The sequence below is a fragment of the Mus caroli genome, unplaced genomic scaffold (genome assembly GCF_978045245.1).
Source record: "Mus caroli unplaced genomic scaffold, Mus_caroli_1 scaffold_2, whole genome shotgun sequence".
NCBI classification, from domain to species: Eukaryota; Metazoa; Chordata; class Mammalia; order Rodentia; family Muridae; genus Mus; species Mus caroli.
This window is the reverse complement of record NW_028227257.1, coordinates 92392411-92461472: the sequence shown is the minus strand read 5'-3', so window position 1 is coordinate 92461472 and position 69062 is coordinate 92392411. Positions and strand designations below refer to the sequence as shown.

At 35.0% G+C, this 69062-nt stretch overlaps 6 protein-coding genes and 1 pseudogene across 6 annotated transcripts in view; 2 read left to right on the top strand and 5 right to left on the bottom strand.

Moving 5' to 3' along the window:
- LOC110290223 (olfactory receptor 5L1-like) overlaps window positions 1-3094 on the bottom strand; it is a 9302-nt gene extending 6208 nt beyond the window's left edge. The window contains exon 1 of the mRNA XM_085830068.1: window positions 3059-3094. Within this exon, the coding sequence (XP_085686194.1) occupies window positions 3059-3094 (36 nt within the window). The remainder of the gene's footprint in view (window positions 1-3058) is intronic.
- Window positions 3095-9911: 6817 nt separating this feature from the next.
- Window positions 9912-10853, top strand: LOC110290484 (olfactory receptor 5I1-like). The gene has a single exon (XM_021157039.2). The coding sequence runs from the start codon at window positions 9912-9914 to the stop codon at window positions 10851-10853; it is 942 nt and encodes a 313-aa protein (XP_021012698.1).
- Window positions 10854-17517: 6664 nt separating this feature from the next.
- On the bottom strand, window positions 17518-20960 carry LOC110306517 (olfactory receptor 5W2-like; annotated as a pseudogene).
- A 4104-nt stretch (window positions 20961-25064) lies between these two features.
- On the bottom strand, window positions 25065-26024 carry LOC110290488 (olfactory receptor 5I1-like). Its single transcript, XM_021157042.1, has one exon. It carries the CDS (start codon window positions 26022-26024, stop codon window positions 25065-25067), a length of 960 nt encoding a protein of 319 aa, XP_021012701.1.
- A 14055-nt stretch (window positions 26025-40079) lies between these two features.
- On the top strand, window positions 40080-51851 carry LOC110290267 (olfactory receptor 5D18-like). Its single transcript, XM_021156773.2, has 3 exons — window positions 40080-40994; window positions 42783-42820; window positions 51794-51851. Exons 1-3 carry the CDS (start codon window positions 40080-40082, stop codon window positions 51849-51851), a joined length of 1011 nt encoding a protein of 336 aa, XP_021012432.2.
- Window positions 51852-53313: 1462 nt separating this feature from the next.
- Window positions 53314-54255, bottom strand: LOC110289915 (olfactory receptor 5D18-like). Its single transcript, XM_021156317.1, has one exon. It carries the CDS (start codon window positions 54253-54255, stop codon window positions 53314-53316), a length of 942 nt encoding a protein of 313 aa, XP_021011976.1.
- An 11794-nt stretch (window positions 54256-66049) lies between these two features.
- On the bottom strand, window positions 66050-67000 carry LOC110290134 (olfactory receptor 5D14-like). Its single transcript, XM_021156618.1, has one exon. It carries the CDS (start codon window positions 66998-67000, stop codon window positions 66050-66052), a length of 951 nt encoding a protein of 316 aa, XP_021012277.1.
- Between the last annotated feature and the right edge of the window lie 2062 nt (window positions 67001-69062).

Genomic DNA, 69062 nt, shown 5'->3' with positions numbered 1-69062 from the left:
AATGCCATAGTCTTTATGTTTCACTGTGTATCCCTAAAGCTTATAATCCTGAATTTCTGAAAACAAGCAGCAGTCTCTGTAGGATATCAATATGACAGCAAGAATATACTCTCTTGAGATTCAATTATTAATAGAATGAGATATAAAATGGGAATATTCATTAGTATGATTCATTGTATCTTAATGTAACATAATTAAGTTGAAGTTTCTTGGTAAACAATGTATGCAACGACTAAGTTTTACCTCTGTGTAATATGTGAATAGATCGCATAGGATATGTTGTCTTATTTCAATAGTATACCACCGACACAGTGAAGAGTCAAGTCACCGTAGAGTTTTCCCCAAATCGGAGAGAAGTGAGAGTGAATATAGTGAGTCCTTTTTTAAAAAAATATTTTTAATATATATTTTCTTTATTTACATTTCAAATGCTATCCCCTTTCCTAGCTTCCCTCCCAAAAATCTCATATCCCCTCCACCTCCTCTTCTTATACCCTACTAATAAGCTAAAAATAGGAATTGTCATAGTGCAACTTTATCGAACTGAATGAGGTCAGCATTTATACCTATCTTAGGCTAAAAATATGTGAACTTTGTTGTAATAGCAGTTGGTTAATAAATCTGTATGGCAATGGAAAGATGATAGCTACTAAAGATTTAGCAGAGTAGACACCATGTGTATTGAGGGAGAGCATGATATTGGCATACCTCCTGACCTTTTCCCACGTTTGGTCTTTTCCTATATATACAATGTTAATTTTAAATATGTGTGCTCAAAGCAGCCTGTGTTATTTTCAGATATATCAAAGTGTTCAAAAATGTATTAGTGTAATTCGGCTCAGATAATGTTTCTAGTTCTCAATAGTCTATATATAGTTGCCTAAAATTAACACGAGGCTCTTATAATTCTGAAGAAATTATCAAAATGGCCTTTTATACATTGTATCTTGACATTTTTTTCCCTCTTGTTCCTTAAGGTCACAAGATTTTCATTATTTATATCTCCTATGTAAACCACTACAATGATCAAAACATGAGCAAAATGCCCAAAGACTAAAACCATGAGGACCCCTTGTGTATTTACAATGATCACTGACTTTTTTGTTTTTCCTCAAGACAATTCAAATTATATGTTCATTTTATATAAAATACTCATATATTATGTTTAACTTAGTTTATCAAATAAGTTTTGCTAAATTCAGGTGTAATTGGGCATAGAACATGCTCCAGTTTATTTTTAGTTGACATTAGAGACACTATTACACTATGTATGCCTCTTGAAAGACAGAGTTTCTCAACAGCAAAATGGAAGAGCATCCATATAGAGTAGTCCTGGTAGCAATGAAGTACAGCATCCTATCAGATGTCATAAAAAAAGGTTTTGGTGAATCTTAACTTGTCTTAGACCTAGAGACATGAATGGGAAATATTTCAGTACTTGTCTTATTCTTTTAAAAATGCTTGGTATTTCTTTTATAACCATTACCATTATAAGCTCACTATAAATGTACAACTTTATTATATTTTTATTATGGGTTTTCTTTTTTTGATATTATTTATTTTTTTGAAGAAATGTGGTTTTAATGAATAGTGAGAAGTAAATATATCAGACCTGTTCTACCAAACTCTTTCTGCATTACCAAATTCTTAGAAAGGTGTATTTATAAATTTGTTACAAGTAATGAACCAGTTTTGATTAATTGTTAACTATATTCCAGAGTTAATTTGTACATATATGTATATTGGAAATTTAATCTTTCCTTTTTTATAACACTTAGATTTATTTTAAAATGTACACTAAATTTCCTTTCTTCTTAGTGTCTCTTCATTGTCTGGGGCAATATTATTAGTTATGTTTATATTTTATATTTGTGTGTGTAGTGATCATACAAAGAAGTAAGTTTTGTTATATTATTTATTAATAAATGTTTTCTTCACTGATATCATTCCTTAAACTTTCTTTTGTGTACAATTATCTACACATGCTTGTTCCCTTCTCTGTAATAATCCTCCTTCCACATTTATGTAGTATGTATTCTATTACCCTAATTTGATTCTGGTCCTGCCTACTTAAGATTGATCATATATTACTCCTTTATACATTCATGAAAAAAAAACAAATACATGTTCAAATTATAAATCCTTGAATCCATGATTTATATATGAGAGAAAATATTTAATGTTTGTATTTCAGACCTATTAATATAAACATCAATTTTATTCACCTTTTTTTTGATTTTTAAAAATTAGGTATTTTCTTATTTTACATTTCCAATGCTATCCCAAAAGTCCCCCATTCCCAACCCTCCACATTCCCCTACCCACCCTCTCCCACTTCTTGGCCCTGGCATTCCCCTGTACTGAGGCATATAAACTTTGCAAGACCAAGGGGCCTCTCTTACAAATAATGGCCAACTAGGCCATCTTCTGCTACATATGCAGCTAGACACACGAGCTCCGGGGGTACTGGTTAGTTCATATTGTTGTTCTACCTATAGGGTTGCAGATCCCTTTAGCTCCTTGGGTACTTTCTCTAGCTCCTTCACTGGGGGCCCTGTGTTTCATCCAATAGCTGACTGTGAGCACTTCTGTGTTTGGCAGGCCCTGGCATAGCCTCACAAGAGACAGCTATATCAGGGTCCTTTCAGCAAAGTCTTGCTGGTGTATGCAATGGTGTCAGCATTTGGAGGCTGATTATGGGATGGATCCCGGGTGTGACAATCTGTAGATGGTCCATCCTTTCATCTCAGCTCCAAACTTTGTCTCTATAACTCCTTCCATGGGTGTTTTCTTCCCAATTCTAAGAAGGGGCAAAGTGTACACACTTTGGTCTTTGTTCTTCTTCAGTTTCATGTGTTTTGCAAATTGTATCTTGTATCTTGGATATTCTAAGTTTCTGGGCTAATATCCACTTATCAGTGAGTATATATCATGTGAGTTCTTTTGTGATTGGGTTACCTCACTCAGGACGATACCCTCCAGATCCATCCATTTGCCTAGGAATTTCATAAATTCATTCTTTTTAATAGCTGAGTAGTATTCCATTGTGTAAATATACCACATTTTCTGTATCCATTCCTCTGTTGAGGGACATCTGGGTTGTTTCCAGCTTCTGACTATTATAAATAAGGCTGCTATGAACATAGTGGAGCATGTGTCCTTCATACCAATTCTTCGGAATATATGCCCAGTTATTCACCTTCTTACAAAGAATATAATTATATTCTTTACATTGAATACAATTTTATTTTCTAAAATATATGACATATATGTACTCATCTGTCAGTTGGACTTTATGCTCATTCTTATCCTTGCTTTTAAGAGTAGTGTCAATAAACATGAATATGCAATAAACATGAATATGTCTGTTGTAGGATAGAGTTGGTTGGGTATATACCAAGATATGGAGGGAAATTGGGAGCCATAGAAGTAGTAGAAACTTTATTCAGAATGTATTATACAGGAGAAGGATCTATTTGAAATTTTAAAAAACATGAGTTGAAGTTTGTTTACTTGAATCCAAGACTTACATATGACAGAAAATATTTAATGTTTGTATTTCAACAACATTAAGAATTATTAAGTATAAGAATATTAAGAGATATTTTCTATTTTCACTATTTATTATGTTCTGTTATGATTGGATTATTGTTTGTTTACATTTTTCTTACTACTACTTTTTTAAGTTTCTGGATTATTAATTTTGTTGTTGAGAGTTGAAATAACATATTGATGCCTCATGCTTGCAGTGAATTCACTATGGAGAGAAGGCTAGCCACAAACATATTCTGATTATCCAAACATTTTCATAGCAAATAAGTACATAAAACAATTATATTTAGTAAGAACATAAAACAATAATATATTGGTAAGAAAATGACATTGTGAAACTCATCTCTTTGAATATTCATTTAATTATCAGGAATTGTAAAGGAAGAAGACACATTGTTAGACTTTTATTTAATTTTTTTTATAAAATGTGACCATCTCTACCCCCAAGCAAGTATGATAAAATACATTTGAACTGTTTTATTTCACTTTCTAAAAAAGGAAAGTAAACATGTGTTTATTCATCAGAAGGCACTAGTACCAGACAAAAAATAATAACTGCATTCAAGTCCAGCTTACCGAGTTTCTTGACATTATTTAGAGGACCATGTCTGAGGAATAAACTCGAAGCCAGCCATGTCACTGAAAAGCTTTGTTCATGAAGGCGCATCTCCAGATATATGGGATTCAGCTAGGAGATCTCCACTGTGTCTAACACAGACCTCACCTTGACTGTGAACCTGAAATTTCTATGGCTATACACACAGAAGAGGAATAAAACATAACCATTGGAAGATAGAATTTGTGATACCTGCATGGATTGAAGTGGCCATGAACTGGCCAGTCAGGAAGTCCTTTCTCCCAACCAATCATTGCTGCTTGTACAACCTTTGGGAGATGTTGTTTGCTTGCATTTTCAAATGTTTTCCTGTATTTTTATTCTCCCTTCAAAATAGTTAATATCTGTCTTTCAATTATCTGAGAATGAGAAAAATTAAAAACAAACAACAAATTAATATAGAATTATACAGGGAACTTTTGGAAAATAGGCTAGTAAGTAACAAAAATAACCCAAAATTTTTCATCATATTATTTCTTTGATGGTCAATCATCAGATTCAGCCTTATCCAGAACATGTACCTCTTTGATTTCTGGTAATATCTCTAGGATTACATAGACCATGATATAGTTTCAGAAAAAGCTATTAACAAAGAAGTCACAATATATAAAAAAGTAAGTCACACATTTGTCCTTTCTCCTATTATACTCATGAATTTGACTTAACACAGCCTATTATTAAGGTAAGGGTTCTAGTTGTAATATGCATTTATTCACAGTGTGATTCATTTTACTAAGCATTTCAACTCATGTCATCCTACTTTGAAGAGAACGCAGTAGCTTCAGCAGCATAGTGCAGTTATTATATTGCTATTAAATAATGTTAATCTTTCTTATAATCTTTCCTCATGTAGATTGCTTGTTTCTTTGCTTCCAGAACTCGTAATTCTAATGGAAATTTATAATTATGTCATAATTCTAACAGAAATTTAGTTTTCTCTAGAAAAGTCTTTCCCAACTCTATTTGTTTGTTTAATTAACATAAGCAAACAGCTTTTTCTTATGAAAATTTCCACCACACTTTATTTCCGTGACCCTCCTGTCTTCATCTTATCACCTTGTCTGTTCTAATCTATCCCCAGTGTAGTCACTCCACTTTCAAACCACAAGCGTTTTTTTTACCCTCACACATTTTCTAAAATCTTCTTTTCTTCTTTCATGATTTCTCATAAAGAATTACATGTTTTATCTTCTCTGTGATTCTACCCACTTGCAGAAGTTAGACACACATTTTTCAGGTTTTCCCTTCTGTTCTATCCTCATATCCCATTTGACCCTCTTTACATGAGTGTTGCGAAGCATGGCTGAGATACTCACAAAAGCTCAGCAGAAAGACAGAAATCCTCTTCTTTATTATTCAGAAAAAAAAAAAAAAAGCTACACCAAACATTGGCAGCAACAATGGCTGGGCTCTTCCCTTCAAAAATGTCTTGCTGATTGAATGAGAGAGAGAGAGAGAGAGAGAGAGAGAGAGAGAGAGAGAGAGAGAGAGAGGGAGAGGGAGAGGGAGAGGGAGAGGGAGAGGGAGAGGGAGAGGGAGAGGGAGAGAGGGAGAGGGAGAGGGAGAGGGAGAGGGAGAGGGAGAGGGAGAGGGAGAGGGAGAGGGAGAGGGAGAGGGAGAGGGAGAGGGAGAGGGAGAGAGAGAGAGAGAGAGAGAGAGAGAAAGAAAACACAAATCTTTCTTTTGGATCTTGAACCTTATTGTAAAAATTGTAGGATGTCTTTTGTCTGCAAGAGACACCTTATATGAATAGTTACAGCCTTGGTGATGCACAATCTTTTGGGACAATTTAGTCCCATTCTCTTGAGATCATTAAATAGGCAGTGGGAATTAATTACCTCATTCGATGTAATTTTTGTAAATCAGTGATTGTGACATTTTTTGTTTAACTTTTTAAAGAAAATGAACATTATAAAACTTTAATCTTGTGTTTTAAAAATTATATCACTCTTTTTACTGTGATTTTTAAAATTTCTCTCATTTTTACTTGAATTGAATTTCTCTTTATTATTACCTATATTTGTGTTATATTCATATGTGTTTTGCCTTCATTTTGTCTATGCATTACATGACCACAGTACCAAAGGAACCAGAAAAGGGGGTCATGTAATCTGGTGAAATAGTATCCTAAGGTTGTTAGCCACTACGTGTGTTCTAGGAAGTGCTCTTAATCACAAAGCCATCTGTGTATCTTCAGGTGTATGTCGAGTCTTAATTACAATTCCTAAAACTTTAGTTAAATAGCCACTTATCTTATATCTTTCTGTCACTGATATTGGCTTTATTGTGACAAATTCCCATCTTAGGACTATCATAGTACAGCAAACTCAATGCTTAACAAAATTGCTTTTCAGGTGCTTCAGACTCTCTTTTGTTTCATTCAATCCTTAATTGCTCATGATTAAGTTATTCATCTAGCCTATGTTTGTGTAATTTTACTTACCCAAAAACAATTTTCAGTATCAACTAAATTCTAAAAAAAACTCAACACAATTCTTCACAGGTACTGAAAGAACAATTCTTCATGTGGAAAACAAAAACAAACAAACAAACAAACAAACAAAACCCAACCAACCAACCAAACAAACAAACAAAACCAGCATGTCCTAAACTATTATAAACAATGAGCTGTTGGAGGTATCATCCATTGGGATCTAAGTGATGAAAGCCAGAAAGTCATCACATGGCAGATCTCACATGACCAGTTTATTAGGGAGGGGCCGTATACAGAGCCTGCCTCTTAGGGAAGGTAGAGCAAAAAAGACAGTCCAGAGAGGAGGCACTGGCTTTTGATAAGGGCATATAGAGCTTGTGTATAAAGAGAGTATGTGACTTTGTCTGTGGAAAGGTGCTAGAGCTCGGCAGTTAGAAATCATGTTCCCTGCTGTCCCTAGGTTCCTGGGGCAGGCAAAGGAGATGTCTGGTTGCTAAAATCATTATCCCTAATTTCCAATTAACTATAAAGTGTTGAAGTCTGGCCACCAACCCTATCAAGCATATCTGAAATCATTTTGTTCCATGCTTGCCATCTATTTCATATTGTTGCTATAATATCCCTGCCAGTCATTCTCTCTCTCTCTCTCTCTCTCTCTCTCTCTCTCTCTCTCTCTCTCTCTCTCTCTCTCTCTCTCACACACACACACACACACACACACACACACTAACTTGACTCAGAGCAATGTCAGTCTGATCACATATCCTGTTATTTTATGTATGAGGGTTGTTAAGATTAAGAAATTCCAGAATGCTTATATATGACTCATCAAATTAAAGGTAAATATGAATTGTTATGTCTAAAATGTCATGAATCAGTGCCAACCAATCACTGGTAGCATTTCCTGCACCTGTATCTGAGCTCATTGTGGTTTTTGAGAACTTAGCGTTTATAAGCTGACAGAGAAAGATGTTCTGTGCCATACACTCAGCCACCAAATATTGAGCAACAGTACTGGTCTATCAGTCAGAGGCTTTGTGTTCAAAAACCATTTCTGTCTGAGATCTATGTTTGTCTGGTTTGTTGGTGACTCTTGGACTGCACATAGAGCAATAGTAATAAAGCTGCATAATATTGACATAGAAACAGACACATCAATTAGTGGATTCTAACTGAAATCCCAGACATAAATTCAAACATATATGAACATGTGATTTTTTATGATGAAACAAGAAATACATAATTGTTAAAAGACAGCATCTATAACAAAAGATTCTGCTTCAATTTTGTATGTACAACAAGAAGACTCCAAACACATGCTATAACCTAGCACCAAATTCAAATCTAAGAGCATCAAAGATATCAACTCAAAACCAGATACACTGAACATGATAGAATAAAAACTAGAGACTAACTTTGAACAATTTTGACACAGAAAACAGCTTTCTCAACAGAACACCTATATCCCAGGCAATGACATCAAAGATTAATGCATGAGAACTTCATGAGACTTCATGAAACTGAGAAGGGTCTAATAGAGACTGTCAATCTCAGAGAGCTGGAGCCAACAGAATGGGAAAAAGATTTTACCAACTCCATTTTCCACAAAGGACTAATATACAAAGAACTCAAGAACTAGACAGCAAAATAACCAAAATAACTAAATTTCAAATGAGATACAGATCTAAGCAGAGTATTCTCAAAAAGAGCAGTCTCTTATGGCTAAGAAATACTTCAATATTCAACACCTGTAACTATCAGAGAAATGAAAATCAAAACTACTTTGAGATTCTATCTTACTTGGCTAAAATCAATAGCACACATATTAGGTCATGATGATGAATATGTGAAGCAAGGAGAAAACTCATCTATTGTTGGTGGTAGTGCAAACATTATATCCATAATGAAAATCAGTGTTCTAGTTGCTCAGGAAGATAAAAATCCATCTAACTCAAGATAGAGCTATACCACCTATAGTATACACTACCTACTAAAAGTACTTGTGATCAAACCTGTTCATTGCTGCTCTATTTGTTAGATCTTGAAGCCAGAAACAGCCTAGGTATTCATAAACAGAAGAATGGACAAAGAAAAGGTGATACATTTACACAATGAAGTAGTATTACTAAGCTGTTTAAAACATGGCATCACGAAATTTGTAGGGAAATGGCAGTAGAAAAAAATCATTCTGAGATAGGTAACCACATATTGAGAATACATCTGAATATGAATCTTTTTAAGTAAAGTATTAGCTATTAACTAAATAAATTAAACAACCAGGCATGATGAAACACACATTTGACCTAGTACTTGGGAGGCTGATGCAGGTGGAAATATGTGATTTAAAGGTGAGGTCAGCATAGTCTTTTAATGAGCTCCAAGCCAAACACATCTACATAATGAGACACAGCCTCAAAACAACAACACCAATAAACACATGAAAAAAAACAAAACAAAACAAAACAAAGAAAGTGGTGATTCAGATAGCAATGGTGTAAATTTTTATTTTTATTTTTGTAAAACAAAGATTTTTTTATTTTAACTTAATGAGATCATTACGTGTAAGCAAAATCATGTAATAAACCTGCAGGAGAGATCATAACATTCACAGAAAATTAGTGAAAGAAGTGTGACATTTAGTGTTTGGAACTCTGAATGATTAGGTAGTGACATATTGGTCCCATTCAATCATTCTCAGATTATAGCTGATCCTTAGACATGGTCGATGCTTGTATTCTTGAACATTCCTTAGCTTCTGAGGAACAGAACTGATACTCACGGAATAATCATTCCTACTCTTTATTTTGTTTTATTTTTATTTTGTGTTATTAATGATTGTTGGGATAGCCTTGTTCCTCACCTGGAAACCACATCTTAAAGTGAAAAGTAGTCCTTTTACCCCTTTGTCGATGAAAATTTTTCTGGAACTGAGATAATTTTATCTATTATAGCACTTGATGAGGCAAAGTACAGGGAACTGACAAACTTATTCATAGATATAAAAATATACATTGAGTAACTTTTTGACAACATTTATAGGGAGCTAATACACTTTAAAATAAACTTTCATCTATATTCAGAGAGCACAACAATATGATGATGAATATGGAGCATGAAATCTTTAAGAAGACATTATAAATTCCAGTTTAGTATAAATATTGAAAATTTATTAATTTATTATGCTATAATTCTTACTCTTTAAGAATGATCTAGATTATAAATCACTTTTCTATTTAATTTTACATTTATTTATGTGTTTATTCGATTTTTATTCTACATGGGCTACAGAAACCAAAATTTCTACAAATAATGAGTCTGGAGAACAGCACTGTGAAGACTGAATTCTATCTCCTGGGATTCAGTGATCATCCAGAGCTCCAGAGTCTCCTATTTGCTGTGTTTTTCTCCATCTACTTCATTACTCTGATGGGGAATATTGGCATGATCTTATTGATCACAGTCAGTCCTAATTTACACATTCCCATGTACTTTTTCCTCTGTATGCTGTCCTTCATAGATACATGTTCCTCCTCTGCCATTGCCCCCAAATTACTTGTGGATCTGATTTCTGACAAGAAGGTGATTTCTTACAATGGCTGTGCTACACAGTTTTATTTTTTCTGCTCTCTGGTTGATACAGAATCTTTCCTTTTGGCTGCCATGGCTTATGACAGGTACATTGCAATCTGTAACCCCCTGCTCTATACTGTAATTATGTCTAAGAGGGTCTGTACTCAGCTGGCATTTGGAGCATTCTTGGGTGGAACTATGAGTTCAATAATCCATACTACTAACACTTTCCAGTTGTCATTCTGCTCCAAAGAAATTAACCATTTTTTTTGTGATATGACTCCACTCTTCTCTCTGTCCTGCTTTGATACTTACACACATGACATAATATTGGTGGTTTTCGCAAGTTTGGTAGAAGCTGTCTGTCTTTTTGCTGTCCTCCTCTCCTATATGTATATTATAGTGGCCATTCTTAAAACAGGTTCTGCAGAAGGAAGAAAGAAAGGGTTCTCTACTTGTGCGTCTCACCTGGCCGTAATCACCATTTATCATGGCACCCTGATTTTTATTTATTTGCGTCCTAGTACAGGACATTCCATGGATATTGATAAAGTGACTTCTGTGTTCTATACATTGATTATACCCATGCTTAACCCCTTGATATATAGTCTCAGGAACAAAGATGTCAAATTTGCCTTTAGAAAAATTATTAGCAAAAAAATTGTTTTTTTAGTTATTTAAAGATGGACTTCACATTAGGAAACTTCTTTAGTTTTTCCATGTAAAAAATTTAAAAGTCAGTTGAATATTTTGATTCCCCAATTGTATGTATAATGAGAATCCATTAAGAAAGTACTGTGTCTAACATTGAAACTGGTATCTTCTCTTTTATTTCTGCTGATCACTTTTTTTTTTTTAAATTTGCTCTATTTAGTATATGTCATGTAAGATTGCATTCTACTTAATGAAATCATCTTTTGTGCTAACATTTCTCCACGATTCTCACTTGCAGATAAATCTCCTTTTATTATTCCTATGAGAATATAGTATAATGCTGTTGTATCAGATTTACTCACACTGCCAACTCTTTCCAGATCCACCACACTTTACAATATAGTAATCTTTGTGCTTTTCTTATTTTTCAATCAAAGTCTGTGACCATGCAGTGTTGCAGGTGTGGTTTGTTGCATCATAATATTCTTAGTATAAAAAAGGTGATTCATATATTTTTCTAATTTCTTTTTGAATTACAAATAAAATAAATTCATTATAGCTTATTTGTTCAGTTAGAACATGTTTAATTACCATAGACAATTTGTGTTTTAAGTTACAACTGGATGATAGATGTAAGAAGTTTATTTATTTATTTATTTATTTATTTATTTATTTATTATCTATCTTGTCTATCCTTTCTATCTTGTTAGTTATGTGCTGTATTGTCTTCTACTTCCAAGTTATTCATTCCTATTCATCAATTGATCCCATGATATTGATAACAGTTTCTGCCTTTGTATACAAACTGAGTGTTTTTAAAAAATAAATATCAGTTTGCTATTGGTTGCTTTTAGTTTATTTTGTATAATTTTGATATTCAAAACTGTAAATTTTCTTCTTGTAGTATTTTGATTTAAATCCTACAAATTGGCCTATCTATACAGGTATACTTAGAAAGATATAACCCAACATGTTTCTTTTTTAAATAATATGTACAGATTGTATGAATATAGTTTTTATTTTTTAGATATTTTCTTTATTTACATTTCAAAGGTTATCCCTTTCCTAGTTTCCCTTCTGAAAATTACCTATCCTCTCCCCCCTACACCTGCTCCCCATCCTTCCCACTCCTGCTTCCTGGCCCTGGCATTCCCCTATTTTGTGGCATAGAGACTTCACAGGACCAAGGGCCTCTCTTCCCATTGATGACCAACTTGGCCAACCTAGCTACATGTGTAGCTAGAGCCAGGAGTCCCTCCATGTGTGTTTTCTTTGATTGGTGGTTTAGTACCAGGGAGCTCTGGGAGGTACTGGTTAGTTCATATTGTTGTTCCTCCGATGGGGCTGCAAACCCCTACAGCTCCTTGGGTCCTGTCTCTCAATCCTCCACTGGGAAACCTGTGCTCAGTCCCATGGTTGGTTGAGGTCATCCACGTCTCTATTTGTCAGGTACTGCCAGTGCCTCTGAGGAGACAGCTATATCAGGCTCCTGTCAGCAAGCACTTGTTGGCATCCACAATACTGTCTGGGTTTGGTGACTGTATATGGGATGGATACCCAGGTGGGCAGTCTCTGGATGGCCTTTCCTTCAGTCTCTTCTCCAAAATTTATGTATCTCCTCCCATAGGTACTTTGTTCCCCCTTGTAAGAAAGACCAAAGTATCCACATTTTGGTCTTCCTTATTCTTGAGCTTCAAGTGGTCTGAATTGTGTCTTGAGTATTCTGACCTTCTGTGCTAATATCCACATATCAGTGAGTGCATATCTTGTGTGTTCTTTTATGAATGGGTTACCTCACTTAGGATGATATCCTCCAGATCCATCCATTTGTCTAAAAATTTCATGAATTCATTGTTTTTTAATAGCTGAGTAGTACTCCATTGTGTAAATGTACCACATTTTCTGTATCAACTCTTTCTTTTGTTGAGGTATATCTGGGTTAATTTCAGCTCCTTGCTATTATAAATAAGGCTGCTATGAACATAGTGAAGCATGTATCCTTATAACGATTTGGGGCATCTTCTGGGTATATGCTCAGGAGTGATATTACTGGATCTTCTGGTAGTACTATGTCAAATTTTCTGAGGAACCACCAAACTGATTTCCAGAGTGGTTGTACCAGCTTGCAATCCCACCAACAATGGAGGAGTGTTCCTCTTTCTCCACATCCTTGCCAGCATCTGCTGTCATATGAATTTTTGATCTTAGCCATTCTGACTGGTGTGAGGTAGATTCTCAGGCTTGATTTGACTTGCATTTCCCTTACAGTTAAGGATGTTGTGTGTGTATATATATATATATATATATATATATATATATATATATATAAACATGAACATAGGAAATACTAGTGTATTTTAGTAACATGAATATATTATGAGAGTTGTTTCACTACATGGAATATTTTAAGTTTTTAAATCACAGACATTAATACATTCCATCTTTGTCACATCCCTCCACCTTTCATCCTCTCTTTCCCTCTCTCTCCCCCTCCCCCCTCTCTCTTTTCTACAACTTCCCTCAGCACTAGATATGGAGCATTAGGAATCCCCTCCCCAGTCTCCACACAGGATAGAATATATACTTTAAAATTCATTTCTTTGTGTGTGTGTGTGTGTGTGTGTGTGTGTGTGTGTGTGAGAGAGAGAGAGAGAGAGATACTGTGTACTGGAAACCATCCACAGAGATCTCTGGCCAGGCTAGGTAGGACAGTTCAAGCAAAGAGAAAAGGTCAGGAGCAAGGAGGGTAGATTGACTCTACCATTTCAGCTACTGCCTATTCTGCTGCTGCTTCTGCTGACACTGGTCAAACTGCACTGAGCCCTTTGGGCTGAGCCTGCAGGAGGCTGACTAGTCAGTGAGGGGGTGCAGGGGAGTCTTGGGTGGCTTTTCTGGAGAGCAGTTCACTTCCCTGGTGGTAGTGTTATTGTTCTTATGACAGAAGCTCTCAGACAATGAAGTAATTCTCACACATTTATTCCTTCTGGATAGGATCATTATACACAGTTTTTGGGTGGTTTGAGTTCTGACAGTAGGTGCTTCCAATTGGCTTAGGGAGGCCTAGTATATTTGGAAGGGCTTTGGTTGTTGCCCTTACTTGACTGATGACAACAAACCTCTCTACGAGAGGGTGTGAGGGTGCTGCAGCTATGTGACAGGGGCCTGGTGCCAGGAGCAGGAAAAGTTTCTACCATCCCTTCATGATCTCCAGAGCTCCATTCTAGCCTCAGCTCAACTACCAGGCTTCCTCTCAAGTTCCACCACCCCGCACCTTTTGTATGTACTTGTATATGCTATGGTATGCTGGTGAAGGTTAAAGGATGTCTTGTTGGTTTTTCTCTTCTATTATACAGCTCCAGTGATCCAATTCAGGTTATCAGGTTGGGAGCAGCTGCCTTTAACCACAGAGTCATTTTCTAAACTAATGATAGTTATGAATGGCAGTTTTGCATTGTTGAACTTTACACACATAACGTAAATACTGATTTTTGTCAAGAAACTTAAGAAGATTAAATGTCCAAGTGAGACGCTACAACCTAATAAGGAGTATTTGTGTTTAAAAATTACAAATGTATATGAAAAATTTTAAATTTTACATGTTAATAAGTATTTGTATGTTTATATGTATAAATCAATTAACAATATATTTCTGAAATAACACTACTTCTGCACCAAAATTTCAATTGAAAAACAAACTGAACAACCACTTCAATGCAGTGATTTATAACAGATTATTCTGTGTGCTTTAAAAAATAATATTGGGTAAGATTGTTCAATTGAGATCCTCTATGACAAATATCTGCCCTTTTGTTCTATGAGATTTCTGAAATCTAAATCTTTATATTTAATGACACATTTATTTTTATTAGTGAGCAGTGTCATGATAAAATATGTATACAATGTTATTTATGTAACACCAAGTAATGGTAATGTGACCAATTTTCTGTACATCTCCGCATACATATATATGTAGTTCTAGATCATATAAAATATGAAATGTGGTTATTTTGAGTGTGGTTCACAAAATAAATATGTGTTCAATTTAATGCATTTTCTCAAACAATATCCCATTCAAATAGATTTATTCCCAAGTGACAATATAGAGACTTACAGATAATGGAACTATCCATTCAAATAAACTCCAGAATTTCATGTTGTCATTACATTTCATTTTAGTCCCTGTTTTGAAAAGTCACAGAACTTTTGTGAAATATTAAAATGTTGACCTAAATATTATTGTTATCTAGCTTTTGCATTGTAAATGGTAAAGGCTGAGTGTTATTGGAAGGACAGCTGGTGAGTTTCTCTCACAAGAAGACTACCACAAAAGTCATTCTCAGTGCCACTGTGGCCAAACTGGACTTACATATATTTATTGCTCAAAGAGAAAGTTCCTTGTCATTATTTTAGCTCCATTTTAAAATCTTTTCCATGATTAGTAAGGGATTACAGATTAGTATGGGATTACATGATAGTAGGTATCATGGACATACTGAGGACAAATATTGAGCTTGAAAGGGCCACAGAAATAATTTGCTACATACTGCTTTTTAATAGAGGGGAGTAAGGTTCAAGTAAAAAGAATGGCAGAATACTATAGTGTCTTAGGGCACATTGAATGCCTAGTTCAGAGAATAATTAGAAAGAAAAATAATTCACCAGATAAAAAAGCAATTGCCTCTAATGTGAAAACAGGAATTCCACTTACACATTTAGCACTATAGAACATAAAACACCCAACAATTATATACATTTGTTGTAAGGAAGTGTCCAAACTTAACCTCCAAATACATAATGCTCATGTTTTCAATGACAAAGCAGAAGAAAAGATATTGAGAATAGAAAAAGGCACATGGTGTGGACCTACTGTGAAGTTCTTGTCACATTTACATAGCTCTACATTCTCTTGCTTGCTCTCTTTCCTGTGTGTGAAAGATGAGAATTACAGAACACAAGAGTTGATTGGTTTTGTACATGAACATTGCACATGGATCAAAGCCTGGAAACATCCCTTCCCAATCCAATTTTTACAACATTGAAATGAAAAAAATGAAATGTTCAATCAGGGTCTCTATTAGAGTTCTGTTTAGGCCATGAATCTTCTAAGTCACATTACCACGTGATTATTTTTAAACTTTAGCTATTAAAATGTAGAGATATCGAGATCTTTTTACTTCATATTCTACATTTAGACATAAATATTTCAGTGTAATTTTCGCATATGTTCTTATTTAAATCCTCTTGTTTCAGTGCACACTTCTTAGATGTGTTACAAGGTCAAGCAAAAACATTAAAATCATGTATATTCCTATGGCTTGTCCAAAGTGGCCCAAGATGAATTTTTTTTTAATTAAGATTGATTCTCTATATACTTACTGTCTTACAAACTATAACCACTCCATAATATGTTGTTAAAACATAAAGTACATACTCAAAGTACAAGGTATCACTGAAGTTTTAATTTGAAACCATATCTTCTTAATTAGAGTCACAGTGAAAATTCATGTTTTTATTTTTTTTGTATTTTGTGGATTATCCATAATGTAGGTAGTGAAGTGGTATTTATATTATTATCACTTCTATTTTTCAGTCAGGAATATTCTAAGTCTACACTGAGAGGACAGATTTAAATATACATTGAACTATGTACTCAATGTCATTCAGAGTGAAATATTACAGAATTATGTGTTAAGTTAGAACTGGGAAAGGCAAAAGAGATTGTCTAGCTGAGTAAAGATACAAAGTAGAAATATTTGGGGCTGGGGAGTAGAGTAGGTTTGACAACACTGGTACTCCTAGCTTTTCATTTCTTTATTTTCTCTTGTTTTGTTTGTAGTTGATCCTATATTATACAAATTCTTGAAGTATAATATAATATCAATATCTGGGTTTATATTATATAATTATCAAATCAGCACAGTTGTCACATTCATTCTATACATTGATTATCATTCCTGTATGGTGTGATGGCCAACACGAGCTTTACTTCTTTTCAGTTACTTAGTGTACTATAATTGACCCTGGTCAGACAAAGCTTTATTAAAAAACCTCAAAATTATTCTGCTTTATTTGTACCCAAAACAAGAAAAATAATTAAAAGTGGCTAAAGAGTACATAGACATTTAAGTAGACCATTTGAATAGAAGATATAAAATTGCTAAAATTACAGTATAAATACTAACCATACTCCCAGGAAATGAAATTTAGAGGCTTTTTGGTGTTTGCTCATCACATCTCTGACTCTTTTCTATATCTTCATTTATATGACATATATGGCCATGCCAGCGTGCATGGTTCCAGATTCTGCCTCTGAAATTAATCATTTTATCTGTAGTTCTCCAATATTTCCTTTTTAGTATATAAGTGTGAAGGTGAAGGTGCATATGTCTTAGTCTTTTTTTTTAGTGTATAGATACAAACATCTTTTCTTTCCTTTCTGTGCCTCTCAAGTTCATAGTATTAAAAAAATGAAAATAAACACACACACACACTTACACACATATAATATAATGAAATGCAGAATAGTTTTTAAAACTACAAATGATTTCTACAGCAAAACTACTAAAATATGCATTATAATAACAGTTACTTGAGGCTTATATTTACATAATACATGATTTTAAGAAGCAAGAATATCTGAAGATATATCTATATTGAAATATGTGTGCATAAATCATATATATCTATTGACTTAATCTGAAATTCTACTTTTCAGGGACATTTTACACTTGCTTTAACATCATCATTCCTGAGGCTATAAATCACTGGGTTGAGCATGGGGATCACAAGAGTGTAGAATAATGGGGTCATTTTATCTTGATACAGGGAATAAGCAGAACTTGGCTGGAAATACATGATGGGCATCATTCCCTGGAAAATTGCAACAGCAGTTGTTCGATCGGAGGTACAGGTGGAGACTGCTTTGAACCTGCCTTCAGCAGAGCAGATCTTCAAGACTAATGAGATGATGTAACAGTAAAAGACCAGGACTCATGAGATGGTGCTCATCTTAGTAAACTCACATAGGGTGAATATGTATAGTCCATTGACCTCTGTATCTGAGCAAAATAGTGATAGGAGAGGAGGGATATCACAGAAGAAACGGTTGATTTCTTTGAACCCACAGAAACGCAGATGAAATGTCAATATTGTATGTGTCAAAGCATCTACCATTCCAAACAGATAAAACCACAGCCAGGAGCTGAGAGCACACCACTTTGGACATATCTGCTGCGTACATCAAGGGGTTGCTGATGGCCTTATACCTGTCAAAATCCATCACTGCTAGCATTATACACTCAGCTTCTGTAAAAATGTCAGAGATAAAGACCTGCACAGAACATCCAATAAATGTAACTGAAGGCCGGCCATTCATCATCTTGGGACCAAATGCAGTAGAGTAACAGATATCAGAGAAAGGGAGGTGGCTGAGGAAAAAGTACATCAATGTGTGAAGCTGGGTATTCATTCTTATCAAAATGATCATTCCAAGATTTTCAAAAAGCATAATGAGATAAACAGAAAAGTGTTAAATAAAATCACCTTGATCTTGGGCTTATTGGTAATTCCCAAGAGAAGGAACTCAGTGGTTGAACAGTTGCCAACCTCGATTTTTCTTTGTTTTATAAACTATTTCAAAAAATCAAGAGTAGGATAGGTAGAAATTGTTTTTTTATATGTCCAAAATATTGTCATGATATGTAATTATATATACTTTCCCTGTAACCTGTTTGTCTTTTAGAAACAGCACAGACAAATATTCCTTTGAAAGAGACATTATTATAAAATGTTTAATGTAATTTGTTAATATCTGTCTCTAAATTGTACATAATTAATTATGTAAATGATTTATCTTGACAAATCTTACCCATTCTTAGGGAATATATTTTAATGAATTAAATACTGACTTAGATTCAAAGTGATAGAAAAATTAAACAGCAGAAAATCAGAAGATATATGACAACAAAAATCCATCTGTTTGATCAAAAGAACTCATTCATTGCCTTTAGAAATATAATAGAATTCAAACATTATTAATATTGCTGAATTTAAATTCATAAATGGAAAATATTCTGATGATATTTTGTCAAGGCACTTTAAAAATAATAAAACATATTTTGAAGAAATTTTCTAACAGTTTTCTACACTGCTTTGCCAGAATTTTTATAAGCTGTTTGCTAAATTTACCAGATTCCCAATGACAACTGAGAGAAGATTTGGAAAGTGAGGAGATATGTCTTCAAACAATATAGGACAACAATTCTGCTAAGTACAGTGACTTTCCATTTGTACTTATCTTCCAAGTGTTGTTAAATATAAATGTAAAGGTGCAATGGCCCTTTCTATTTTAGTACTCAAATGTGCTTATATGAATGTCATGGAGCTTTATCTGTATGTCTGCTTTTGATATGCAAATTTTGGAATGTGAATGAAAATCATATTAATTATTCTAGACTTAAATACAGTATTTATTCCATACATATATAATTATTACACATATGAATGTTTGAATAGTTAACTTTATTATCACTTACTAAAATGCAAATTTATATGCACATCATTACTATAGAATAATCAGGAATATAATGATTTACTAATGGCTTCTGATTAAAATATTCTCTTTAAAGTGTTTCTACAATTAACAAATGAAATAGTTCAATCACATAGTTTTAGCAAGAAAATGCCATTGCTCATTATATTATAATTTATGTTTAGCTTCATGAGTTGTTCACTTACATATTAAACAATAACAATTCTTCTATTTCTCAAAGAAAGATGCATTATTAAAACATAAATAAATGGTTACTAAATAAATAATACAGATAAAAAGGAACACAGAAAGGAACTAACATAACTGTGATGAACCTTTCTATTCTCGTCAGTGCCACAGGAAGTATGTACATGACGTTTTATTTTCACTCTGAGACTACTGGAACTGATGTATGATACATTTCTGCCTTGGATTCGCTCTTTTATTCACTAATGGTTAATTAAATTACTTGATGATCATTTTCCCATGAGATAATACAGCAACTTCAACAAAAGTTGAAATCATAAGTTTTTATATGTACTGCATGGCTTAATTAGATTAGTGGCATTATTATTCATACTTCAAGTCAAATAAAAGTTACAAGGCACCACAATTCTTTTGAACAAACACAGAAATGTATATGTTTTCAAAATTATCAATATTGTAATTTTTTGAGAATCACAATAATACATAGAAAATACAATACATAAACTTCATTAAATACAACTTTTTATTAGATGTTTTCTTTATTTACATTGCAAATTTTTTCCCTTTCATCATTTCCACGTGGAAACCCCCCATCCCACCCCCCCACCCCTGCTTACTAACTCACCCACTTCAACTTCCCTGTCCTGGCATTCCCCTACACTGGGGCATCTAGCTTTTACAAGACCAAGGGCCTCTCCTCTCATAAATTATATTAAGATATTGAAGTAGACATGTATTATTTGTAGCCAAACAATATGCTTATTCTTTATTGTTCTTTTATTTAGATACTCCAGTAATATGGACAGGTATTCAGTTTAAGGTATTGATAGATAATTATATCTCAATGTTATGAACAAAGTCATCAGTGCTACAATATTCAGATAGTGGTTGTCACTGGACACTGTTAAACACAATATTGTGTAATTTAGAGATAAAAATAGAGAACTAATTAGAATTTCATTTAAAGGTTCAGGTTTAAACAAGAATTTTGATGTATACCCAAGTCTACTCATTTTCCCATGCTTCTATTTCAGTCATAAATATTTTCAAATAAATCCACAGAATGCAGTATCCAATCCCTACACTCATGAAGTTAATGCTTACAATCAAATCAGATTATAGTAATTTTGCTCATCATCATATACAACATTGATTTCTTTCTACTTAGTTCATACCCACTTCACCTATAAATACAAATTCATATAATGCTCAAAATAGTCTTTAACTGCTATAAGAGAAAAAAGAAACAATTGAATACATAGAAATAGCATATTTAATTATACACAGTTCAGTGCTATCCTAGTTTGCTTATGTTATAAAAACTTCCACATGGAGCCACGCACCATCTTGGGCACAAACTCGGTGGATGGTCCCGAGATCCCTAGAGGACTCTCCATGCTGCAGGTGCCCTAGCACACCCGGAATCTTAAGATCACTAGTGATTGGAACACAACATCTGTTCCAAAACAACCTGGAGGGTCTTGTGCCAGCAGGAACACGGGACAAATGAAACCCAACCGACCAGCAAATGGGGTTCTTTCTTTGTACCAGCTCCATGCCATCTTGGGTGTGAACTCCATGGATGGTCCCAAGGTCCCCAGAGGACTCTCCACACTGCAGGTGCCCTAGCACACTCAGGATCTTAGGATCACTGAGGAGAGTCAGCCTCCAGAGAGGGTTCTGACCCCAGGATTCAGGTGAGGGTATAATCATGTATCCCAAGTCGCTAAGAGACCAGTCTGTGCAGGAGAGCATGTCGGCTGCAGAAGCAACAGAGCTTCTTGTACAGGGTCCCTTCAGGCCTTCATCTTCACCCAGGAGGTAGATCTGAGCTCCAGACTTCTGTGTACTTCTCTGCAAGAGGAGAGCTGGATGCAGGGAGTGCTCTAACCACTAGGACTCAGGAGGGAGTTGGACTCCCAGGAGTGCTGACAGAGGCTAAAGAATCACAGAATCAAGCTTCAGCCAGAGACAGCTAGAACATCTAACACGAGAGATTACCAGATGGCAAAATGCAAACATAAGAATCTTACTAACAGAAACCAAGACCACTGGGCATCATCAGATGTACATCCACCACAGTACATCCACCACAGTGAGTCCTGGATACTCCAACACACCAGAAAAACAAGATTCAGATTTAAAATCATATCTCATGATGCTGGTAGAGGATTTTAAGAAGGGCATTAATAACTTACTTAAAGAAACACAGGAGAACACTGCTAAACAGGTAGTAGTCCTTAAAGAGGACGCACAAAAATCCCTCAAAGAATTACAGGAAAACACAATCAAGCAGGTGATGGAATTAAAGAAAACCATCCAAGATCTAAAAATGGAAGTAGAAACAATAAAGAAAACCCAAAGCGAGACAACTCTGGAGATACAAATCCTAGGAAAGAAATCAGGAACTATAGATGTGAGCATCAGCAACAGAATACAAGAAATGGAAGAGAGAATCTCAGGTGCAGAAGATTCCATAGAAAACATGGACATGACAATCAAATAAAATGTAAAATGCAAAAAGATCCTAACCAAAAACATCCAGGAAATCCAGGACACGATGAGAAGATCAAATTTAAGGATACTAGGTATAGATGAGAATGAAGATTTCGAAAAAATTATAGAAGAAAACTTCCCTAAACATAACCTAAAGAAAGAGTTGACAAGGAACTTTCTCTTTTAAATATATGTAAGTCTGGCTTGGCCACAATGGCACAGAGAATGACTTTTGTGGTAGTCTTCTTGTGAAAGAAACTCACTAGCTGTCCTTCCAATAACACTCAGCCTTTACAATTCACAACAAAAAAGTTAAATAACAATATAATTTAGGTCAAAATTTTAATATCTCCCATTAGTTCTGTGACTCTTCAAAACAGGACTAAAATGAAAAGTAATGACAATGTGAATTCCAGTGTTTATTTGGATGGAGAGTTCTATAATTTGTAAGTCTCTTTATTGTCACTTGAAAATCACCCTACCAGTATGAAATTCCACATGCTGAACCATACGGCTATAATTTCTGAATGATTAATTTGTAAGAATCTGTGATCAGGCATGGCTTTGGTCAAAATCATGGTGATTCAGTAAAGTTCTGAACCCTTAAGAAACCAGAGATACTTCCATGAAGACATCAATAGTCTATATATATTTCCAGGCCTCCAGTATTTATACTTTTAGTTTTATATGTATTTCAAATAAATTACATATGGTAAAAGAACTTGTTCCTTAAGGCAGATATGGGTTCATATCTGTATCTTATTTACAAAACAGCTTGTAGCTATATTCAATTCACATGGATATCAACTGTTAGTTAATATAAACATTATAGACTATCATATGTAATATTATTCAAGAGTGTCTACTGCTATATCAAACCACAAATGAAGGATGAAGTTCTTAGTGTTTAAAGAAAAGATGGTAATATTCACATCATCATGGTCATGAAGCACAGGTTTGTCTCAAACCCTGTTCTCTCAAAATCCATCAATCTAGTTTGTCATAACAAACCTAAAACTGCTAGCTTCAGGCCCCAAATGAAAATCTGTACAGCATCTATGAAGCCAGGTTTATTTTGCTACCTTTAGTCCTGGGTAAAGTTATGCATATGATTTCATTGGTGATCCATGCAATCCATCTAATTTCCCTGCTAAGGCTTTAACTATAATGTTATCTAAATCCCAGACTATATTCCAAAGCATGCTTGAGTAATGAAGACTAAAGCACTATATTTTATATTAGTCTATATAGTCCTTGCGTAAGGGGCAGGTTGGAATGCCACATTGACCTATAAAAAATCATGATCTATCATGTAGTTCAAAGAATATTTACTCTTGTCTTTTCAAGCTGAAATATTTAATGCATTTGATATCAACGTGCCAACATTTCTTCACTTTTTAAAGTCCGTGTTTCCCAGGTCTCTATTATATTAAGGATGTATTGGAAAAGTGTTCCTTATAAAATATTACCTACTTCAGTGAATAGAAACCTTATGGTATAGAATCAAAACTTACCAAACATTTTTAGTATTATATTCTTCCATTTAATTTATCCTCTCTATTTAATCTCATATTTGGCTTATTTCTTTTTAGCTATTCCTGCAAAACACTTAGTATTTGTCCCTAAAAACAGCCAAATAAGATATCCCTACTCTTTTTTTTCCAGTTCTTCTCTGTACCTTAATTAGCACAAATGCTTCTGATAATTTAACCACCATATTTAGAGATAAAGTGATTTAAAGACCCCCCTGATCATTAAAAACATATATTTTAACAAAAAAGAAGTTATACAACATACATAAATATTCATACAATCTGTACATTATTATTTAAAAAAGAAACATGTTGGGTTATATCTTACTAAGTATACCTGTATTGATAGGCCCATTCGTAGGAATTAAGTCAAAATACTACAAGAGGAAAATTTACAGTTTTGAATATAAAAATTATACAAAGTAAACTTAATAACAACCAATAGCAAACTAATATTTATTTTAAAAAAACACTCAGTTTGTATACTAAGGCAGACACTGTGATCAATATCATGGGATTGGTTGATGAATAGGAATGAATAACTTTGGAAGTAGAAGACAACACAGCACATAACTAGCAAGATAAAAAGGATGGACAAGATGGATAATCAAAAAAATAAGTAAATACAATTTCTTACATCCACCATCCAGTTGAAATTTAAAAGGGAATCTGTCTATTTTAATTAAATGTGTGCTTACAAAAAAGGTTAATATTTGAAGAATTAAAAGTATGTTCTAAAAGCCTGGCATGGTGGCACACACTTTTAATCCCAGCACTCGGGATACAGAGGCAGGCAGATTTCTAAGTTTGAGGCCAGCCTTCTCAACAAAGTGAGTTCCAGGACAGCCAGGGCTATACAGAGAAACCCTGTCTCAAAAAAACAATAAACCAAAAAAAAAAAAAAGTTTGTTCAATATGAACAAATAAGCTACAAAGAGTTTATTTTAATTGTAATTCAAAAGAAAAGGAGAAATTATATGAATCAACTTTTTTTTAACTAAGAATATTATAATGCAACAACCACCCCGCTCCACTTCATGGTCACATACTTTGAGTGAAAAATATGAAAAACACAAAGATTAATATATTGTAAAGTGTGGTGGATCTGGGAAGAGTTGGCAGTGTGAGTTAATCTGATATAACCACATTTTAATATATTTTCATAGGAATAAAAAAAGAGATTTATCTGCTAGTGAGAATAGTAGAGAAAAGATATCATGAAAGATGATTTAATTAAGTGAAAAGATAATCTCACATGAAATACATACTAAATAGAGCAAATTTTAAAATAAAGTGATAGCCAGAAATAACAGGGAAGATACCAGTTTCAATATTAGACACTGTAATTTCTTTCATAAGGGATCCTCGTTATACATACAATTGGGGAAATAAAATATTCAACTGATTCTTAAAAATTTTACACGGAAAAACTAAAGAAATTTGCTAATGCTGTAAAAACCCATCTTTAAATAGCTAAATAAACAATTTTTTGCTAATAATTTTTCTAAAGGCAAATTTGACATCTTTGTTTCTGAGACTATATATCAAGGGGTTAAGCATGGGTATAATCAATGTATAGAACACAGAGGTCATTTTGTCAATATTCATTGAATGTCCCGTACTAGGACGCAAATAAATGAAAATCAGAGTGCCATGATAGATGGTGATTACGGCCAGGTGAGATGCACAAGTAGAGAACCCTTTCTTTCTTCCTTCTGCAGAACCTATTTTACAAATGGCCACTATAATATACATATAGGAGAGGAGAACAGTAAGAAGAGAGAGAGCTTCCACCAAACTTGCGAATACCACCAATATTATGTCATGTGTTAAGGTATCAAAGCAGGACAGAGAGAAGAGTGGAGAGACATCACAAAAGAAATGGTTAATTTCTTTGGAGCAGAATGACAACTGGAAAGTGTTAGTAGTATGGATTATTGAACTCATAGTTCCACCCAAGAATGCTCCAAATGCCAACTGAATACAGACTCTCTTGGACATAATTACAGTATAAAGCAGGGGGTTACAGATTGCAATGTACCTGTCATAAGCCATGGCAGCCAAAAGGAAAGATTCTGTATCAACCAGAGAGCAGAAAAAATACAACTGTGTAGCACAGCCATTGTAAGAAATCACCTTCTTGTCAGAACTCAGATCCACAAGTAATTTGGGGGCAATGACAGACGAGTAACATGCATCTATGAAGGATAACATACAGAGGAAAAAGTACATGGGAATGTGTAAATTAGGACTGACTGTGATCAATACGATCATGCCAATATTCCCCATCAGAGTAATGGAGTAGATGAAGAAAAACACAGCAAATAGGAGACTCTGGAGCTCTGGATGATCACTAAATCCCAGGAGATAGAATTCAGTCTTCACAGTGCCATTCTCCAGACTCATTATTTGTAGAAATTTTGGTTTCTGCATCCCAGGTATAATAATAATAGAATAAATACATAGATAAATTAAAAATTCAACAGAAAAGTGATTTATAATCTACCTCATTCTAATAGAATAAGAAAAATAGCATATTAAATTAATAAATTTTCAATATTGGTGTCAAATTGTAATGTATAATGTCTTCTTAATGTTTCATGCTTCATATTCACCATCACATTGTTGTGCTGTCTGAATATAGATGCCAGTTTATTTTAAATTTCATTGGCTCTCTATAAATGTCGTCAAATGTTACCCAATGTATATTTTTATATCCGTAAATAAGTTTGTCAGTTTCCTGTATTTTGCCTCATCAAGTGCTATAATAGATAAAATTATCTCAGTTCCAGAAAAATTTGCATCAACAAATGGATAGGACTACTTTTCACTTTAAGATGTGGTTTCCAGGTGAGTAACAAGGGTTGTCTTCACAGTCATTCAACAATCATTAATAACACAAAATAAAAATAAAACAAAATAAAGAGTAGGAATGATTATTCTGTGAGTATCAGTTCTGTTCCTCAGAAGCTAAGGAATGTTCAAGAATACAAGCATCGACCATGTCTAAAGTTCAGCTATAATCTGAGAATGATTGAATGGGACCAATACGTCACTACCTAATTATTCAGAGTTCCAAACACTAAATGTCACACTTCTTTCACTAATTTTCTGTGAATGTTATGATCTCTCCTGCAGGTTTATTACATGATTTTGCTTACAGGTAATGATCTCATTAAGTTAAAGAGAAATCAGTGTATTTTACAAACAAAATTTATACAAATTGCTATCTAAATCCCCCCTTCTTTGTTTCTTCATGCTTTATTGGTGTTTTGAGGCTATGTCTCATTATGTAGACTTGGTTGGCCTGGAGCTCCCTAAAAATTCAAGCTGACCTCACCTCTAACTCACAGAGTTCAACCTCCATCACCCTCCTTAGTACTATGTCAAAGGTACATTCCATCATACCTGGCTCTGTTTATTTTTAGTTAATAGTTAATACCTTACTAAGAAAGATTCATTAATGTCTTAAAAGTAGCACACTTTGAGGGTACTTGGATTTAGTTTTTTTTTTTTTTAATTTATTTATGTTTTTGACTCACCAAGAGGATGAAATACATGGTTCCTGTAGACATGGTCAAAATCAATTAACAGCTTTCTAGATGGTGATTGTTAGAACTGAACCACTAAAGTCCCACCCAGGGTCAACACCTGAGGATTGTGATAAGAATACTTACCAGATGACTACCCTTCTCTCATTCACCTCCTTCTTCACTGTTGTGAGCCACAGTTTATTTTTGAACAGAAAGTATGTTTAACACTTATAAGAAAAATATAAATTCATGATAGCATTTCTCATTTTCCATTTTGACACAACTTCTGTATTCTTCAAGGAAAGTACACCTCCCTTAAAAAGTTTCCGTTCAAAGGAAAAGCAGGACATTTTATGGTTTGCTTTTAGGACTTTAATCTCACATGAGCTTCTAGGAACCCAAGCACTAATATTCAAATTCCCATGGCGAAATAAGTGAGCAATTAAACAGTTTCACGAAGGAATTCATTAAGCAAAATATGGAATGATGCAACAAATAGAAAGTCTTAGAAATGCCTCAAAGATAATCACTTTGACTTTCCAAATTTTAGACTATATAAAATTTACTAGAATTTATTACCCCCTGATTTAAGTAACCAGAACAGTTTTTCAAATGGCACTGAGAATGTTATGTGCAAAATGAATAGTAGGATGAATTTAAGTAGCATATTTATTGATATATAAAAATATAACAATAAATACAATTGCAATAATTAAAATGAGTATAGTTCAATTCTTTATAATTAGAATTTTAAGATAAAACTGTTGAAAGAAAACAAATTATGATTGGAATATATTTATATCCACACTGAACTGAAAACATTATTTTCCAAGGACTTCATTGAGTAAACATTCATAATTTATGAATATTTTGTTTCAGTTCCTTTTCTTGTTAGAAAACAAAGAATAGGAGAATAATTTTATCTGGAATGTAGGAAGGGCATCAAGTATGGAACAGTGAAAGATAAAAAAGCAGCATCAGGTCTTTAGAAAGTATATTGACAGAGAAAGTAAAGTACTATGGTTCATGATGTGTATATCATGGTACTTTAGTTTACCAATGTGTCCTTCTAATCACATTTAGTAAATGTGAACTAAAAGGAAGGAATATTTTACAAAAGTAATATAGATATTCAAGTTCACTTCTATGGGTCTAAAAATGAAAGAAGACTTCTTGGTCTTCATAATGTCTGTGAGTTGTATCTTGTGTATTCTGAGATTTTGTCTAATATTCATTCATTAGTGAGTATATACCATGCGTGTTCTTTTGTGATTTTGTTTACTCATTCAGGGTTATATTTTCTAGTCCCATCCACTTTCCTGTAAATTTCATGAAGTCACTGGTTTTAATAGCTAAGTAGTACTCCGTTGTGAAAATGTACCACATTTTCTGTATAGATTCCTCTGTTGAGGAACATCTGGGATATTTCCAGCTTCTGGGTATTATAAATAAGACTTCTATGAACATAGTGGAGCATGTGTCCTTGTTATATGTTGAAGCATCTTTTGGGTAGATGCCCAGGAGTGGTAAGCTGAGTCCTCAGGTAGAACTGCTTCCAATTTTCTGAGGAACTGTTATTCAGATGTGAATGCTTGCAGCCAACTATCAGAATGAGCACAGAAACCCCAATGGAGGAGTTAAGGGGAGAACTGGAGGAGATGAAGAGGTTTTCAACCCCATAAGAAGAACAACAATATCAACCAACCAGACCCCTCAGAGCTCTGAGGGACTAAGCCACCAACAAAAAGGGGTACACATGGAGGGAAAAATGTCTCCAACCGCATATGTAACAGTGGATTGACTAATCTGTCATCAATGTTAGGGGTGCCCCTTTTTTCCTGTGGATGCTTGACCCAGAGTAGTGGAATGCTAGGGTTCTGAATTAGGAGGGAGTGGGTGGGTTTGTGAGCACCATCATAGAAACAGAGGGGGTGGTTGAAGGGATAGGGGATTTAACTTGGAAGGAGGAAAATAGACATGCAAAGAAATAAAATAACCAATAAAAAGGATATATTACACTTCAAATAGAGAGCAAAAATAAAACAAAGTAAAATATAATAAACAAGAACCCTCATACCAAATCTCAGTAAGCAAGTCAGCAATAGAAGTTTCAAGAAAAGGAACAAGTACCCTAGACACATTCAGGAGTCCAGTAAACGTGCTGAGATCAAAGTTATTATGCATATCCTGGCAACCTAGTGAGAACCTATGTAGGCCCTGTGCATTATACTTAAATCGTGGTGATTCATGTATATTTTGATCACTTGTTTAATAGGGTCTTGTTCTTCTGCTCTCCTCCATAGTCTCTGTTCCCTCTACCCCTTCTGCCTCATTTCCAAGAGATTCTCTGAGCTCTGAGTCAATGGATTAAATGGAGACATCTCTAAGTTTTGTATGTTCCATGATCTCTCTCTTTGTAATGTCTTACTGGGAGTCCGTAAAATAAACTACTATCCTCATGTACTGGTTTTCTTAGAGGCTTACTGCGTGTTTGCTAACCTAGGCTTAGTCCTGAAAATTTCTGGCCTCTATACATCATAATGAAGGCCTACAATGTTTTAATCCTGTGAGAGTTCGTACTGAATAAGCTCACACTTATTTTTTCTTTCTGAACTCTGGCTGGCTAGTCCAATTCATCTGTTCTGGCTCAAACTCATCACCAAGGTGTCTGATTTAATCTGTCTTCTCACTGAATTGCTATGCTTAGCCTAACGCTCATGTTGGCCATCTGTTCTAATCCCCTGGATCCTTCTCATTCTCTAGCTCCTTATCTTTCCTGTGTCTAGCTAATTCTTTCTGCAACTTGTCTCTATAAAACTGTTCTGGTAAAACCTGCCTCTGAATTCCATGAACCAAACAAATATAAACTCCACTGCATTTCATAGCCTCTCATTTCTCTGAATCAACTGAAGTGATTGACTAGGACTAGGAGATATACATGCCTCTGTCTCTTGAGGGTGGGATTAAAGTCATGTGCCACCACTCCTGGCCCTAAAGATTTTTTTTTTTACCTGAAATTTGTTCTGGCAAAGAACTTTGAAATCATATATCTGCACCTATGCCTGTTAGATTAAAGGTGTGTGTGTGTGTGTGTGTGTGTGTGTGTGTGTGTGTGTTCCAGCTTGAAGCTGGATCACACAGACCTAGAATGTCTTTGGATTAATAAACCATGTTAACAAACATGTTTCTAGATTAAATTTCATCTACAAGAATCTCTTTATTTGAACACATCTGTTGGAGAAGGATGCCTCTCCTATAATGGCTGAATAAGGCACCAATCCATATTGTATAGGAGAATGTCTTTAGGAGATATTTTAATCACTACTTTAAGTATCTGTTCTGACAGTATATTCAGAACAAAAATTTATCTCAATATCCAAAAATGGGATGTTTATAGCCCAGAATGTGCTGCTTCAAAGACTGGTGGACTTGTACTCTCTGGTTTGTAGGAATTATAATTTTTACATATTATACTGAGAAAGAACAAATTACTGGTGATTCTTTGCTATGAAACAACTATTTATCAATGATGCCATCTTATACTATCAGATTTTTGTGGGTTAGGGTCTCAAGGTATGAAGATAATAATTGCAATTCATGCATTAACAGGCTTGTCAATCATGCTGCAAAAGAATAGGGGTGGACTAAAAAACATTACATATGTTAAAACTCATGCAGAATCTTGTCTACAGCAAAATTCCTTTAGAATTAATTTGAATTTAAAGTACACTACTGTACTGTAGTTCCACCATACCAGAGCATTTTACACTGACTTCTAGAAATCTTAAGGAACTAGTGTTTTTTCTTATCTTTCCTATCCTTCCTTCCTTCCTACCCTCTCTTTCTCCTCCCCTACCACCTACAATCCCTCCTTTATTACTTCCTTCTCTTCTTCTTTCCTTCTTCCTTCCTTCTGCCCTTTCTTTCTCCTTTCTCTCTCTCCCTCTCTCTCTCTCTCTCTCTCTCTCTCTCTTTTAAAACAGGGTTTGCATTAACCTTAGAAATCCACCTAACTCAGCCTCCCAATTGTTGGGATTAAAGGTATGTGCTATCACCACCCAGCTGATAAGCTGTGTTTTAAAGATTCCTTTCTTTTCTTCTTTTGGAGAGGCATGAATAATTTTACTCTCTTAGGTGGAAATTAAGATTTAGTTTTAGAGTTACAATGTATTTTAACAACCTGAATAGATGAATTTAGGTGAAACTTGTCTAGAAGCACATATAACCTAAGTCATTTCAGATTAATTAAGCCAAAATTGCTCTTAGTTTGAGGTAGCAAAAATTATTACATATAATGGACAATATTCTAATGGACATGTTTTATTCCTGGCCCCACCTTGCTTACATGTCAACAAGTATATGGAAGCATAAAAGGCAGTAGAATGGATTTTATCTCTGTCAGGGAATTCAATTTCAACTCTGTTTTACAGACAGATGTAGGAGAATTTGAGGAAGTGGAGTTTAGTTTAGCCAACCAAGCTCTGGTTTGATTTTGGTGTGTTAATAACATTCATTGACCCGATTTTACTTATTTATGTAGCCATTTCAAGATAGATCCCTGCATTTCAATGTTACTAAGGATAAATGTTGATGAATTTTAATTATTCATTTAAAATTAATTACTTCACACAGGTATACCATGATTACATAGTATATACTGTAAAATATAATGTTTTATATATATAAAATTATGAGGAGACTAATTAAAGGTAACATATGCATGCATCTCTCTACTTACTCGTTATTTGTTGTGAGAATTCTTAAAATCTACCTCTTATCTATTTCAAGAATACACCATTATAGTACTGACTATAATTCCCTATATCTCGGGCACTAAGACCAATAATTAATAAATGGTACCTCTTGAAACTAAAAACCTTCTGCTATGCTATAAACACCACCAATAGAGCATAACAATAACATACAGAATAGGAAAAGATCTTCCCCAACTCTGCACTTTATGTAGGACTAATATCCAATATATATGAAGGGTTCAAGAACTTAGACACCAAATAACCCAAATAAAAATGGGATGCATGGCTACACAGAGAATTCTCAGCAGAAGAATCTCTAATGGCCATAAAAAAACTTAATGAAATGTTCAATGCCCTTAGTCATGAGAAAAAATATATATCAAAACAGCTCTGAGATTATACCTTACACCCATCAGAATGGCTAAGATCAAACCTCAAGTGACAGCTCAAGCTGGTGAGGATTTGGAGCAAAGGACATACTCTTCAATTTTTGGTGGGAATGCACTGGTCCAACTTCTCTGGTAATCAGTTTGACAGTTTCTTAGAATCTGGGAATAGTTCTACCCCAAGACTCAGCTATACAACTCCTGGGAATATACCTAAATGATGTTCTACCATACCCCAAGGACATTTGTCCACCTATGTTCATAGAAGCTTAACTTGTAATAGCCAGAAAGTAGAAACAACCCAGATCTTCCTCACCTAAAGAATAGATAAAGAAAATATGGCTCATTTACATGATGGAATACTACTCAGCTATTAAAATCAAAGACATCATTCATTTTGCAGGCAAATGTATGAAACTATAATGCATTGTCCTAAATGAGGTAAACCAGACCCAAAATGACATGCACAGTATGTACTCACTTATAAGTGGATGTTAGCTATAAAGTGCAGGATAATCATGCTAGAATCTAAAGACCCCCCAATAAAGGAATATAACAAGGAAGAGCCCAGGGAGGATGCTTGAATGTTACTCAGAAAGGGAAATAAAATAGACATAGGACATAGAAGAATGGAGAAAACTGGATGAGAGAGAGTATAGGGATTGCAACATTGTAGATATAATCAACTGTAGAAAGAGCCAGGGAGAGAGATCAGAAAGTAACAGCTTGCAGATGGAGAACATCTCTAGTATTTGCCAAAGATGTGGGATTGGGGAGGAACCAGAGAGTGTATGGGGGTACTTCTAGCTGAGACTCCTAGCAGTAGGGAATATGGACCCTGAAGTGGCCATCACTTGTAACCAGGCAGAATTCCAAGTAGAGGGATGTGGACACAAATACACCCCCCAAAAAACTGTCTACCAAAAAATATCCTGCTAACAATATGTGCAAGGACAAAGATGTAGTACTGTCTGATGGAATGGTAAACCAAGGACTGGACCAACCCGAGATCCATACCATGAAAAGTACCAATCCCTGACATTATTATTACTACTCCTTTATGCTTGGAGATAGGAGCCTAGCATAACTGTCCTCTGAGAACTCCATCAAGCAGACAATGGGAACAAATACACAGCCCCACAGCTAATCATTAGATAAGGTCTTGTTGAAGGATTGGGGACACAAAATTGACAGAAACTTCACAAGAAGACCCATAGAGTCAATTCAACTAGTGCTTGGAGTATCCTAGAGACTGAACCACTAACAAAATTGTAAGCAGGGTATCAATCTAGCCCTTCCCCAATATATGTGGCAGAAACATATCTTGGTCATCATGTGTTTCCCACAACAACTCTAGCAGGGGCTCTCCTAGAATCTGTTTCCTGCTTGGGTATCTCATTCCCCTAACAGAACTACCTTGACTAGCCAAAGTGGGAGAGTCCTGCTGTAATTTTATGTGCCAAGGTATCATTCAGAAGAGGTCGGCTTGTTCTCAGAGGATAAGGTGAGAGAGAAGAAGAAGAAGTAGTCTGAGCGAGCAAGGGGAAACAGGGGAGTGGTAGCTTTGATCGGGATATAAAGGGAGTAAACATATGAATGAAAAGAAAACAAAAAAGGCTTGTAAAATATGTTCTTTATAAAATATATTTTCCATCAAATCTTGAGTTTTGTCCTTAACTTGGTTGTTTGTACTCTGATGTTTCATTCTACACATTTTAGGTTTGTTTTGCTTTTGATATTTTAATTCCATCAATCACATCATTAAATAATTTAAAATATACTCATTTGATATAAAATATATTTGACATTTTAAAATTTTATTTCTGTTTTTATATCCTCTATATGGGTATGTATTATTTTTATGTCAATGTATTATATGAGAATGTTTAACCTTTTATTTGAATACAGCTCATTCATGAGATTTTCTTTATCACCATATGTTTATGAAATTTCTGAAAAAAAATCTTGCTTTTTTTCCTTTTTTTATTTTTTATGGGCATAAATATTGATGATATACAGCTCTCCATACCCAGGTCCTGACTAGAGAGACCTGGTCTCCCAGGAGTTCTGACACACCTATGAGCACAGGTAGGACCACCACTTTTCCTCAAATTCCTGGCCCAAGAAGGACGAGCCCAGAGCTATCAGGACATGGGAACCAAGGAAGAACTGGGTAAAGCATCCTTCCATTTTCCATCTGTGCCTGGGAGCTGACCCTGTGCCTTACCTATCTATACCCAAAATCCTCCTGGAGAGAACTTATTTCCTAAGAGTGCCAACACAAATGTTTACAGGAAGGACAAGCCACAGTCACAGACATCAAGACTAGCTAAAACCAGAGATAACCAGATGGCTAGAGGCAAGGGCAAGAACACCTCACTCTTATCAATGACCAGAATGTGGAAACAAAAATTAAACAGAGGCACAGTGAAACTAACAAAAGTTATGAAAAAAATGGTTTAACAGATATTTGTAGGACATGTCATCCTAAAACAAAAGAATATACCTTCTCCTCAGCACCTGATGGTACCTTCTCCAAAACTGACCATATAATTGGTCACTAACCAGGCTTCAACAGATACAAGAAGATTGAAATAACCCTATACATCCTATCACATCACCACAAACTAAGGCTGGTCTTCAATAACAACAAAAACAACAGAAGGCCCACATGCACCTGGGAATTGAACAACAGACAACTCAAAATATTTGGTCACCTGGGGATTCATCCCATAAATAACTACAAATAAACTAGGGAAATAACACTTTTCACAATAGTCATAAACAATATTAAATACTTTGGTGTGACTCTAACCAAACAAGGGAAAGAGCTCTGTATTATAAGGACCTCAAGTCTCTCCAGAAAGAAATTGAAGACCTTATAAGATGGAAAGATCATCCACGCTCATGGATTGGTAGGATTGATATAGTAAAAATGACCATCTTGCCAAAAGCAATCTACAGATTCATTGAAATCCCCATCAAAATTTCAACTCAATTCTCCATAGAGTTATAAAGAGAAATTCTCAAATTCATGTGGAATAACAAGAAACAGGATAGCAAAAACTTTTCACAATAAAAGAACATCTGAGGGATCACCATCTCAGACCTCAAGCTTTAATACAGAGCAATAGTGATAAAAACTGCAAAGTTTTGGTACAGTGACAGGCAGGTAGATCAATGGAATAGAATTTAAGATGTAAAATGAACCCACACACTTATGGACACTTGATCTTTGACAAGGAAGCTAAAATCGAGAGGAACAAAGACAGCATTTTCAACAAATGGTGCTGGTTCAACTGGTGTTCAACATGTAGAAGAATGCAAATTATACAATTCTTATATTCCTTTACAAAGCTCAAGTCCAAGTGGGTCAAATGCCTCCCCATAAACCCAGATACAGTGAATCTAATAGAAAAGAAAGTGGGGAAAAGTCTCGAACACATAGGAGAAATTTTCCAGAACAGAACAACAATGGCTTATGCACTAAGGTCAAGAATAGAAAAGCAGGGCCTCATAAAATTGCAAACCTTCTGTAAGGCAAATGGCACTGTCCATAGGGCAAAAATGGAAACCAACAGATTGGGGGAAAGATCTTTAACAATCCTTCATCAGATATATGGTTAATATCCAATGTATACAAATAACTCAGAAGTTAGACTCCAGAGAACCAAGTAACCCTATACAAAATGTGGAACAGAGCTAAACAGAGAATTGTCAATTGAATAATCTCAAATTGCCAAGAAGCACCTAAAGAAATATTCAACATCCTTAGTAATCAGGGAAATGCAAATCAAAACGACCCTGAGATTCCACCTGAATCCAGTTAGAATGGCTAATATCAAATCTCAGGTGACAGCACATGCTGGTGAGGATGTGGAGAAAGAGAAACACTCCTCTTTTTCTGGTGGGATTGCAAGCTGGTACAACCTCACTGAAAATCAGTCTGGTGGTTCCTCAGAAAATTGGACATAGTAGTACCTGAGAACCCAGCTATACCACTCTTGGGCATATACCCAGAATATGCTCCAACATGTAATAAGGTCACATGCTCCATTATGCTCATAATATCCAGAAGCTGGAAACAACCCAGATGTCTCTCAAGAGAAAAATGGATACAGAATATGTGGTACATTCACACAATGGAATACTACTCAGGTATTAATAATAATTTCATTAAATAAGCAGGAAAATTGATGGATCTAGAAAATATCATCCTGTGTCAGGTAACTCATTCACGAAATATGTAATCACTGATATCTAGATATTAGGCAAAGTGCTTTGAATACCTACAATACAATGGACCACATGAAGCTCAAGAATAAGGAAGACCAAAGAGTGGATGCTTCAGTCCTACTTAGAAGGTGGAACAAATTAATCAGGAGAAATAGTGGGTTGGGGGGACTTGCAAGCAAGAGAAGAGGGGAAGGGGAAAAAGAGGGGGAAGAATTAGTTTTTGGAGGAGATGCAGGAGATTTGCTGAGGGTCAGGAATTTGAACAGAGATGTGTAGCAATGGGGGATGGGGAACTGGGAGGTAGCAACCAGAAAGTTCCAGACACCAGGAATCAAAAACCTCCCAGGACCCCACGGGGATGACGTTAGCTGAAATACCCCATACATGGGAAGGAGAACCTTTAGAGACCATATCCATAGGTTAGGCATGATCCCCTGGTTGAGGGATGGGGCCTCCCACTCATCTTCAAAATGTTAACCCAGAAGTGCTCCTGTCTAAAAGAAATGCAGGGACAAAGAGTGGAGAAGAGATTGAAGGAAAGGCCATCCAGAGACTGCCCTACCTGGAATCCATCCCACATGCAGACACCAAACCCAGACACTATATTGCAGATGCCAAGAAGTACTTGTTGACAGGAGCCTGATACAGTTGTCTCCTGAGAGGCTCTGCCAGATCCTGACCAATACAGATGTGGATGCTCGCAGCCAACTATTGGACTGAGCACAAGGACCTCAATGCAAGAGTTAGGGGAAGGACTGAACGAGCTGAAGGGGACTTATTTGACATTAATGGGAGTGGAGGCTGTTGGTCCTGTGAAGGCTTGATGCCTCAGTGTAGAGGAATGCTCGGGAGGTGAAGCAGGAGTGGGTAAGGTGGATGGGTTGGGGAGCATTCTCATAGAAGCAGCATAAGGGGGATGGGATGGGGGTTTGCAGAGAGGAAACTGGCAAAGAAGATAACATTTGAAATGTAAATAAAATATCCAATTTGAAAAAAAAAATGACGCTATGATTCCATTGTTACCTTGGGATTTGCATTTCCTTCCTAAATTTCATATTGTGTGTTCAATGTACCTGTGAGAATAAGGAATATTCTCTTATAGTCATTTAATATTTGTAAACATCTGAAAACTTAGTTTGGTTTATATTACTTTTCACATCAGAAAGAATCATTTCACACTGCTGATATGAAATACAAATAGTAGAAACATGACAGAAAATGTGGAGAATACTCTATAAAGAAGGTATTAAGAAGAAAATGTATAATTAAGAAATAATGAGCTAAGAAGTTTGCCTTCTTGAGTCTAAAAGATATTTTCACAAGAGATGATGAGCTGATATCTATTGTGAAGGGTGTGGCTCAAAAAGGTTTTTCTTTTCTTTAAGCATTTTTTTTTAGCATTTTGGTATTAATTTTATGCATTGTATATAAAAAAGAATTCTATAATTGCTATACACATAAAGAAACTAAAATAAGTGTTTGAAAAGAAAGAATTAACCTATATTTTGTATACATTTATGATTTATCAAAAATTAGATCCCATGATGAATAAATTTTAAAACATATACATTCATATACCTGGTTATTTATTTATTTGTAAAATGTGAAGTCTACTGTTTTCAGTTATGTGGATAGAATGGACGATATTATAGTGAAATCATCTGGAAAGGGCTCCATGTTACTAGAGCTTGGCTAGGCTGAAAGGAGACAAGTTTGGAGAGCAAATGTTCCCTGAAGACAGACATGGAGTTTGATGGGAAAATTAACTATTAATGCTAACTAGTATAGTAGGATAATTATGGGTAACTTCAGCTAACTACTGTATTTAATATTTCCTACAGAGTCTTGTATATTTTCAGTACTAGAAAGACAAGGCTCTCAGTTTTATACTCATCATTTACCTTGTCCTTCACTCTATGCTGTGAGTACTGAATGACATTCAGTACCTCATGAAACATGTCATTTAAGGCACACTTAAAATATCTGTGATTTTAAAATATTACATCAGCTAAAAGTAATTAATTTTAATTGTTTATGTAAGGTCTCAAAAGATTAGCATGATTTAGTCTCCAGGGTTTGTGTCTCCAAGGCTGGAGTCATAAATACAAAAATGTGTATATCATTCTCACCTACAAAGATTCCACCTTGACCCACAAAAGGTTTGTTTCAAGGACAAAAGAAAAGTATATATTAGTTTACATCAGAAAAATAAGTTGGGTTGAGGGTAAGTTCACTTATTTTCATACATTGTATCACTGAGCAAAATTCAATACATTTTGTACATTATGATATAAAATATATCCCTATGTGAGAGAGATCCCCTAATATCTTATCTCAATGTTTTATCTTGATACTGTAATCCACTATATCTCTGTTATTCTTGTCTGATATTTTAAACTTTCTACTTTGCTCCACAAATGAAGATCATTTACAAGAAATTAATGGAAATGTGCAATTGAGAAATTAAAGAAAATCTTTAATCTGAGTATCAGGAGACTATCTGTATGTCAGATACTAAATGTATCTGTATTTCAACATTACTGGACTGATTCTTATATAAAAATACATATTCTTTGTTTGTCTGTGTATGTGTCTTTGCATGTGTGTGTGTGTGTTTCTTTGTATATCTGAATGTCTGTGTGTTGGGGTTTCATGCATTTTTGTCTCATTGTCTCTGTCTCTCAGTGTCTTTATGTCTCTGATTCACTCTATCCCTGCCTCTGTCACTTGTGCGTATGTGTTTATGAGCGTACATATTCACATGTGTGTAGAGGCCACAGGATTACTCCAGAAATGTTCCTTAGATACAATACACCTTGGAATCAAAGATCATAAGGCTATGATGACTAGCCTGCAAGTCACACAGATCTACCTATGTTCATCTCCCAGTCGCAGCTTATGATATTTAAACCTAGCTAATTAGACTGACCCTCACGAGGTGTGCAGACCCATTTGGAAAGTACTCTACAGTCTGATCTGTCTTCTCTGCTCCAGAAAGTATAATGTCCTTTTATTCTATTCTATGTTTGTGTTCTTTAGGCAATATAGAAAATTAGTGAATATATTTCCTATAAAAGTCATTAAGACTATTTTCAAACAGTTCCTTTCTTGTATCAGATATGCACTTATTTAGATCCAATATGGAATAACAAATATATACATATCAATTTATATATGTGTGACTATATGTTATGTTATAAATTAAGTTTACAAGGAAGAAATAATGTATTATATAGGTTAATAGTTTATGAATATAAACAATGAAAAAGATAGACTTTTTTTAAAGTTATAAAAGTAACTGGAGATGAAGATGATATAATTTCATGTTCTTGAAATTATAAACACTAAAACTTACAATCTAGCATTAATTAAACTCAGTAATTGTATTACATTTAATAAGCTGTAAAAATGGTTTCGAATTTTTATAATGTATGATCTTAGTTTCTCTGACATACCAAAATCCAGATTATCAAAGAGTATTTTGCTTTCTAATCTAAGAACTATAACAAATTCCTATATCACTCATTCTCTTCTTTATTAACTTGTAGAATAAACTACATATTCTGGAAAAGACAAGCCATGTTACTGACATATGGAAATAACAGTGGGGCCATGTTCATCCTATTGAGCTTCTCAGATTACCCAGAAATTGAGATGCCTCTCTTCTTGGTGTTTCTCACCATCTACAGCATCACTGTGGTAGGAAATATTGGCATGATTGTCATAATCAGAATTAATCCCAAACTGCACACTCCCATGTACTTCTTCCTCAGCCACCTCTCCTTTGTGGATTTCTGCTATTCCTCTGTCATTGCTCCCAAGATGCTGGTGAATCTTTTAATAAGAGATAGAGCCATCTCGTTTCTAGAATGTATAGTACAATATTTTTTCTTTGCTATCTTTGTGGTAACTGAAACCATTTTATTAGTGATTATGGCCTATGACAGATTTGTGGCCATCTGCAGACCACTGCTTTACACAGTAGCCATGTCTCAGAAACTCTGCATCAGTCTAGTCATGGGATCATATGCATGGGGACTCATATGTTCCTTGACAATGACATGTTCTATTATCCAGTTATCTTTTGTTGGTATCAACACAATTAATCATTTCTTTTGTGAGTTCTCCTCACTTCTAGTTCTTTCATGCTCTGATACTCATGTTAATCAAATACTTCTCTTCTCACTTTCTACTGTGAATGCTCTTAGTACTCTTCTCATCATCCTTCTGTCATATGTGTTCATCCTTGTCACCATACTCAAGATGCAATCCTCCAGGGGCCGCCAAAAGGCTTTCTATACCTGTGCTTCACACCTGACTACCATCACTATCTTCTATGGTACTATCCTGTTTCTCTACTCTGTACCCAACTCAAAGAACTCCCAGCTCACATTCAAAGTGGCCTCTTTGTTTTATACCCTGGTGATCCCCATGCTCAACCCTTTGATTTACAGTATGAGAAATAAAGATGTGAAGGACACAATCATAAAAATCATGAAGATTAAATTTATAGCTCTCCCCCATTTATCCTCTAAAGTACATTGATCCTTGCATAAGTACAGGGGTTTTAAAGCATTTTAATTTTAAGATCATATTAACATTCATTATTTCTTCAACTGAACAGAAATAACCTCATTTTAAAGAAAATTCCATGGTCTCTGTATCAATTTTCATTAATCAATTAGCAATCACAAATTATTTTTATTCTATCTCCAAAATTAAAATAGCATTATAGTTTACAGTCTCATTATAATATTTAAGTATAACTATCAGCAAGGTTACTTTATATTACATAAGAGCATTTTTACTATACCCCTTCTTTATGACACCACAAGGAGCCAAGATTTTTGAAGGACTTATGATAATTTCATATATATTTTAAATAAACAGGTTTTCATTATATATGCATTAGTAAAGTACTGCAATTCTTTTTGGAATTAACTGTGTGACCAAATCCCTTTTCTACTGTATGTATCTCTATTTTACTAATGTTACACAATTTTATATGAGAGATCACATAAGAACCTACAATGACTCTGATAGCTTCTACAAGACCTGGGCGAGTTCCAGATAGACCAAATCCCAGCATGATGGAAAAAAATGTAGAAACGTAAGTCTGTCATTAACCATATAATGAACTAATTGTCATTTGATAGCTTCTAGGAAAGGAATAATCAGTTTCTTCTTAATAATGTGGCTCCCTGCAATGCTTACCACAGAACACAAACTACCCCAAAGACTAGATGGGCAATCAAAACAGGACGATAGGGGAAAACATATTTCAAAGTTGGGTGAGAAGATATGAAAAAGATTGAAATAATTGATTAAAAAAAAAGAAAAGCTGAGGGACAATTTCATAATATGCCTGAAGCCTATGAAATTTTCAAATATATTCATTTGTGCTTTAAGTTAACAAATTCAGTTAATGATAGACATGCATATATGAATATAAAGCAAATGGTAAAAATATGGGATTTTAACAAATAAATAACAATAATCCTTAACCACACCATTGTTTGCTATATCCATCAAATAAGAAATAAAGACAAATATCCGATTTAGAAGGTTAAAAAAAAAAGAATAGATGTAATAATGGCCCCAGGAATACAGAATTAGTATTGATAATAAATAAGTGCAAACTGAATACAATTAAGATTTTCAACGAGATTGAGAAAAAGTAGACTTCTGAAGAGCATTTAAATTTAAATTAAAGTTATTCTTTCTTTCAAAATTGGTAATGAAAATCAGAGATGAAGTATTTTTTGTTTTGTTTTTTGGTTTATTTTTACGGAATTGTTCAGATTGTACAACTTTCCTATCCAAAACAAAATAGAACTCTTGGCAACAGTGGGAAGCCATTACCAGAAACCAGAAGAAATTAAAATACAGAGTCCCAATGTGTATGTCAACAAAGCAGTCTCTTCTTCTTCTTTTTTTTTTTTCTTTTATTGGATATTTTATTTATTTACATTTCAAATGTTATTGCCTTTCCCAGTTTCCTCTCCAGAAACACCCTATCCCACCCCCACACCACCTCCGGCTTCTATGGGGGTGCTTACTCACCCATCTACCCACTCCCTTCCCTGGCATTCCCCTACACTGAGGCATCCAGCCTTCACTAGACTCAGGGCCTTTCCTCCCATTGATGCCCAACAAGGCCATCCTCTGCTTCATTTACAGCTGGAGTCATGAGTTGCTTTATGTGTACTCTTTTATATATATATATATGTATATATATATATATATATATATATATATATATATATATATTATTATTATTACGTATTTTCCTCAATTAAATTTCCAATGCTATCCCAAAAGTCCCCCATACCCTCCCACCCCCGACTCCCCTACCCACCCATTCCCACTTTTTGGCCCTGGCGTTCCCCTGTACTGGGGCATATAAAGTTTGCATGTCCAATGGGCCTTTCTTTCTAGTGATGGCTGACTAGGCCATCTTTTGATACATATGCAGCTAGAGTTAAGAGCTCCGGGGTACTGGTTAGTTCATAATGTTGTTGCACCTACAGGGTTGCAGATCTCTTTAGCTCCTTCGATACTTTCTCTAGCTCCTCCATTGGGGGCCCTGTGATCCATCCCATAGCTGACTATGAGCATCCACTTCTGTGTTTGCTAGGCCCCGGCCTAGTCTCACAAGAGACAGCTATATCAGGGTCCTTTCAGCAAATGCTTGCTAGTGTATGCAATGGTGTCATCGTTTGGAGGCTAATTATGGGATGGATCCCTGGATATAGCAGTCTCTAGATGGTCCATCCTTTTGTCTCAGCTCCAAACGTTGCCTTTGTTTGGTGGTTTAGTCCATGCAAGCTCTGGGGAGTCTGGTTGGTTGATTTTGTTGTTCTTCCTATGGGGTTGACTTACTCCTAAGATTCAGGTAACATTAAAGTGAAAGGGGGCAGAAAAAATTGTAAAAGACAGAGGATAAAGAAGTGTCCAGGAGATTGTGCCTCCTGGAAATTTCAGAAGGAACACCCATAAAGTCTCACCAACATGACTGTATAAGCATGAGGACTGAATTATTAGAGATGTATTTGAGGCAAAAGAAGTTTTATTCAGAAGATAAAAGACACAAATGAAATCATGGGGTAAGAATGTAATACTGTGGTAAAAATCTAATAGTTGTTTTACTGAGCAAAATTGTTACAACTTTCATGATTTTCTTCCTCTGTGGTGTGCATGTATTCTCCAATAAATCATGTAAATGACCTGAATAGAAACTAGTAGGAGATGATTTTATCATCTTAAATATACTTTTAGGAAGTGCAATAGTTAATGATAGACTCTTAAACTCTTCTAAATGATTGACTGCATGTTCATATATGTCTACCTAGCCTGTATTATACAATACTAGTCTATTTAAATGATGTCAGAAATATTACAATGCACTGAATAAACTTTTATTGATTTTTTTTGTGAAAATCAGAGTCTTTGTCCAAATAATTCTAGTTTATTTTAAATAAAAAGTGGATAGTGATATGAAATATTATAAACTTATTGCTTAAAGAATAGTACTTAAAAGAGAGAAAAATCATCAAGTCCTATTCCTCATGGATGATATAAAACCAAATTTTACCTCTTTGAACCACTTGCTTGAACTATCATCTGCAAGCATCCTTCCAAGCACCCAGTAGGAATGTATATAAATTTAATTGATAATTAGTCTAACGGATCAAATACATTTATATATATTTTGAAAAATGTAAAAATGTACAAGTATATCATTTGTAATATGTTATAAAAGCTCAATAAAGATATTGTTTGATTAAGTTATTTTATATATGTGGTAATTATTAAAATGTTTTGATATAAATTTTAAAATAATGATGAACAGATTTTCATTGTATATGCATTGTAAAGTAATATGAAAGTTGTTTTAGAATTGGTTGTCTGGGCCACAGGCATCGGGCCACCCTCCCAGCCGGAGGACAGTAGTCCACCCGGCACGGTAGCCCTCTGCCTCAGGAGCAGAGAGCTCCATCTTGGTTCCAGGACTCTGCAGAACTTAGGAACTTAGTCTGCACAGGTGAGAGTGTGCACCACAGAAGCAGACGGCTTCTGGGACAGGCGGGAGCCACAGAGCCACTGAGGCAGCACCCTTTTCGGGCCACAGACATCCGGCCACCCTCCCAGCTGGGGAGGACAGGAGTCAGCCCTGCACGGGAGCCCTCTGCCTCAGGAGCAGGGAGCACCATCTTGGTTCAGGGACTCCACCGAACTTAGGAACTTAGTCTGCACAGGTGAGAGTGTGCACCACAGAAGCTGAAGCTTCTGTGACCTGCCAAAGCAACACAACATCTGGGAAAGGTCCTGTTTTGGGCCTTCTTCTTCGGCCAGGAGGAGGTCCAAACACCAGATATCTGTGCACCTTCCCTGAAAGAGGAGAGCTTGCCAGCAGAGAGTGCTCTAACCACTGAAACTCAGGAGAGAGCCTGTCTCCCAGATCTGCTGATAGAAGGTAATCAGAATCACCAGAAGAACAATCTCTAAACAGAGACAACTATAACAACTAACTCCAGAGATTACCAGATGGCGAAAGGTAAACGTAAGAATCTTACTAACAGAAACCAAGACCACTCACCATCATCTGAACCCAGCACTCCCACTTCGCTCAGTCCAGGGCACCCCAACACACCCGAAAAGCTAGAACTGGATGTAAAAGCATATCTCATGATGATGGTAGAGGACATCAAGGACATTAATAACTCACTTAAAGAAATACAGAAGAACACTGCTAAACAAGTAGAAGACATTAAAGAGGAAGCACAAAAATCCCTTAAAGAATTGCAGGAAAACACAACCAAACAGGTGATGGAATTGAATAAAACCATCCAAGACCTAAAAAGGGAAGTAGACACAATAAAGAAAACCCAAAATGAGGCAACACTGGAGATAGAAGCCCTAGGAAAGAAATCTGGAACCATAGATGCGAGCATCAGCAACAGAATACAATGGAAGGAAGAGAGAATCTCAGCTGCAGAAGATTCCATAGAGAACATCGGCACAACAATCAAAGAAAATGGAAAATGCAAAAAGATCCTAACTCAAAACATCCAGGAAATCCAGGACAGAATGAGAAGACCAAACCTACAGATAATAGGAGTGGATGAGAATGAAGATTTTCGACTCAAAGGACCAGCAAACATCTTCAACAAAATTATAGAAGAAAACTTCCCAAATCTAAAGAAAGAGATGCCCATGAACATACAAGAAGCCTACAGAACTCCAAATAGACTGGACCAGAAAAGAAATACCTCCCGACACATTATAATCAGAACAACAAATGCTCTAAATAAAGATAGAATACTAAAAGCAGTAAGAGAAAAAGGCCAAGTAACATATAAAGGCAAGCCTATCAGAATTACACCAGATTTTTCACCAGAGACTATGAAAGCCAGAAGATCCTGGACGGATGTTATACAGACACTAAAAGAACACAAATTCCAGCCCAGGCTACTATACCCAGCCAAACTCTCAATTAACATAGATGGAGAAACCAAAGTATTCCACGACAAAACCAAATTCACACATTATCTCTCCACGAATCCAGCCCTTCAAAGGATAATAACAGAAAAAAACCAATACAAGGACTGGAACCACGCCCTAGAAAAAACAAGAAGGTAATCCCTCAACAAACCTAAAAGAAGACAGCCACAAGAACAGAATGACAATTTTAACAACAAAAATAACAGGAAGGAACAACTACTTTTCCTTAATATCTCTTAATATCAATGGTCTCAACTCCCCAATAAAAAGACATAGACTAGCAAACTGGCTACACAAAAAAGACCCAATATTTTGCTGCTTACAGGAAACTCATCTCAGAGAAAACGATAGACACTACCTCAGAATGAAAGGCTGGAAAACAATTTTCCAAGCAAACGGTATGAAGAAACAAGCTGGAGTAGCCATTCTAATATCTGATCTGATAAGATTGACTTCCAACCCAAAGTCATCAAAAAAGACAGGGAGGGGCACTTCATACTCATCAAAGGTAAAATCCTCCAAGAGGAACTATCAATTCTGAATATCTATGCTCCAAATACAAAGGCAACCACATTCATTAAAGAAACTTTAGTAAAGCTCAAAGCACACATTGCACCTCACACAGTAATAGTGGGAGCCTTCAACACACCACATTCACCAATGGACAGATCATGGAAACAGAAACTAAACAGGGACAGAGTGAAACTAACAGAAGTTATGAATCAAATGGATCTGGCAGATATCTACAGAACATTCTATCCTAAAACAAAAGGATATACCTTCTTCTCAGCAACTCATGGTACCTTCTCCAAAATTGACCACATAATTGGTCACAAAACAGGCCTCAACAGATACAAAACTATTGAAATTGTCCCATGCATCCGATCAGATCACCATGGACTAAGGCTGATCTTCAATAACAAAATAAATGATAGAAAGCCAACATTCAAATGGAAACTGTACAACACGCTTCTCAATGATACCTTGGTCCATTAAGGAATAAAGAAAGAAATTAAGGACTTTTTAGATTTAATGAAAATGAAGCCAAAACATACCCAAACTTATGGCATGCAAAGAAAGCATTTCTAAGAGGAAAACTCATAGCTCTGAGTGCCTCCAAAAAGAAACTAGAGAGAGCAATCATTAGCAGCTTGACAACACACCTAAAAGCTCTAGAACAAAAGGAAGCAAATTCACCAAAAAGGAGTAGATGGCAGGAAATAATCACACTCAGGGGCGAAAAAAAACCAAGTGGAAACAAGAAGAACTATTCAAAGAATCAAACAATCAAGGAGCTGGTTCTTTGAGAAAATCAACCAGATAGATAAACCCTTAGCCAGACTCACTAGAGGGCACAGGGAAAGCATTCTAATTAACAAAATCAGAAATGAAAAAGGAGACATAACCACAGATCCTGAAGAAATCCAAAACACCATCAGATCGTTCTACAAAAGGCTATACTCAACAAAACTGGAGAACCTGGATGAAATGGAGAAGATACTAGACAGATACCAGTTACCAAAGTGGAATCAAGAACAGGTTAATGATCTAAACAGCCCTATATTCCCCAAAGAAATAGAAGCAGTCATTAATAATTTCCCAACCAAAAAAATCCCAGGACCAGATGGGTTTAGTGCAGAGTTCTATCAGACCTTCAAAGAAGATCTAATCCCAGTTCTTCACAAACTATTCCACAAAATAGAAACAGAAGGTACTCTACCCAACTCATTCTATGAAGCCACAATTACTCTGATACTTAAACCACAAAAAGACCCAACAAAGATAGAGAACTTCAGACCAATTTCCCTTATGAATATTGATGCAAAAATCCTCAATAAAGTTCTTGCTAACCGAATCCAAGAACACATCAAAACAATCATCCATCCTGACCAAGTAGGTTTCATCCCAGGAATGCAGGGATTGTTCAATATATGGAAATCCATCAACGTAATCCAGTATATAAACAAACTCAAAGACAAAAACCTCATGATCATTTTGTTAGATGCGGAAAAAGCATTTGACAAGAACCAACACCAATTCATGATAAAAGTCTTAGAAAGATCAGGAATTCAAGGCCCATACCTAAACATGATAAATGCAATCTACTGCAAACCAGTAGCCAATATCAAAGTAAATGGTAAGAAGCTTGAAGCAATCCCACTAAAATCAGGGACTAGACATGGCTGTCCACTCTCTCCATACCTATTCAACATTGTACTTGAAGTCCAAGCCAGAGCAATTCGACAACAAAAGGAGATCAAAGGGATACAAATTGGAAAAGATGAAGTCACAATATCACTTTTTGCAGATGATATGATAGTATATATAAGTGACCCTAAAAATTCCACCAGAGAACTCCTAAACCTGATAAACAGCTTCGGTGAAGTAGCTGGATATACAATTAACTCAAACAAGTCAATGGCCTTTCTCTACACAAAGAATAAACAGGCTGAGAAAGAAATTAGGGAAACAACACCCTTCTCAATAGTCACAAATAATATAAAATATCTTGGCGTGACTCTAACTAAGGAAGTGAAATATCTGTATAATAATAACTTCAAGTCTCTGAAGAAAGAAATTATAGAAGATCTCAGAAGATGGAAAGATCTCCCATGCTCATGGATTGGCAGGATCAACATTGTAAAAATGGATATCTTGCCAAAAGCAATCTACAGATTCAATGCAATCCCCATCAAAATTCCAACTCAATTCTTCAACCAATTAGAAAGTGCAATCTGCAACTTCATCTGGAATAACAAAAAACCTAGGATAGCAAAAACTCTTCTTAAGGATAAAAGAACCTCTGGTGGAATCACCATGCCGGACCTAAAGCTTTACTACAGAACAATTGTGATAAAAACTGCATGGTACTGGTATAGTGACAGACAAGTAGACCAATGGAATAGAATTGAAGACCCAGAAATGAAGCCACACACTTATGGTCACTTGATCTTCTACAAGGGAGCTAAAACCATCCAGTGGAAGAAAGACAGCATTTTCAACAAATGGTGCTGGCACAACTGGTTGTTATCATTAGAAGAATGCGAATTGATCCATTCCTATCTCCTTGTACTAAGGTCAAATCCTCCTATAGAGGAGAAAGTGGGGAAAAGCCTTGAAGATATGGGCACAGGGGGAAAATTGTTGAATAGAATGGCAATGGCTTGTGCTGTAAGATCGAGAATTGACAAGTGCGACCTCATGAAACTGCAAAGCTTCTGCAAGGCAAAATACACTATCAATAAGACAAAAAAACCACCAACAGATTGGGAAAGGATCTTTACCTATCCTAAATCAGATAAGGGACTAATATCCAATATATATATATATAAAGAACTCAAGAACGTGGACTCCAGAAAATCAAATAACCCCATTAAAAATGGGGCTCAGAACTGAACAAAGAATTCTCACCTGAGGAATACCGAATGGTAGAGAAGCACCTGAAAAAATGTTCAACATCCTTAATCATCAGGGAAATGCAAATCAAAACAACCCTGAGATTCCACCTCATACCAGTCAGAATGGCTAAGATCAAAAATTCAGGTGACAGCAGATGCTGGCGAGGATGTGGAGAAAGAGGAACCCTCCTCCATTGTTGGTGGTATTGCAAGCTTGTACAACCACTCTGGAAATCAGTCTGGCGGTTACTCAGAAAATTGGACATAGTACTACCGGAGGATCCAGCAATACCTCTCCTGGGCATATATCCAGAAAATGTCCCAACCGGTAAGAAGGACACATGCTCCACTATGTTCATAGCAGCCTTATTTATAATAGCCAGAAGCTGGAAAGAACCCAGATGCCCCTCAATAGAGGAATGGATACAGAAAATATGGTACATTTACACAATGGAGTAGTACTCAGCTATTAAAAAGAATGAATTTATGAAATTCCTAGCCAAATGGATGGACCTGGAGGGCATCATCTTGAGTGAGGTAACACAATCACAAAGGAACTCACACATTATGTATTCACTGATTAGTGGATATTAGCCCAAAACTTAGGATACCCAAGATATAAGATACAATTTGCTAAACGCATGAAACTCAAGAAGAATGAAGACCAAAGTGTGGACACTGTGCCCCTTCTTAGAAGTGGGAACAAAAAACCCATGGAAGGAGTTACAGAGACAAAGTTTGGAGCTGTGATGAAAGGATGGACCATCTAGAGACTGCCATATCCAGGGATCCATCCCATAATCAGCTTCCAAACACTGACACCATTGCATACACTAGCAAGATTTTGCTGAAAGGATCCAGATATTGCTCTCTCTTGTGAAACTATGCCGGGGCCAAACAAACACAGAAGTGGATGCTCACTGTCAGATTGATCACAGGGTTCCCAATGGAGGAGCTAGAGAAAGTACCCAAGGAGCTAAAGGGACCTGCAACCCTATAGTTGGAACAACATGATGAACTAACCAGTACCCCAGAGCTCTTGTCTCTAGCTGCATATGTATTGAAAAATGGCCTAGTCGACCATCACTGGAAAGAGAGGCCCATTGGACTTGCAAACTTTATATGCCCCAATACAGGGGAATGCCAGGGCCAAAAGAATGGGAATGGGTGGGTGGGAAGTGAGGGGAGTATTGGGGACTTTTGGGATAGCATTGGAAATGTAATTGAGTAAAATACATAATAAAAAAAAGAAAAGAAAAAAAATAATTGGTTTTCTGAGTAAATCTTTTTTCTTTTGTATTAATTTATATTTTTCTGGCTTTCACAAATTTACCTTTTAAATGTATCACTTGGAAATTATTTAATTTGAATTACAAGACTGGCATTCAAATTTATTGCAGTATGGGTTTACTTCTGTCCTCCTTGGAAAATCATGTTCATATTTTGACATAAACAACAGAACCAAGTATGCAAGTTCATAGCTTTTATTCTGACACAACAGCAATAACCATTTTACTGTCAAATCTAAGAGACCAGCAATTCATAGGAACCTTGTAAACAAGATGGTAGAGCATCTTTCTTTCTGAATATAGCTAACTATAGTTTACAAGATGCTCATCACTTTAATGGGTATTTCATAAATTACACACTTTATTGAACTTATAGATGTTGAGTGCTCTACTATGTAACACATATTCTTTATGTATCAATGTGTATTTGGTTCATGCTCTTGGAAATATGAATAGTACTTAAGTGATCTGATCATTGGGAAGTGCAGATAACTTTTATGATTGGCATCATAACTTCACTGGGAACATGTGCTCTATATAAGTCTCTGGACAATATAATGTAGTTTTTAATTTTATCAGTTTTTATTATGTTTCATTTTGCTTGAATTATTTTGAGATAGAATCTTATTATATAGACAAATGAGGTCTCAAACTCAAAAACCTTATGATCCCCACCTTCCATGTTCTGGTACTCAAAAAGCATATCATTAACAGTAAGCTATACTTTTGTTTGTTTTTTTTATCTTATTTTAGAGAAACCTATTTTTTTTCTGTAAGAGAATAATGTACAGTTTTACTCACATTGTGAAAAGCTTTTCTTTCTCCATGTTTGTAAATATCCCCTAGTTTCCCTTTTTTAAAACAACCATACTAATTGTAATGAATTAATTTCCCACTGTGAATTGATTTGCATTTTTCTGTTGTTAAATAACAGATTTCATATGTTTGTCTTAGCTGGTGACCAACCTTTCCTTTTTCTTTTTCCTTTTATCTATTAGATATTTTCTTTATTTACATTTAAAATTTTATGTGGCATATCTGTTTGTTTTTTCAGCCATATAGAAGTATTTATGTTTTTTTTTTTTGCTTTGTTTTGCTTTAGTTTGGTTGCTGGAAACTTGAGGTTCGCTATCTATAGTAGGTTTAAATCTTTGACTTAAGCTTAGTTTACAAATTGTCTGTGTTTTGTGTCACAGATCTTTTTTCTGGAGTCACAATATATACCAGGTTATTCAGCCTAGGAAGGAAACCCACTTAATATCTTAAATTCAAACTAGAATATCATTACAATTTTATTGAGTCACCAAACAGAGTTTGATGAAAAAATACTTACAGGAACACGAATTATTAGGAAGTATCTTTATTAATGAAAACCCCAAGTCAGTGCAGGTGAGGACTCAAGAAAACTGCAACCCTAGCATTCTCTGAATAACTAGCTAGTATCTCACTCTACAGGAACAAGGATATACTCTTGGCTTTTCAGAGTCTTGTGTCCAAACAGTTGTTTATTTTTTTCTATAAGCCCGAAGGGGTCTTCCTGAATCTTCCAAGTCTCTACTTTTATAAGTATAAAGCATTTTATTTATGATTTGAGTCTCAAGAGTCTCCCCTTTCATCTTGAAAATAATATTTCCAATCAAAAGAAAATGCTATACCACACTATCCCATTCCAGAAGCTTTTCTTTTGATTATTTCCTTTATTATATAGAGGTAGTATTGTATGAGTTATTGCAAATATGACAAGGACATTAATGTCTTGTACTCACAGTAACTGTAGTTACTAGCATAAGAACCACAAAAGAGCAAAAAAAGTAGTTAACATTAAAACATGGATGTGGTAGGGACAAATGAATTCTCCTAATTGACCATCTATTAGAGGTTAATGGCTCCTGGCAGAGGAAGAGTCATTTTTCTTCAAGAGTATGAAGGTTGGATGGTTCTCTTTACTGACAGTATATAGATAAAATTTTGCCATAATAATCTTTAAAAATTGAAGAGGAAGAATTAAATTGTGAAAATAATGTTTTTGGAGTACCCTAGGAGAAGTTAGAGGTAAGCCTTGGAGTGTAAGTGATCAAATACTGTATGCTTCTATGAAATTCTCAATGAGGAATTAAAAAATATTTTAAAAAATAATGCTTTGATATAACAAAGTAAATAAATTGATGAAACTTTTAAAATTATTTTTCATTTTGGAAATATCTGTACAGGTGTACAGGTTTTAAGTTATAATCTATTGGTTAATGTATATGTCAGATAAATCATATATATCACTTAAAATTTCTACTATGATTTAACAATGAGTAAATTAAACATCTTTCTAGTTTTTCTGAGACCTGTAATATTTTATTATTAATTTTTTTCATACAGAGTAAGAAAACAATCAAGAAATTAAAAATTCTTAACCAATATATTATTAAATAACATACTTAAACATATAGTACTAAAACAACATAACACTTGAATTTTTCATAAAATAAAAGGCAAGCTTATTCTACTGTAATCAAACTCAATTTCTACTCTTTTGTGCAATATTAACTATGTTAGTTTTAATAGAATTTATTAAATCAACATTTATAAACACATTTCACATAAATGACAAACACAAATGACATAATATGCTTAAGAAGAAATGACTTTAGTACCTATTATTTTTTTTACTGTGTCCTTGACATCCTTATTTCTCAGACTGTATATTAGGGGATTCAGCATGGGGATCACCACTGTGTAAAACACAGAGGCCACTTTTACGGTATGCCTGGAGTTCTTGGAGTTAGGTACACAGTATAGGAATAGGATTGTACCATGGAAGATGGTTATAGCTGTCAGATGGGAAGCACAAGTGGAGAAGGCTTTGCGGCGTCCACTAGCTGACTTCATCTTCAGAATAGTAACAACAATGAGCACATAAGACAAGAGAATGATAAGGAGTGTGCTAATCTCATTAAACGTGGCAAAAACGAAAAGCAGCAGTTGACTGACAGATGTGTCAGAGCGTGAAAGTGAAAGGAGAGAGGAGAACTCACAGAAAAAGTGGTTGATCATGTTGAAACCATAAAAAGAGAGATTCAAGGCAGAGCACGTCAGTATCAAGGAGCATACCACCCCCCAAGCATAGGATCCCAATACCAGCATGGCACAGAGCCTCTGGGACATGGCTACTGTGTAGAGGAGAGGGTTGCGGATGGCCACAAACCTGTCATAAGCCATCACTCCTAATAGAAAAGATTCAGTTACCACAAAAGTACAGAAAAAAAAGAATTGCACTAAGCATCCTGCAAATGATATGCCTCTGTTCATTATAACTAGATTTACCAGCATCTTGGGAGCAACAATGGAGGAATAACAAAAGTCCACAAAGGAGAGATGGCTGAGGAAGAAGTACATGGGGATGTGCAGTTTGGGATTAATTCTGATTATAACAATCATGCCAATATTTCCTACCACAGTGATGCTGTAGATGGTGAGAAATATCAAAAAGAGAGGGATTGTCAATTCTGGATAATCTGAGAAGCCCAAGAGGGTGAACACAGCCCCACTGTGATTTCCATCTGACAGAGTCATGACTTCTGTTTGTAGGAATCTAGACGACCTAAAAGTAAACATATACTGTGAAGAGATGCCCAGCTTGTTTCATGCTCTTCACAAAGCTTGTGAAGAGAAAGCAAATATCTTTAAAAAGTAGTGTACTTTTTATGAAATGTAGATATTATGCATAATACAAAATATAATTACTGTAAAGATATGTAAAATTAAAATGAAATGTTGAATAAAATTATTGCCTTACATAAAAGATATTCATCATAAATAAATTGAGAGATATGGATGGATTTAGGCTATTTCAAGTCAAGTACTTATATACAAATTTTAGTGATATTAGATTATTTTAAGGTCACAAAAGATGTCATTAAGACTGACTATATCATCCTTGTTGTCAGTAATAAAATCCAAGGAATATATAAAAGATCTAAGGAATGTATCCATGTTACAATATTTGAAGTAAACAGCATGACTGGCTATGTCATTCTTGTGATCAATAATAAAAGCCAAGGAATATATGAAAAAACTAAGGTATGTATCCCATATTACAATATTTGAAGTATCAACAGTTCTGATATCTCAACTTGCATAGTCATCTTTTTATGAGTTTAATTTCTCAGAACAATATGTGTTTATCTCACCCTTCATTTTACTCTCTCTGGTTTTATTTTTGCATGTGTCTCCATATTCTATTTAACTTCTTCCCTAGTCCATTCATTTTGTCATTTTATTACTTTACCTGTGCTGTGTAAGGATTACTAATTTTGTTTAATGGAATATGAAGACAGTTGATAATAATTAAAATTAACATTGTATATAAAATAATCTTTGTATTTCACTTCATGATGAAAAACAGTGTTCATGCTGGACAGTGCATACATTGCTTTCTCTATTACCATTAGTAAGTGTTATTTTTGGTCACACAATTGTTTTTAGACAAGCACCCAAGATTATAGGCAAGGATAAGGAATTTGATGACAAAGATTATAAATGTGTTACTTTGCCATTGAAGCCAATGCATTTCAATAACAAAATTGGACTCAGTATGTTGCTGGTTATTTTTTATTTTATGAAACAATTTTTTTCTTCAGGGTTTTAAAGTGTTTTTTTTGTTTGTTTTTTTAATCATACAAATCTTTCACTTGGTTGGTTATATTATCCAAGATACTTTACATTGTTTGAAGCTATTGTGAAAGGTGTTATTTCCTGATATCTTTTTCAGTCTGTTTGTATATAAAAGGGTTGCTGATTTTTGTGAATCTATTTTGTGTCTAGCTATTGTGCTAAAAGGGTCTATCAGATGTAAGAGTTTCCCAGCACAATGTTTTGGGTCACTTTATGCCAACTATCATTATCATATGCAAATAAAAATATTTTAACTTCTTCCTCTTCTGTCTGTAGTGCATTGATCTTACCCAGTTCTCTAATTCTTCTAGTTAAGGCTTCAAGTCTTATATTAAATAGGTATGGAGAGAGTTAACAACTATGTCTTGCTCCTTATTTTAGTAGAATTGCTTTGAGTTTTTCTCCATTTAAATTAATGTCAGCTATGGACTTAATGTAATTCTCTTTATGATGTTCAGAATAATCCTCTGTAACCCTGAAGTCTCCAACATCTTTATTATGAAGGGCAATAGGATTTTGTCCAAGACCTTTGCTGCATCTAATTCTAATGAAAGATAAAAAGGAAGCCGATCTGGATAGGAGGGTAAGAGGGAGAACTGGATTAAGAACAGAGAGGGGTAAAACTAATCAGGATATATTATGTGAGTCAAAAAATAATTTAAAAATTCATTTACATAATAAAAGGATTCAGGAGGAAATCTAGGCAACACTTTGATATTATGTATGATACTTAAATTAAATGTAAGAGTTTTAAAAGTATTTTTATAAAAATGAGGCAAGAAACATGTTGCTATTTGCAAACATCATTAGAGTATGCGTTGATAAAAAATGTACAAAGGTAAGTGGGTAGAGGAGGAGAGGAGACATGGGAGACCTGAGGGCATACCAAATATGAATGTATGAAACCAAAATACAATGTATGAACTCCTCAAAGAATTAATGATTTAACGTATGTTCTTAATGTCTTAGTTAATTATATAAAGGGACTCATATTTTCTGTTTATTTATGTAATAGCTCTTATACCGCTATTATTTAATTGTATTAAATATCTAGTGAAGACTTCTCTAAAAATACAAGATATGACTTGTTATATTAATTTTATTTTCTAGTCTTAATAATACTATCCTTTAATTTTTATTAGTTTATAATATTTATTTTACCTTTTATAGATATCTGAGAACTCGTCCTTTAATTATTCATCAAAATATTATAAAAATGAGAGCATTAAGTCCAGTTGTCCTTTTACCTACCAGAAGCAATAGCTTTCACTGGATTCTTAAGGTACTTACCTGGACCAGGGCCCCTAAAGCAAAGCTTCACAGAGAGACTACACCCTATGACATTGGCTCATTCACAAAACTTAAAAGAGTGGTTTACTCATGAATGCTGAGTTTCCATTGATATTAAAGATTGTGCTTATAAATCTATCTTACTAAGGACAAAGGCAGGGCCTCTCCTTTTGGGGAGTGGCAGATACATCTTGTATTTATTATTACAGGCTTGGAGACAGGAACCTTAGAGACTACGCTATATTCTCTTGAGATCATAAAATAAACAATTACAATTAGTCACTTCAATTTGATGCAATTGTGGGTGGAAAATTAAATCACCATTGGGGACAGTTCATAAATATAGTGAGATTATAAATATATATATATACACACACATATATCACATATATGTATTTATGTATGTATATATATTTATATATACATATATTTAACTCATATATATTATATATTTATATATTTTATATATAAATATATATGAATACTATATACATATTTATATATATCTATATATATGTCTATATAGATATATAACCCATATTGTTCCACAAAGAATGACCTCATTAGTCTTCTCCTACTGTTAGATATAATATATTTTAGAAATCTATATTAATATAGAATTATTTAAGATTTTTAAAATCCATGATGTTCTTTTTTCACAGTACACGGAGTGTGTCTGGGATATGTGGATATTCTGTTCTCAGGTCATTATGATTCATTAAAGATGAAGAAAACTTTACCAACATAAGCCCCAAATAAATAGGATATTTTACACCTGTTTTCTTTGTACTGTACTGACTCATCTACTTAATGTTATGCTTTTTAAATTTTTCTAAAAATGAGCATTTTGGATATGGTCCAAAGTGCTTCACTACTTAGAATCCAGACAAACTTCTCTGAACTTTCTCTAAAATTCAAGCAATTACTCTATATACCGTTTTACTTTCTGAGCATAGTTGAAATAAAGGTTTCACATTTGTTTTTATTGTACTTATTTTAGAGCTGGTTTTTCCTTGAAAAGAAAAAACATGCACAAATGCATGAATTTCATTTTTTAGTTCACCAGTGTCATCAAAGTTTATAAATGAATGACTATTCCATAAATATTTATTAAATACCATTTCCATGTTCTTAAAAAATAATGGAATTCACCAATTAATTCAAAGACAAGATTATTTAACAAAACCAATTTTGCATGCTTTTCAAAAATGTCAATATAATGTCAATATATCTTACAGCAATTAAATGAAAAACTAAAAGCATCAAGTCAAAAATAAACAAAATAACCCTACTCTACAAATTTGCTTTCTAGCTAATTGTATCTTATATCTTGGGTATTCTAAGTTTCTGGGCTGATATCCACCTATAAGTGAGTATATATGATGTGAGTACTTTTGTGATTAGGTTACTTCACTCAGGATGATGCCCTCCAGGTTCATCCATTTGCCTAGGAATTTCATAAATTCATTCTTTTTAATAGCTGAGTAGTACTCCATTGTGTAAATGTAACACATCTTCTGGATATATGCCCAGGAGAGGTATTGTGGGATCCTCCATTAGTACTATGTCCAGTTTTCTGAGGAACCGCCAGACTGATTTCCAGAGTGGTTGTACAATCTTGCAATCCCACAAACAATGGAGGAATGTTCTTCTTTCTCCACATCCTCACCAGCATCTGCTGTCACCTGAATTTTTGATCTTAGCCATTCTGAGGTGGAATCTCAGAGTTGTTTTGATTTGCATTTCCCTGATGATTAAGGATGTTGAACATTTTTTTCAGGTGCTTCTCAGCCATTTGGTATTCCTCAGGTGAAAATTCTTTGTTTAGCTTTGAGCCCCATTTTTAATGGGGTTGTTTGATTTTCTGGAGTCCATCTTCTTGAGTTCTTTATATATATTGGATATTATTTCCCTATCTTATTTAGGATAGGTAAAGATCCTACCCCAATTTGTTGGTGGCCTTTTTGTCTTGTTGACGGTGTCTTTTGCCTTGCAGAAGCTTTGCAATTTTATGAGGTCCCATTTGTCGATTCTCGATCTTACATCACAAGCCGTTGCTGTTCTTTTCAGGAATTTTTCCCCTGTACCCATATCTTCATGGCTTTTCCCTACTTTCTCCTCTATAAGTTTCAGTGTCCCTGGTTTTATGTTGAGTTCCTTAATCCACTTAGATCTGACCTTAGTACAAGGAGATAGGAATGGATCAATTTGCATTCTTCTACATGATAACCGCCAGTTGTGCCAGTACCATTTGTTGAAAATGCTGTCTTTTTTCGACTGGATGGTTTTTGCTCCTTTGTCAAAGATCAAGTGACCATGGGTGTGTGGGTCCATTTCTGGGTCTTCAATTCTATTCCATTGGTCTACTTGTCTGTCGCTATACCAGTACCATGCAGTTTTTTTTTTTTTTTTTTTTTTTTTTTTTTTTTTTTTTATCACAATTGCTCTGTAGTACAGCTTTAGGTCAGGCATGGTGATTCTACCCACTGGAGGTTTTTTTTTATCCTGGAGCAGAGTTTTTGCTATCCTAGGTTTTTTGTTATTCCAGATGAATTTGCATATTGCCCTTTCTAATTCGTTGAAGAATTGAGTTGGAATTTTGATGGGGATTGCCTTGAATCTGTAGATTGCTTTTGGCATGATAGCCATTTTTTACTATATTGATCCTGCCAATCCATGAGCATTGGAGATCTTTCCATCTTCTGAGATCTTCTTTAATATCTTTCTTCAGAGACTTGAAGTTATTATCATACAGATCTTTCACTTCCTTAATTAGAGTCATGCCAAGGTATTTTATATTATTTGTGACTATTGAGAAGGGTGTTTATTCCCTAATTTCTTTCTCAGCCTGTTTATCCTTTATGTACAGAAAGGCCATTGACTTGTTTGAGTTAAGATACAATTTGCTAAACACATGAAACTCAAGAACAAAGACCAAAGTGTGGACATTTTGCCCTTTCTTAGAATTGGGAACAAAACACCCATGGAAGGAGTTACAGAGGCAAAGTTTGGAGCTGAACAAAAGGATGGACCATCTAGAGTCTGCCATATCAGGGGATCCATCCCATAATCGGCTTACAAACACTGACACCATTGCATACACTAGCAAGATTTTGCTGAAAGGACCCAGATATAGCTGTCTCTTGTGAGACTATGCTGGGTCCTAGCAAACACAGAAGTGGATGCTCACAGTCAGCTATTGGATAGATCACAGTGCCCCCAATGGAGGAGCTAGAGAAAGTAACCAAGGAGCTAAAGGGATCTGCAACCCTATAGGTGGAACAACAATATGAACTAACCAGTACCCCCAGGAGCTCCTGTCTCTAGCTGCATATGTATCAGAAGTTGGCCTAATCGGCCATCAGTGGAAAGAGAGGCCCCTTTATATGCCTCAGTACAGGGAAACGCCAGGGCCAAGAAGTGGGACTGGGTGGGGGAGCATGTGAGAGGCTTTTGTGATAGCATTGGAAATGTAAATTAATAAATACCTAATTAAAAATATGTTAACAAAAAAATTGCTTTCTATTGTCAAGTCTTGTTTTTTTTAAAGAATATAGTAACCATGTTTCAAATATTTGAAATGTAAATCAACTTCTCAATTACTCCCTTTAGAAACATGTAAGAATGTTTTTATCTAAGTTTTTATCCTTTTTCATTGAACAACCTTGTTTTCATACTTTTTAGATTATTCATATAATAAATGATTGAAATGGAAGAAATTAAGCAATAGCTTCATTGATTGTATCAAGTTTCTCTATTTAAATAAGCAGAATCTTTAGATTACTTCAAGAGTATGAATAATTAATTAAATATTTAAAAAAATTCTACCATGGGTATTTTGATCCCCCTTCTAAGAAGGACCAAAGTATCCACACTGTGGTCTTCCTTCTCCTTGAGTTTCATGTGATCTGTGAATTGTATCTTGGGTATTCTGAACTTCTGGGCTAATATCCACTTTTCAGTGTGTGCATACCATGTGTGTTCTTTGTGTTTGTGTTACCTCACTCAGGATGATATTTTCTATTTCCATCCACTTACCTAGGAACTTTATGAATTCATCCTTTTTAATAGCTAAATAGTACTCCATTGTATAAATGTACCATATTTTCTGTGTCTATTCCTCTGTTGGAGGACATCTGGGTTCTTTCCAGATTCTGGCAATTACAACATATGCTATGAATATAGTGGTAACCCCAGAGCTCCCAGGGACTAAACCACCAACCAAAGATTATACATGGAGGGACTCATGGCTCCAGATACATAGCAGAGGATGGCCTTGTGGAACATCAGTGAGAGGAGAGGTCCTTTGTCTTATGAAGGCTCGCTCAATGCCCATTTTTTTGTTTGTTTGTTTTTTTGTTTTTTGTTTTCTGGCTTTTGGTTTTTTTGAGACAGGGTTTCTCTGTATAGCCCTGGCTGTCCTGGAACCCACTTTGTAGACCAGGCTGGCCTCAAACTCAGAAATCTGCCTGTCTCTGCCTCCTGAATGCTGGGATTAAAAGCATGTACCACCATGCCCGGCTGGCTTGATGCCCATTATGATTTATGGCAGGTTTATCATGGGCCTTACACTATATTTAGTAGGGCATTATATTTAGGAAGACATCTCTTCACTGACCAAATCGACATGTAAAAAGATAATTTTTAAAAGTAAACATAGAATTATATTATAAGAATGCTTCAAAAGATATTGCTAGTTATGTCATTATGAGAGAAGACAGACAAGGACACCATAAAGTTTATTTATGAAGTAAGAAATGACTTATTCAAATAGCTAGCAAAAAAAAGGGTTGATGTTTTGTTTTGGTTTTTGTTTTGTTTTTGTTTGTTTGTTGTTGTTTTTGTTATTTTTTTTACAATGTAGAAGCTACTTTGCTTTCAGATAATTTCAAACTGCTGTAGCTTCTAACATGGCTACCATGATAAAAGATGCCACTTATTCTATGTAGTACCACACCCTCTATTCTACAGTATTAGCCTGCCAAGAAAGTTGTGCTCACTGATGCAATAGTGGAAGGATAGTAATGAGTATAACCAGTTATATCCAACTGGATATGAATCCAGCTCTGCAGTCATGGTTAATACAGTACAACTTTTCAAAACCAAGTGAATGGTAATACCATAGGTCCTAGTGAGAAGTCTACAGGTTACATTAAATGGTCATGGTTGTTAAATTGCCTTCTTACAATTTGTTTATAAAAGTGACTTGATTTGTTCTTAACCTTGCTTAGAAAACTGACAGTTTATTTCAGCTAACTATAAAAGCACACTTTTCTATCAGGATTTGGCCACCAGTAGGTTTCTCATTACCTGGTCAGTAAACCCATACCACATATCCTACATTAATACTAATTTAACTCAGTGAGCCATTAATAATATTTTTTTAAGATAAGAATGTTTGATGGAGAAGGTTTGTTAAGTTCTGTGAGAATTTAAAAGAAGGGAGAAGGAAACAGATAATATTAAAATAGATCCACAAAATTTTACAGGCTAAATAAAATATTATGTGTGTATATATATATATATATATATATATATATATATATATATATTATTCTTTAATCTTATTATCTTATTACAGTCAAGTTATCCCCCTCCTGGTCCATACTCTGACAATTATTCATTCCATCTCCCGTCCACTGTCTCCAAGAGGATGTTCACACTCACCCCAACCCACCAGACTTTCCTACTCCTTGGAACCTCAAATCTCTGGAGGGTTAGGTGCATCTTCTCTCACTGAGACCAGATAAGGCATTCTTCTGCTGTATATAACTCATATCAGCAAGGGTCTGCTGCTTGATTAGTGGCCCAGTGTCTGAGGGATGCTGGGGCTTCAAATGAGTTCAGATTGCAGGTCTTCCTATGGGCTTGCCTTCCCCCTCAGTTTCTGCCAGCCTAATTCAATCACAGGGGTCATCAGCTTCTGTCCATTGGTTTGGTGTAAGTATCTGTAAGCATCTGACTCTCTCACCTGCTTGTTTGACCTCTCAGAGAGCCACCTTGCTAGGCTCCTGTCTGTAAGCACACCGTTGCATCAGTAATAGTGTCAGGCATTGAGCTTGACAATTTGAGCTTGTAACTGGACCTCCTTTCCTTAAGTCTCTTTTCCATTGTCCCTGCAGTTCTTTTAGACAGGAATAATATTGGCCCATAGTTTTGCATAGTATATACTCACAAATAAATGGATATTCACCAAAAAAGTACAGAATATCCAGGATACAATCCACAGATTCAAGAAGATCAAGAAGCTGAAGAATTTAAGTGAGGATACCTCAATCCCCTTGGGAGGAAGTCAATCACAGGAAAGGGGAGGGAGGGACCTGGCTGTAAAAGGATACAGGGTTGGTGAAGAGGGGACCATGATCAGATATTAGGAGCAAGGGTGGGAATGAAGACCTGAGGGTCAGGAGAAATAATAAAAACGGGCAACCTTGAGAAGTAGGAGGTGCGGAGGGATCCTTTAGAATGTTCCAGAAACTTAGCAGATAAGAGACTCTCAGGACTCAGAGGGAAGGACCTTAGATTAAATGCCCAACCATGGGGAGAGGGAATTATGGAGTCTATCTCCAGCAGAATGATAGAGAATCAAGTGGTGGAATGGGGTTGCCATCTCACAGTTATAATATTATAATTTTAAAAAGAAATTTATTAGCTATGCAGCCTAGCAACTTTGCACTATGTGAATACATTATGCAATATTTAATAATATTTTCAAGTCTATTCAAATTATAGTACAAGGTGACATTAGTTTTGTTAAAAATAAATTATGAATCTCCACATGAGTATATACATACACATTTTCAAAGCTGTTTTTATGGTTGTGATAAAACCAGATGGCATTTATGGCATGACTTAATATAACAATGAAATTGTATTTTTAATTTTTAAGTTAATTTATTTTTAGTTCAATTTATTTGTTGACAATTTCAGACTTTTACATATTGAGTTTAGACAATTCCATCATTTCACCCTGTCCTGTTTTGCAGTCTTTTCTATGGAAAACTTTCTTCTTACTTAAATTTATAAGAAAGTACATATTGGGGCTGGAGAGATGATTTAGCAGTTAAGACCATCTCCTGCTCTTCCAGTGAATCTTGATACTTTTCCTAGCACCTATATGGCAGCTTACAACTATCAATCAACCCAATTAGAATCTAATTTCTTCTGATCTCTGAATATACCAGGCGCACACGTGGTGCATATATAGGCATGCAGAAAAACACAAAAATATCTAATGAAATAAATTAATTAAAAATTTTTATGGAAATATGTCTAGATATACAGAAAAAATCTGTAATGACAAACCCAGAAGAAACGTCTTAATTTAATTTATCAGTATGTCCTTGAAGGGTTCCATGGAAACTTCTTATGTCCAAGATTGAGAGCTTTAAAATAAAGGAGTGTGGATTGTTCTCAGACACTAATACTTTCACTTTGTCAAGTATTCCTCATCAAAAACTTCTCCGATCAGCCTGCAAAACAAGTATATCAAATATTCATTTGTAACACTCAAGACACTCATAAGGACAAGTTGCTGACTTCTGATCCATTAATTTAGTTTTTTTTTTTTTTCATTTCTATGACAAAGACTATGACAAAGGCAATGTACAAAAAAAGTATTTATTGGGTGGCTCACAGTTCTAGGTTAGAATTCATGACCATCATGGTGGGAAACATGGTAGCAGAAAGACAGGAACAGTGCTAGAGAAGTAGCTGAGGGCACATATCTGTTTGGCAAGCAGGGGTAAAGGGGAGAGAGAGAGAGAGAGAGAGAGAGAGAGAGAGAGAGAGAGAGAGAGAGAGAGAGAGAGAGAAAGAGAGATGGGGAGGAGAGGAGGAGAGGAAGAGAAGGAGGTGGGGGGAGAGGGAAATAGGGAGGGGAGGGGAGAGGGAAAGAGGGAGAGTATAGGCTTTTAAAACCTCAAAGCCCACTCCAAGTTACATACCTCCTCCAGCAAGTTCCTACTTCCTAATCTTTCTCAAATAGTTCTACTAACTGAGGTCCAGAGATTCAAACACATGACATTATTAGGGTCATTTGTATTCAATTGACCACAGCTGTTTCACTAAAATTTTGGTTTCCAACTATTTTTAGAGAAAAGAAATGGTAATACAAATATACTTTTATTCCATCTTTATAATGAGAAGCACCTACTTTAAAAATGCTATTATAGTTTTGATAAAACCCAAGTATATCTTATATCAATTTTTCTATGTAAATGAAAATTTCTCAATGTTTAGCCATTTTTATTAACCTGTTAATTTTCTTTTCATGAAACTTAAAGTTTACATTTAGCACTCATTCTTTATTTGTAAAACAAACAAAATAATATATAATATTTTTCCTCATATGATTATTTCTTCCAAAGTGATGATGTTTTAAAATAGAAACTTTATGATGTATATTAATTTATGTAGCAATTTTTCATCATTCAAGTTTATTTTATCTCCTGGAAAATTTGCCACCAAATATTTAGGTTTAGTCATCCATTCATATAAACTATAAAATAGAAATATAAAAATATAATTTTCAATATTTCTGGGTATTTTTTCTTTTTTTGATTGAACAGCTAATTACTATAAATTATGCTTTAAGTATTTTGATAACCAATTATTCTGGGAATTAAGCTTTTTGCCCAATAATATCCAAGTCCTCCCTTAGAAATAAAATCATTCGAACATTTTCCTTTGTAAAACAGCAGCATTAACTCAGAGACTAATAATTGCTTTATATAAAAGGAAGTAGATATTAGGTTTGTAGAGTTAATTTTTAATTTTAACACATGTCAGACAATTCTTCACTATTTCCTTAGATGTTTGTGTCTGTTTCTACCAAAGACATACAGTTACCATTCTGATGCTAGCCTCTCAAAAAAAAAAAAAAAAAAAAAAGGTGATTATAGATAGAGTTCAGTGTTCTCTATACACAAGATTTTTAGAAGATACAGAATGAAATGAATATATGATATAAGGATACTCACTTGTATTTTAATAATGGAGTTAAATATCTAACATCTACTAACAATGACAGAATTTCTGTGAAGTTTACCATCAGAAACTTTCTGTTACGAATAAAACAAAACTAGACACGTTTCTGCATTTCTACACATGAGTTACAATTATTCTTTCAGAAAAGTATGTTCTACAATGCATCTAGCTATGCTGTCTATTATCTTATGTTGTTGATCATTATTATTATCATCATTATTGATTTGAAATAAATATTGTGCACCAAATATTTTTTATTTCCTCCAAATAAACATCTTTACTTTCATCTTCTGAGTCGAGTTTATTAATCTGTGCATCATAACAATCTACAGAATTCCTACAAAAATATACCATAGATGCTAGAAAGACCCATTGTTCTAATTTTATTACTGTATTGAACATACTTTAAGATAGTTCACTGAAGAGGGATCTTTGTGCTCACTAATTTCTGGAAAGCATCCTTCACATCCTTGTTTCTTAGGCTGTAGATCAGTGGGTTCAGCATGGGGTTGACAACAGTGTAAAAGACAGACGCCACTTTAACGACTTGCCTAGAGTTTTTGGAGTTAGGTATACAGTATAGGGAAAGTATGGTTCCATGAAAAATTGTGATGGCAGTCAGGTGGGAAGCACAGGTAGAGAAGGCTTTGCGACGTCCACTAGCAGATTTGATTTTTAATACCGTCACGAAAATGAACACGTAAGAAGTGAGAATGATCAGGAGTGTACTCACTTCATTGAAGGTTGCAAAACAAAAGAGTAGCAAGCTGGGAATGTATATATCAGAACGAGAGACAGCAATGAGGGCAGTATATTCACAGAAGAAGTGGTTGATCACATTAAATCTGGAAAACTTTAGCTGCAGAGCATAGCAAAGGAGAATCAATGTAGCAAATATGCTCCAGATATATGACCCAGTCACAAGCAGGATGCACAGTTTCGGTGACATGGCCACAGTATACAGCAAGGGATTACAGATGGCCATGAAGCGATCATAAGCCATAACTGCTAGTAAGTAGGACTCAGCCACCACAGCCACACAGGACAGAAAGTACTGCAACATGCAGCTGAAATAAAGTATAGTTTTATCAGCCAAAATCAAGTTTTCAAGCAGCTTGGGTGTTATGATGGTTGAGTAGCAGAAGTCAACAAAGGAAAGGTGGCTAAGGAAAAAGTACATTGGAGTATGGAACTTAGAGTCGATATTGATGAGCACTATCATCCCAAGGTTTCCCACTACAGTGATAATGTACATGAAGAGAAAGATTAGAAAAAGGGGGATCTGAAGCTCAGGGTAGTCTGTGAAGCCCAAAAGGGAGAAGATAATCTTAATCTCCACACTCACATTTCTTTCCATTGGCACCATAATGCCTATCAGTAGACAGCTGAGGCTGAAGACTCTCCTGTTTAATAGAAATTTATGTAAGAAATGTCAACTATTTTTCAATGAACCATACAAAATGCCATTCTAGTTTGATTATTTGCACAAATGTAACCACTAAGTTTTTTTTCTTTGTAATTTCAAGAAATAAATGATTAGAGAAAACTACGAAAGAAGAATTAAACAGTGCCATTTGGCCATATATTACTTTATAATACCAATGTGGCCTAACATACTCAGAAGAGGTTTAGTGCTTTGTTTCTTAGTTGCTGCCAAAGGCAGAGGCAAAAAGAAAATCTATTTGCATACAGTTATCTCCTAAACATTATTTTCTTTGTATTAATGATTTAACATGGAAAGAAAAATCAAAGCCTATCTTAGTTACAGTATCAAGAAAAGAACATTTTTTAAGTAGCAAAAAATCTGAATAAACTTACTGGTTACAGAGAGAGTCACCATTCTCCTTGTGCTCTATGAATTAAGAATGGCAAGAAGTGAAGATCTTTTATGTTTACCTGATAGCTCTGGGGATTCAAACACTAGAGGAAAATATTCCCTACAGGGCTCAGAGCAGATAATTAAAAATTAATATCAGATCCTGTCTTAAAGAATCATAATAATGAGATTTTCCTTCAAATGACAAAGAAAACTCTACCATGAAATACACTCTAGCTTTGTGAATACATGATTAAGACATCCTCTATCACTGCAATTAAAATAACACCCAAACAGTGCCTAATTTACTGCAAAACTAGACCCCTTTAGATTTTAGAAAGAGTATATAGCTATTTTAGACAACCAATTTAATCCTTTTTCCCCCCAAAGTAATCCAAACTGTTGTAGATTGTGTATAGGACCCTAAGCAAAGAAAACTCTCTGACATATCCAGTGTACCATGTAAGCCACTGTTTTATTGGGGCCCTCTAACTCAGCAATCATGACATTTCTTAGGAAACATTGGCAGATAGAAGTTATTCAGAACACTGAGTAGACCAAACTACTATTTGATTAACAGACCTTCAGGATTGTCAAGTAATACAATAAAACTCTCTTAAAATATCTTACCTTTTTATTTCTTTTCAGTCAACCATTCTCACTTTTAGTAAAATAGCTTTTGTTCTCACATAATATATCTTGATTATGGCTTCTTCTTCATCTACTCATCCTAGATTCACCTTACCTCCTCTTTCATCTGGATCTGCACTCCCCTTCTTTCAGTATTATTTCAGTATTGACAACCTACAAAAAGTATGTAGTGATATATTTGAATTGATATTTAGACCCAAGAATATAGACAGCTACAGGAAATGTTGGAGTATCTATTCCTATGCCTATCATTATTGAGTTGATAAGAAGTTTTATAAAGAAACTATGTTTTGGAGTAGGTTAAGACACTTATCTCCCAAAGGATTAATCCTTCCCCCTGTAAGAAGAGTGATAGACACATACGTTATAATAAGCATCCTTCTCTGAAATAAGAAATGTAAAGATTCAGAAGTAGAGGTACCTAGAAACCCTACACATTCTATATTATTTTTCTGTAATCACAACTGAAAAAACATAGAAGCTCCTGAGACTCAAAGGTATGTGACACACCTTGAGAAAATATGGGGTCAAAACACATGGCCATATAAACCTGCAGATGAATATCAATGTAATCTTTTGCTCTATTGTTAACAAATTTGTTGTAAAGTAATAAAACCCAAGAAAAGCCAGCACACTGCAAAGAATTCACAGACTGGGGAAAGAATCAATTTTGTTTTAGATACTTTTTCATCAAACAGTTGAAATGTAAATGTTTAAATTACAATTATAAAATGTGTTTATAAAATGAGTTGCAGTATGCCTAGTTAATGTAAAGCCAAACCAATATAGTTCTAGGTGCATTTGTGGCTGCAGATGTTATATTTGTAGTAGGCAACAGGAGCATATTTATGTGTGCATGGATATACATAGAGCCAAAGTATAATTATGAAATCACTTCTTGTCATTACCAAATTTTATGAAACTAAGGTACAGTTTTTTCAAAATTCAGTGGGATAAACAC

Bases quoted from the DNA above. Each gene is read 5' to 3' on its own strand.
- LOC110290267 (XM_021156773.2), top strand. From the start codon at position 40,080: ATGTTACTGACATATGGAAATAACAGTGGGGCCATGTTCATCCTATTG. The intron at 40,995-42,782 runs ATGAAGATTAAA...TATTATTATTAC, and splicing joins AGGACACAATCATAAAAATC to GTATTTTCCTCAATTAAATT. The intron at 42,821-51,793 runs GTCCCCCATACC...GTTTTGCTTTAG, and splicing joins TTTCCAATGCTATCCCAAAA to TTTGGTTGCTGGAAACTTGA.
- LOC110289915 (XM_021156317.1), bottom strand. From the start codon at position 54,255: ATGACTCTGTCAGATGGAAATCACAGTGGGGCTGTGTTCACCCTCTTG.
- LOC110290484 (XM_021157039.2), top strand. From the start codon at position 9,912: ATGAGTCTGGAGAACAGCACTGTGAAGACTGAATTCTATCTCCTGGGA.
- LOC110290488 (XM_021157042.1), bottom strand. From the start codon at position 26,024: ATGCAGAAACCAAAATTTCTACAAATAATGAGTCTGGAGAATGGCACT.
- LOC110290134 (XM_021156618.1), bottom strand. From the start codon at position 67,000: ATGGTGCCAATGGAAAGAAATGTGAGTGTGGAGATTAAGATTATCTTC.